The sequence below is a fragment of the Vanellus vanellus genome, assembly GCF_965231255.1.
Source record: "Vanellus vanellus genome assembly, chromosome: Z".
Classification (NCBI taxonomy): domain Eukaryota; kingdom Metazoa; phylum Chordata; class Aves; order Charadriiformes; family Charadriidae; genus Vanellus; species Vanellus vanellus.
In genome coordinates, this window is record NC_138908.1 from 15,891,350 (window position 1) to 15,952,297 (window position 60,948).

Genomic DNA, 60,948 nt, shown 5'->3' on the forward strand with positions numbered 1-60,948 from the left:
AGAAGCTAATACACAAGCACAGAAGTTTAAGACATGAGTATTTCCTTGCACAAATAAAGAAGGCAACTAAGCAAACCACTCCTGAAAACTGCATTATTCTGAACTGTGAAGTCAAAGAAACAATTAGTGCCTTTATCATATTCACAAATACCATGAGCAGTCAATCTTGTTAAGGGACCTCATTTCAGACTCTCATGGAAAGTCTCTGGATGAGATAAAGCATAGAGAAGTTAAAAAACAAAACAAAACAAAACCAACAAAGACACAGAGAGAGGGAAAGCACTTACAAAAAAGCAAAAGAATTCAGATGGTTTACTCTTATCTCCCAATGTAAAGCACAGGAAGGAACAAACAGCAGTAACACACATAAAAGCAAACACAACATCACCTTAATGTGTCTGCTTAGCTGTGTGGGGAACTTTTCTTCTTCTACATCTTTCACAGCTGCTTTGCCTCTGAACAAGTCAATTGTCATACCAGGAGGAAGCAGGCCCTGATGCTGCTGCCATTTCAGTGCCTTTAGAGGAGTTGAAAGCCATACAGTTAGGTATCAGTTAACATACATCTTCCTCATCAAAACTTGCTTCTAATTAACACAATACAGCAATAGTTTCTGGTACCCTTACAAATTGTATGATTGTAAAGTTTGAGGCAAATATGCTGTAAACAATTACTTGAAACAAGACTTATCAGATTCCGCTTCCTAACTCATGACCACAAACAGAACAGAACATTATCTCCAAACGATTTTTGCAAGTGAGAATGACTCAGGCCCACTCTTCTTATTCTACCTTCAGTACACAGTATAAAGTACATACCCAGTGTGAATTCAATCTTTTGTTAATTTAAATTACCCGACCAGTTGTCTATTTGCCTAGAACTGCATACATAAAATGAAAAATGACACATAAGCTTTCTTGGAAGGCACAAGTGAACTTAATTCAAAAGATGGAATCTTATACACCCCCTTCAGCAGAAAGACACCTTCGGTCACAGGACACACCTGTTATGCTGACAGGATTTATTCGGCATGCTTACAAGCTTAAAAAGTAAGATTTAAGCCATAAAACAGCAGAATATATGAAATGCTGCCTGCATAGAGTATCAATGAATATATTCAGATAATCAAAAAAGAGTAAGCACAACAGCAGAAACAGCATGTGTTAAAATGTACTTTGAAAATAATCTTTTCTATGCACTGAGTATTTATTCTCTGGGAAGAAATCTACTGCTGGAGTGCTGACTTCCTACAACTGCTAAATCCTTGAGACATGGAGAAAATATTTTTAATTATATCACATGCAAGTGTGCAATATTTAAGCTTTACTTTTACAGAGTTGGAGAATCAACTATGTCACAGTTTTATGCAGCCAAGATCTACAGAAACTGACATAGCTACTAAAATATTTTTCAAGAATTACCTGCCCCAACAATGCCATAAGACGAGATGGAGGTACCACACTGACTTCTCCAGCTAACGCTTGTGCAATAGCAGCTCTCCGCTTCTCTTTGCTACTTCCATCTGGGTAGGCCTAGAGAGAAATTATTCTTATGAAGTGATTCTTTTAAACTATTTTCCATAAAAGCATCCATGGCTGTGAACTGAAGCCCCTTGCAGATTCATTTGCTATTAGGTGTTCAAAACAGCCTTTATCTTTAACATCAACCCTTGAAACATGTGAGATATGCTTTCACTAAAAATGTCAGACTGACATAATCAGTCAGAAATAATGCCTTGTTATTATTGCCATTATAAAACAATTTTATTTACAGAATGTACATTTTCTTCTGCGTTTATAAGACAGGAAAAGCAAGGCACATATGTCATCCAGTTGCAGGATACAGGTATAAATCCACAAACTCCCAACTGCAGTATACTTCAAAACCACTGCTCTGCTGCCTAGTGATCAAGTGTTACACACCATTTCCCAAACACTTCATACAACATGTAAAATAATCAAACTGGAAAGCTGCACATTCTCACTCCCAGAATGGAAAAGATGCCATAAGCCGTTAGCAACTTCGAACGATGCTTGGGGTCATGCAAGACAGCATTGTGAAGTCTTTAGGAATAGCATAACATACCTCACGAGGATCAAAGTAAGATCTGGCCAGAAGGTTTTCAAGGTGGATGTACCGCTCTGGCTGAGTTTGTTTTAGCATGATCATGGGATCTGTTTGTCTCAGGAGAGACCTGGCAGCACCTAGTTCCCGGAGCTCAATCAACTCCAGCACAACCTGCACCAAGAGACAGACACCCGCATCAGCAAAGGGTGCCCCCTCCAGAGAGGGGCTTCCCCCCAAAACCAGAGAAATCCACGCACTGCCTACTCTCACCCACCTGCTCGTAGAGATCAATGAGGGTCTTGTCGGGCAGCTTCAGCGACTGTATGGCTTGCAGCACTGTGTCCCAATGCCCGCTGTTGATGTCTGCCACAAAGCTCTCGATACTGTCCACAGTGTTGAGGGACACAGTCGTTTCCTCCTGAAGGGTTGCGAGGGCTCGGTGGAGGCTGTTCTCTTTCAGGTACTGCATGATCAGCCGGATCACGCTGCAAGGGAACAGGGCGCACTCACGGCATCAGCCCCGCGAGCCGCCCTCACCGCGGTCCCCCCTCAGCCGACGCAGCCCCCTCCTGCCCGGGTGCCCAGCCGCGGCGGAACTAGCATCACCCCCGCGACCGCGGACGCCCTCATGTCCCCCGATCACCTCAGGGGCAGCCCCTCCCCCACGGCCACGCCGCCCTGCAACGGCTCCCGCGTCGGCCCGGCGTCACCGCCTTCTCCCGCCGCCACCACCCCGCCGCCAGGACCGGGACCGCCACCCCTCCCCGCCGCCGCCACACGCACTCGGAGGACTCGATTTCGATCGACATCTTGAGCCGCAGTCACAGTTCACGAAGAGCCCTCCGCCACCTCCTCCCCGACTTCCGGCCTCGCGCTCCGCCGCTTCCGGTCCGCGCCACGCCACGCCACGGGACCGCCCCTCCCACCTGTCACGTGGCTGAGGAGGAGGGCGGGGGGAGACGCCGGCGGTGGGCATGCGCGCTGGGACGTCCTCGCGCCACGGCGGCGGGGCGGCTCGGGCGCCCCCTGGCGGTGCCGGGACGCGGTCCGGGGAGGCGGCGGGGGCCCCCGGCCCGGCTGAGGGCGGCCGGTGCCGGCAGGGCCTCGCTGGGGCCTCCGTGGGGCCTCGCTGGTGCTTCCGGGGGTGGGGAGGGCCCGGGGCCCGTCTTCGGCAGCGCCGGGAGAGCCAGGAGCCTCCATGTCCTCGTTGTTACTCCTCAGGCGGAATGAATATTGGGCTTAAGGCCTGTGACGTAGCAGAAGCCAAACACAAGTTCGTGGATGCAGAACTGCTGGTGGGCCGAGCACAGTGGTGACGCGGCCAGGAAGGCTGAGAGACGACATGAGTAAAAAAGCATCATAAAAGGTTGGGGCCAGTGTTCTCCCAGGAGTGGCTATTGGTTCTGGGAGCTGAAAGAGATTGGGTTTTTTTTCCTATCCCTCAAAATAGCAGCACTTGAAATAGAACAGCCACTTGAGTGACACAGCAAGTGTAACATCAAGGCAAGAGCACTAATGTAAGTTAACCTGCATAGGTACTCTGTTCACTGCTGTCTTAGAAGTATGGTTTGTGCCTTCAGCGTAAGCTGTGTTTGAGTGTTATACAGTTGCAATACAAAACTCTATGTTTTCCAGTGGGTTTCCCACAGAACTGCAGCCTACCTACTGTCCTTCACTCATCAGCATTTCAGGAGGTTACCTGCAGTGACACTGACACGTCCGACTGCAGGTTGGGCCGGGCATGATGCAGAGCAGCTCCTTGGCTACCTGCTTATTTGCATGTGCAGGTTTGCAGATGCAAACCAGGGATCTTTCTTGCTGGTTGCAAGGCTTACGTCTGTGTGAGCTCTGCATTTTAAGAGTGTGGTCGTGTGTGAAAGAATGACACTGCATAAAGTAGTATTTCATTGGTAGAGAAGTATCTTGGCTGCTTTAATTATGGACTAGGACTTGGAAAAATGCTGCTGTACCAGGCAGAGCCCTCCAGTGGTGAGGGAGCACATGAGAGACAGCTGTCCTTTAAGCACAGTAAAGGGTGGCTGTGGCAGTCCATCTGTGCTGCTTGGACTCTAACTGAGGCCAAAAGTCTTGAAGCTCCAGTTAATGCTAGAAGATGAGTAAAGCCAACTGTCCCTCCTGGCTGCATGTAGGCTTAGGTGGCCTTGCTGGGAAGGGAGTTCCTCGTTCCCTGGGCAGCACCAAGGATCTTGCTGCCCATGTCTCCCCGGCGTGAGGCACTTCCCACCCAATACCAGTGTGTGCCCAATACCAGTGCTAGACTGCCAGCACATGACGATGTGAAATCCGCTGTGCTCAGCCCCTCTTGAATGGACTTGTTCCTTGCTGTTTTTTTAGGCTTAGCATACAATTTAGTGGATGAGCCATTGAAAATAGAGCCGTGTGTGAGAAACTGCCTGCCTTTGCCAACAAAAGCTGTTCTTCGCTGTCTTTGTCCCCAGAGTGCTTAAGAAAGTAATCCAATAGCTTAAAGTTGAAAAAATAGTGAGTGAGGCACACGGCTAATGTTTTGCATGCTGTTGTTTCCTTTCTGTGATCCCAACTAACTGTTTTTAACTGCTGTTACAGAGGTGCACGGATTATTGTTGGGAAATACCAGTTAATCATTTCAGGCATATTTGTTTTCAATGACAGATGTATTTATGTGTGTTGAAGGTTGTTTTGAAAACAAGTCTGATCCAGACTGTAACAAAGCAAAGCCATAAAATCCAAAGATGGCAGCTATTTTTGTGCTGGCAGCACAGAGGAACCTGGCTCAATCCATCAGTAAATTCAGCTGGTGCTCTCTTGCCTGGCCTTCCTCCTGTGTTGCTGGTCTCTAGCAGGAAAAGCCAAATGGGCAAGCTACCTGGTCCTGAACTGTCACAGTCCTTAGGATGGCATTTTTCTGAAAGGTAAAACTGGCTCAGGAATGCACTAACACACTGGGCAGATGTTGGTGGTATATACCCCATCTGGCCTTCCCTGATAGCTGCAGAGGGAAGTGGACACCCCAGCTAAACCTCCCTGTGTGGTGAGTCAGAGCTCGCCATGAAAAAAGGGTCCCGGACACACCAAGTGCTGCGCAAGCACACGAGAAGCAGACTTTGGCTTTGTGGCTAGACATAGCTACGGCCAACTTGATCTTGTGCTGGCAGCAGTCCTGCACCTGGAGACCTGCAGGGGTCCTTCCAGCCAACACTCGCAGGATGCCAACTCTGGCACAGCATCATATTAGGGAAAGAAAGGTTTCCATTTTATATTTTGCCTTCACTGGGAAATGGATGCAAAGAGAGATAAACATCTTGCTGCAGTTAGGCAGCACAGATGATCTGCAGTAAAGCTGGGAGTTGAACCCAGCCTTCGTTGATCCCAGACCTGCTCTTTCAGTGAGAGCTGAGCAAATGCCTTGGAATCAAAATTGTTAAGGGAAGAATTTTACCTCTTTTCCTGGTGGAAAATTTAATAAAATAATTTTCAGACCCCTCCTGATTCAAAAATTGTCAATTTTCTGCACTCCCCTTCTGCATCCCTCCTGTTCCAAGCCAAGCCAAGCACCAAGCCAGGAGTGAGCCGTGCCTTACACTGACCAAGTCACCCATCTGCAGCAGCTGAGGAGCGGGATCCAGGCACTGATTGGAGTGCAGAATCACAGCCTGCAGCTTAGGGTAGCTATACATCCATGAGGACCTCACTTTGCCTGCTAGGCAGCCTCATGCGTGACTTTCCGCTGCCTAGCAAGCTGCATGACTCAAGTTTCCAATGCTCCAGAGTTGTGCTATGGCACCAGGAGGCCACATGAGCTTATGGTGACAATTACGTCCTTTCTCTGCTCTCTGAATTAGAGTCTAGTGACCTGCAGTAGAGTTTTGCTTTTCTCAGCTTTCAGACCACAATGCCGGAAATGCCACAATTTCCTTCCGTTGAAGCGCATTTGCTGTAGTCTCAAAATAAGACGCACCCCTCTGAGGCCAGCATCTTGAGAGAGGCTGTGTAGGGGAAACAGCCTGTGTAATTTCTGTCTCTGTTCTTGAGAATACTTTTTATGGGTCCTTTCCCCCCACAAAAAAAGCCCGAAGACCTGCATCTTGCAGGGAGAGACCTGTGACTTGAAATCAGCATGTGGTTGCAGAGAGCCCTTAAACCTGTGCAAAACCAAGCTCTGTTTCTCATTGCTGGTGAGGCAAACCACATTCCAGGCCATGCAAGAAGACACAGGTCGAGGGACATTATTGTCCCCTGTGCTGGGCATCCATCGGAGGGGGATTTGGAGAAGCTGGGGGGTACGCCAGCATGTAGCCAGTGGGCAGGGCTGGCAGGAGCTGGGCTTGGCTCAGCTGGCCAAGGGAAGGCAGGAGAGGGGTTTAACATCAGCCTGAAACTGCTGGAAAGGCAATTGCAAATGGCTGAAGGTTCTTTAGTAGCCTCAGCTGATGCACCAAGGGGCAACAGCCACACGGTGCTGTGGGGTTTTAGTTGACAGAACTCCTTTACCAGCAGCCCTGGGACAAGGCACCAGGGAGGTGGGGACGATCCCTGTCCTAGAGAGGGGGTTTTAGCAAACAAAGCCTGGGGGGCTGGGAAAGCCCTGCCACTGGTGGGGCCTGTGCTGAGACACCCCCCCAGAGCCCTGGTGCTGCTGGGGCCCTGCAAACTGCAGACTATGTTCTGGCTTTATCTGACCCTCTGTGGCACTGCGGGGAGGATTGATAATTTAGGCCTGTATCTGGGACATATCCAATGAAATGTATCTTGGACTAATTAGGCTTTAGGGCTCAGGAACTCAGTTCCAGTTGCCTGGCCTCTGTTTTGACCCCTCTTTTCTTTGAAGTTCATAGAGAACAGTGGAAAGGAAATGAGAGCAGAGGCCCAGCTTTTCCTGTAAAATGCCTCATTCCTTATAAAATCGTTTGGCAGAAATCTCTTTCAGCTGGACAAGCTGAATACTTTAATATATGCCTCCAGTCATTTTCCTCCCTTGTCTCATTCCTCTGGCTGCTCTGTCACTGCTCTGCATCAGTAAAACCGTGGATGCACAGACAGAAATACTCCTTGAAGTGATAGCAGAGAAGATCTCCAAAAGCATGCTAGGGAGCTCTGAGTTGCCGCAGCTGTGTTATTTCCTGGGCTGGCTGGAAGTGCATGGCACCGTGCAGTACAGTGGTGCCAGCTCCAGCTCAGCTCTGGGTTTTCAGACATTTCTTCCAGGCAAGCCTCCTGGGACACACAGGTTCCAGCATTTGTCAGGCCATGCAGAAACCACACCAAACATCCTCTCTCTGGCATTAACGTTGCACGAGAAGGAAAGCAGCCCAGGCATGGTGAGGGAGAGGCACATAGTGCCTCAGATCTGAGACACTTGGGATGTTTCAGAGTGGTAGCCGAAGGTCCCAGAGGAAGGCAGCCATATTCCCTCCCTCCCACTGTCATACAGAATCACCAGGAGGTCTTGTTAGGAAGGCATCTCTGGAGATCTGCAGTCCAACTCTCCAGTCCCAAGCTAGATCAGGTTGTGTTGGGCCTTGTCAAGTTGAGTTCTGCACACCACCAAGGACACCAATCTGGTCTCTGAGGTGCACCACCCTCACGTAGAGGAATTTTCTCATGCCCAGCTGGAATTTCCCATCCTGCAGCATGTACTCATTGCCTCATGTCCTGTCCTTGTCTGCCTCTGAGAAGAGCCTTGCTCCATATTTTCCATAACCACCATTCAGGCAGTGGATGATCCCTATAAGGACCCCTGAGTTGTGTCTTCTCTAGGCTGGGGAAGCACAGGTTCTTCAGCGTCTTTTCATAGGCCCTGTGCTGCAGCCTCATCACCAACTTCGTGGTCACTGCTGGACTCTCTCCAGCGTGTCACTGTCTTCTGTCCACTGTCTTCAGGTAGCCACAAAGTGGATACTGTACAGAGATGAGTCTTCAGCAGCACTATATGGTAAGGATGGATGACCTCTCCTGTGCTGAACTTTGCAAGGTTGCTTCTGGGCCATTCCTCCAACCTGTTGATGTCACACCACATGGCTGGCCTTCCTCTCAAAACATAGTGACTGCTTCCACAGTTGACATTAGGTATGTGCTTTTTCTCACCTTTTCTTGGGATGTGTTGAAATATACTGTTCCACCAGATATGTGTGCAGTGAGTTGGCAAGGGTCCTGAGAGCTGCCTGGGGTTTCCTCCTGTCTTGGCCAGGCATCCAAGGCGAGCTGTGAGAACCGCTGTTTCCGTGGAAGGTGGCCTTGCTGCAAAAGGCAACTTGCACAAAATGTGGTTGGTGCTGGAGCCACTCTTACTTCTCTTTTTGAGAGGTGAAAGGACAGCCCAAGTGCGGTCAAAGATTTCCTGCACCTACATTCAGTGGCAGGCCACTTGCAGTCCTTGAGCTGGAGGTTTCACATCCTTTTTCAGACCAAGCCTATCCCACTGCTGTGGGGACAAGGACCGAAACTGGCCGTGGCAGGGCCCGAGCTCTGGTTTGGGTGAACAGCTGGTGACAGTGAGTCTCCGGCTTGCCTGGTGCTTCTCACATAGGCCTGGGGGTCCGAAGGTGCCTGCAGCAGCGTGTAAAGAGCCTGTTCTCAGGCTGCCCGCTGACTTCATCTCAGGCCTCTGACTGCTGGCTTGGGCATCTCGGAAGCATGGCACCTTCCCCAGGCTGAAACCAGCAGCTGACCTAAGACTGGTTAGGGAAGGAGGATGCTGGAAGGAGGAGGCCAGGGAAGGTAATGCTAGCACTGGGTTGTGCAGGAAAGTTTTCTGCCATTTGCAGTGAGGAGCAGCAGCTGAGGAGCATGGGGATATCCAGCTCAACTTGCAGATGGCCACGCAGTTGCTGGAGTCCCCATGGAGAATAACTTTTGGCTTTCAGCCATATAGTGTTTCCGCATGCAATTAGCACAGACTGTCTGCAGAAGCTGCATATGCAACTATGCACCGGTGCAGGGGCATAGGTGTGTCATAAAACAGTAGAGCCACAGGCACCCCTGCACAGTTTTCACAGAGGTGCCCACTATGCTTCTTATCTGCATGGTTTTTGAAGTCCTAAATGACTTATGATATGAGAACAGACAGGCATTTATTTCAGTGCATACAGGGCAGAGGAGACCTCCTGAAGACAAAATATGGCATAGTGTACTTAGGCTGTATCATCTTGGAGGGGGGGACCATGTTACAGATTTATTTCTGAAGCTGGATCTTGCAGGGTGTTGGAGTGATTTTAATGTATGACTCATGTCAAAACTGATTCAAGGTTAGAAGTGAAATTAGAAGTTAAGCTGAAAGGGCTGTTATTCACAGGCAAAATTTGATTCAAGGCATTTGCCTTTCATTTTTAAGGACTGGAGGCAGGGGAGAACTGTGAGAAGAATAATTTCTATGTAACTGGAGACTAATCATGAATAACGAAACTTCCTGGTGACGTTAAATAGGATTGCTTGTATTTAACTTGCAGGCTGTGCTATATTTCCAGTGGTAAACTTGGGCTGGGCCCTTGGAGTCTTTTACAAATGAGGCAAGATGTGATAATGTGAGCGGTAGGAGTAAGAAAGGGACAGGGAACGGTGTTTGTGGCTTGGCAGGTGGCAGCCGTTCTTCAGGGTTAGTCCCAGTCCTGGTCTCTGCCTGAGGATCGTCAGCACCAGCAAGGCACTCAGTCTGCTCTCCCAGGAGCAGTGGTCTCATTGCTCTGTCACAAGTATTAAACGCCGTTGCCCATGTCTGAGGCTTGGCTCTGGAACAAAGCAAACCGTCTGACAGTGTGGCGAGCCTCATCTGCACCCAGGCTGCAGGCTTGGAGGGCTGGGGTTTGATGTTACGTGCTGGCCATCGCACTTTCCTGTGCGACATGGCAGGAAAGCATCCAGGTGGTTGGGATTTCAGGTACCAGCAGCATGAGCAAGAGCTCTCTCTTCAGGCCATTCCTCCCTGACACACCAAACAAAAGCAGTTTTGGTGCCTCAAAATGTCCAAGCTGCCTGCCCTTCCTTTGGCAGTATCTCTGCCTCTGGGTGTCTCTTGAGGAGTGCAGTGCAGGGGACTGGCTGCTGTCCCTTTGGATGAGCAATGTCCCGCTGGAGAAGGGTGCATTCTCCCAGGTTAAGTGGGTGCAGGAAAACCACAACTCATCTCACCCATCTGATCTGGGTAGGGGGAAAACTCACCAGGCTTTCTTGGCAGCCAGCAAGGGAGGGCTGGGCTGACAGGAGGGACCGCCACCAGGATGGAGAGACACTACAGCAGCCTGTACTGCTGCCGGGTTTGTGGGGGGTGGCAGTGTGACAGCTAGTGTCCTCTTGCTGCTCTGTGTGTAATCTGACCATAATGAACCTCAGAGTGGACAAGGCACACTTTGGAGACAAGCAGAATCCTCCAATTAAAAGTGTTGGGGGTTTTGTTTCTTTTTAGATTAGTATCTGCAATACTAGCATGCAGCAGGGTTGCTAGATGAGATCCCTAAGCATTGTGTCCCTGTCACTGAGGAGCACACAACTCACAGGGACTGAAGTCAAAGTTTGAGAGTCTTGGAAAGATCTGCTGGGACCCTCCTCTTACTGTTTTTATAGCCGGAACCCCTAGCTGAGTAGGGGGAAGCCCAGCACCTCCTTGGAAAGGGAGAAAAGCCAGCTAGTTGACATTCAGAAAAAGCAAAGCTTTCTCTGAGTTGTCTTCATTGCCTGCAGAATACCCTCTTAAGCTAGGATGGGAACGCCACAGCTGCCAAGGTGGGTCAGCTTGGACCCACCCACATCTGGCAACAAAGACAAATTTAACAGGTATTTGCACCTAAGCAGGATTTTCTTTTATTTGTTGCAACGTGAGAAGTTGTAGGCATTGCTTAGGGATTTAATTTCAGTTGTGTACCACAGACCATGTTTTGCGCTTCATTGAGTAACTTAGTAAAATGCCTTCAACCACTGCTGTTTATGACCAACTTGCCTCACCGAAATGGTTTTGGACCCTCAGCAGTGCTGGTGGTGGAGTCTCTGGTGGTCTCCAGTTCATTCTCCCCATTCAGACCAGGGCTGAGTGTGCATACCTCCTCATGCTCTCACCTGTCCATACATAGACTGGCTGGAGGATGGGGCTGAGCCCAGGGGGATGTGCAGGGTCACATGTGACCCAGCAGCACAGGAGACAGCAGGGCCCCCTGAAGGTCTCCAACCCTGGCGCAGAGCAGGTCTCTCCCCAGCATGAGGTAAGGACAGCTGTGGCTTTGTGCAGCCGTGTCTCCCCCCAAAGGATGGAGACCTCCTCCCTCCCTGGTGCCCTGTCCTGCTGCCCATTCAAGTTGTAGTGGCTAAGGTGGCAGATTCCTGTGCTCGTAACAGTGGCAATAAACACACCCACAGTACCTGCCTATGCTGAGGGTATCTGTGGAGGCACACCATGCAATGCATGCTTTTTTTGGGTCTGATGTTCGCACTACAAGGAAAGGAAACCTTTGAGATTTCCCAGCTTGGCTGTACAAGCCCTTGAAGCTGCACTTGCTGTTAGCAAAAGTTTGGAGCTGGGCACCTCCAGAGGTCGCCTCCAGCCTGAATTTTCCCATGATTCTGCTGTCATTGTAGGTTTGCTTGGCTTTTGTTCTTGTTCCTCTAAACAATAATTTGTTGAGAATAAGTTTGCCATAGCTCGAGCACTATTGTGGTAAGAAGGCTGTACAGAGCCTTCTTCCTTTAATTGACACCCCAGGAGAGGTTTCTCCTGGCTTATACCAAAAGGGCAGATTGCCACCCAGTGGCAGACCCTTGACCACCTTGGGCCTTTTGGACCTGTTGATCAGATCACAGCACTGTGCCAATATACAGGGGCCGGCAGAGGATCCAAGGATGGTCCCGGAGACTCATTGCTAGCATTTAATGAAGAATTTTGAACCTCTATAGTGATACGTGTGTGGAAGGGAGCCTCTCCTCCCTCCCAGCCTCACGTGGCCATGGGGAGCGTGGAGAGTTGGGCTTGGACCGTCTCCATCCTGACGTTCCTCTCACAAATTGCACCATGATGGAGCACCTCACACTCCAAAATTCTGCACCAGGAATCAGGGTAGGTCTCTCCATAACTGAGATGTACAGCTGTTTTCCGAAGGCAGTGCTGTGCTCAAACCAAGAAAAATTTTACAAAAAATATCTATGCTGGCTGTGCTTCCTTGTGACTTCTTTCAAGGCACGTTTCTGCTTCAGGCATCAGTTTGCTGTGCTTTTACTGGAGTCTTTATGAGTGCAGCATAAAAGACCTGGATAAGGAACGATTCCTCATCTAGAGGAACTGTGGACACGTTTGTGGGGTAAAAATGAAAACAAAACAAACCAAAAAAAAACCATCTAGGATACATCCAGTGATTACATTGCTCAGTTACAGACTGGCTTCAGGGTGCATGATAGCAAGTGTTGGAAAAATTATTATCGTAACCATTTCACAAATAATTAACCTCATTGCTTTTCAATTGCTTACATGAATTGCCAACAGCATCACCTCTCAGGACAAACACTTCTATTCTAAGTTTGACTAGTCAGGGAAATGTTTATAAGCATCGCAAGGGGTCTACGGGTAAGACCCTGAAGAAAACTCTGGCTCCTGTTGTTTTCCTCTTCTGTAGACTGAATATTTCTATTTTTGTTGCTTTTAATAAAAGTGTTCCTTTGCCAGGGAACATCAAAAAACAGAAGAAATGCAGCAACACATGTCTGCAGACAAAGATTAAGTTCTAGAAAACAGGAGTGTTATGTGTATATATATACACACAAACATATATGTGTACATGTATACTTACATCCTTTTTTTAAAATTATTTTTACAATGCTGCAAATAGTCATTATGAAGGAGTGGCTGACATGGTGAAAGGCAGAGCCTCAGTCCAGGGGGACCTCTCTAAATGGGAAGACTGCACCACCAGGATGCTCACAGAGCCCAGCATGTAGAAATGCTCGTGGTGCCTGGTGCACAGGGGTGAGGGAAGGATAACCCTGTGCGTTGGTCCAGGCTGGAAAATGACTGGTGGAGCTGCTGAATAGGACTCAGAGGTAACTGTGAACATAAGCTTGAACATGGGCCAAAAGGTAATTCTCATTGTGAATAATGCAAACTGCTTACTGGGCTGTACAAGGAGGACCGTGGCCAGCCCAGTGGAGGGTTGTTGGAGACCCGTGTGTTTCTCTGCGTCCAAAAAGCTCTTCAAGATGATGCATTGTAGTAAGGAGAAATGGGTGATGATGCTGGTAAAATGCAAGAAAGATTCCTTTGCAACCCTCCACAGACCTGCCAAGGTCACATGTTGTCAAAGCGGTGGAAACACAAGTGTTTCGGTAGGGAGACAGAAGTGGGCAGGCATGCTGGCAGAAGCCAGCAGGCAAGATGTTTTGCTCTGTGTTAGGCACCAGAGTGAACACTATACAGATTGCTGGCATGGCCTAAATAACTCACTGCCTGGATGGGGCAGCCGTGAGAGCCATGCTGGGGTGCAGGGTGCCAGCAGCAACGTCTCTTCTGCTTCCTACCGGGGCCATTGCTCCCAGCACACTGGAAAGGCAAAGGTTAGGGTGGGTCTTGCAACACAGCCTGTTCCTTTCTGTCAAAATGCGAGTTTTTTGGCATTGTCTGCTGTCCTTTGGCTTGTTCTTATGTTTTGCTTCTGCTAGGCGTTGTTTTCTCTGGAGGGCTGGGATCCTTTGCCACGCCACGTTTCCAGTGTTGCTGTAGCTGATATCACTGTGGTTTCTGCTGGGTGGGTTTCTAACTATCGTACCATCTCATGTCAGTGGGGCAGGGGTTGCTGAAACGCTGGAGCAGTCTCCACCCTGAGTTGTTGGTGCAACAGCAGCCCATGGAGTTAAACGTTAGCAGAAGTTACTTATTTCCCCTAAAGGAGGATCTTTATAGCTCTGCCCTTATTTTGTATTGTAGTCCCAGCAATACTGTAACTCCAACAGCAGGGGTTAGAAATTTGATTTGTTAAGACATTGCAATGTCATTATGTCTGGTGCTTTTTCAGAGTTTCCTGGATGTTACTTGAAACAGGATAATCACTTACTCATGTGCACCCAACGACCACATGGAAGCCGTTCGCAAAAGAAGCCGCAGCCTTTGCTAACAAAGGAACTCCTTTCTGTTTTATTTTTCCAACCAAAATTCCTCAAACAAAGTAATTAAATTTATCCCTTTGTTCTGGCTTTTGTGTTTGCTCTCACTTACAAGCAACCCCAGCGGGGGGATGGACGATATAGGACTTTGGTCTTAGAATAAGGACCTTGGTCTGAAGTTTTTTGTGTAGGTAATTATTCCTAGTCCAGAAATGTCAAAATGGGGAAGATTTTTCTTCTTTGGACTCATTTGTCTAGTGCATTCACATTACCATAGATGGAATACTTTGGAGACAATATGAGAAGGATTTCAGTTTAATCAGGTCCAGGCACAAATTTTGGACCAGCAGCTAATACAGCAGAGCATCAGTAACATCTGTCTCCTCTCTGCACTCAGATCCAAGAGTACTCAAGAGCTATCCAGGCATTTTTATGACAGAAAGATTTGCTTATTCAAGAATCGCCTCCCCTTTTCTCCTCTTTAGTTTTCCTCTTGTTCTCCCAAACGCAAATCAGCGACTTTTATTAACACCAGGTCTGAAAACATTTCTATGTTTAAATATGAACACAGATGGGCGTTTGTTTTGGGGCATGTTAGTCAACCAGGAATGCATAATCAACATGAGTAATGAATTGCACCCAGCACCTCCATCTGCTCAGGCATCCGTGGGAGCCCAGAGCTGGACTTGGTCAGGATTCCTGGTACTGAGAACCCAAAGCGAGGGCAGACCAGGGAGGAGTCAGCTTCCCAGCACAGAATGAAGCTCTGGTGAGTTGGGGTAGAGAGGTGGGCACATGGGCACAGCTGGAGCATAGCAGACGAGGCGGGAAGACATACTGGTGCAGGGAGATGTTAGGTGGTGGCTGAGCATGTCTGGAGGATGGGTGGAGGGGCTGGGCTGGGTCCAGGCAGGTCTGGTGCATGAGGTGGACCTGTGGTGGGGTACAGGCATGGAGGGTGCTGCACAGGGATGGTTCAGTCGGGGACACACCCAACGGGAGCCACCCCAGGGTTAAGGGCCAGACCCTGCTGGGGCCAGACCACTTTCCATTGACCACCCTTCTGGAAACGGGGCAGAGAAACATGGATGGGGCCTCACCCAGCACCACCTCTGCCCATCGCCTGTGTTTTCAGGCAGGACGCAGCTCCTCCAGAAGCAAAAGGGGAGGCTCAGTCTGCACTAAGGTTGCATCTGAGATGAATTGTCTGCGGGAGGTGCCCAGGTTGCCTTTTCACAGCCTCAACCCCTGTGAGTGATGTTTTGTGGCCTTTTGTCTCTCCCTTCACCCTTACCTTTGCAGATCATTCATGGGCCCTTGCCAGAGGCAGCCAAGACTAAACAGATCTGGTGTTAATGATCCACCTCAGGTCCTAAAGCTGGGCAACCTTGCAGGTTGCGCTTTTGCAGCCACTGTGAGCCACTTCTCTTTCTTGACCACATCCTCATACGGTGAAATATTACATCATCTTTTATTAGCTGTTGTCTGTCATTTGTGTCTCTGGGGAAGGCCACCAGGCTAAATCATGGCCCCTCACGATGCACTCTCTCCTGGTAAGTTTGCTGTGACTGGCACCTTCAGCAGCCACCAGAGCACGGTTACTTGACGGTACATGTCCTGCATCTTTGCAGTGGTGAAGTGACACAAGTGTTTAGTCACTGCAGTGGGAGGGACGACTGAGCAGAGTGTTGCGCAAGATACAGTCCTAAATGTAGAGAATGGTGGTATTCCACAGACATGTCCTTCAGAGTCCTGCAAGACTTACACAACCAGCTGGATCATACTAGGAGGAAGTCAGAGGAACACTTAAATCAGAAGGGAGTTCTGGAGCACTCAACATATCGCCTGCTCAAAGCAGACTAACCCCAGCATCAGGTCTGGTTGTTCTGAGCTTTATCAATTTACGTTTGGGGTGTCTCCAAGACCAGAGACCCTACCAGCACTCTGGTCCCCAGCTGTGCCCCTCCTGCAGGGAAGCAGCTTTTCCTTGCGTCCATACAGCTTTTCCCCTGCAGCAACCCTTTGCCCAGACGATGGTAAAGTAAGCATGTATTTTCACCTTCCCATGGGCATCCTCCTCCTTTGGCACACCAGGACAGCAGCGAGACATGAGGCCATGAATCACTGTGTGCCTGTTGGGAAGGGGTCTTTGGGGCAGGGAGGCAGCTACGTGCTGTCTGATTGCACAGGGAAACAGCAAGGAAACCCAGTCCCTGAGTCTGTGATGGGACTGGAGCCGAAACAGAAAAAAAAAAAAAAAGGGCTTCCTGAAGCTCGGGCCTGCCTCATTTGCTCTCCTGCTCTGCCAAGCCACTGCGGGGCTGGAAGGAGAGACGGCGCCGGTGATGGGGCTCTCTCACCACCTTCCACAGGCAGCAGGGCCAGGGTGAGTCTCTCCCTGCAGGCTCAGCTGCTGGTGGTGGCTTGAAGCTGTGTCTCCCAGGCGGTGGTTCAGCCCATGGCGGATTTTTTCCAGGGTTTGCAGAAGGAAGTATGACGGCATTTCAAGTGTGATGAGTGCGGTTTCCATGGCAACCTGCAGGCGTGAGTCAGCATCTCCCTGCTGCGGTGGCGCACAGAGCTGCTTGTCCTCAGCTTCGCTCCGGGCATGGTGCATGAAAAGGCAGTGCTGGGGCAGGGGAGGAGAGTGTGTTGAAGGTCTGAGCTACCCTGGGAGCAGGAAATACATCAAAGAGAGGATCAAATCAGTGTTCCTGCCAGCTAAATGTGGGGATCCCTTTTGCGGAATGGGGGTTGCCCATGCCCACCTGAAGGACATGTGCTCTGCTTAGCATGAAACTCCTCTTTGCTTCCTCCAAGTATATCTGCTTGTGCTCCTGCCATGTGCTGGCTGGGGCTGTGCAAGTGTGCAAAATGCTGTGTGCAGATACATGCTGGCTCAGACCCGAAGGCAAGAGCAACAGAAGAGCTGAAGCATGTTCCTTCCCTAGGCACTGAGATAACTGCCTGTGTCTGTGCAGCTGCAACTCGAGAGCGAGAGCCACCAGTGTGGACTACCAAGCACTGCTGCGTGCTCTGTAGGTGACCTGCTGCAGCAGGGAGCAGGGAGCTGCAAATTACCATCAGCAGCAGCGATGCAAACTCTACCTTCTGCATCTGTGGGAGTCAGAGGGCATAAAAGCTCCCAGGCAGTTCACCACGCAGCCCTGGCCTGTTAGGATCTGCTTATAACGACAGAACAGGAGGGTCAGGAGAAAGTCTGGTGGGAAGTCAGGACTTGACCCAGCACGCACCCAGCCATGGTGGGCCTCCCTGCCCAGGCTGTGCACCCAGTATCCTTGGCGGGCACTGTGCAGGCTTTGGGTGCCAGAAGAGATTTGGTGTCTCTGCTCAGGATGTGCAAGGAGCCAAAGCCAAGGCAGTAAGAAACGGAGAGGTTATTTACACTTCCTTGGGCCAGGAAAAGGCGTAATGCCACCAGTAATGTGAGCACCGTCAACCTTCCTGGCATTCAAGGTAGGCTTCAGTCTTACATGTGCAGCAAAATGTGTTTTCTTCCGATGGGTGGGCTGAAGTATTCAGTCCTCATCCACAGACTGTGAGAACAGATTCAAATTATCATTGTCCCCACCTGGGCAGCAGGTCCGGGTGACAAATGACATTGTGAGGATGTGGGGAAGTCCCCCAGTGTTTCTTTAAGTGCTCTGTTTTGAGACCAGTAAGTGCTGTGTAAATACTGGTGTGCTGGGAGCAAGCTGTGCTTGAAACATGAAACTCCTCTGAGAAAGGTTGTGTGCTTCCTCCAAGTGAATCACAGGATTGCTGCAGGAACCAGCCCAAATGAAGCGCAAGGTGGAAAAACCTGTCCCACATCCATACCCCAAGGCACTGCTGCCCCCCACCCCCTGCCACACTTCTTGGCCATGTGGTCCCTGTCCCTCTCTGCTATGAATGCGTTCGCACCTCGCTTGTGTGAGAAACACTCGCTCATGGATAAAATTGTAGAGAGGACAAAGTCTTCGAAGCAAAGATAAAAGTTTTTTCAAGATCAAAATAAATCAACTAAGTCAGGTGCATCTCAAAAAGAGCACACAAGTTACAAAACTTCAGATATTTATGTACTCCCCGATCCTGTCCCTTTTGCCATTGGTTTGGTACTTTAGGGCGCACATTCTTCACGATGAGTTAGCCTATCACAAACTTGATTCACATTTTTCTCCTTTTAAGGAGTTGTTTTTCTAAGTTACATAGCCCTGCTTGTGCCCTCAACACACAAAATGGCTGAAGCAAAACCATCTCTGAGTTTATCTCTCACACTTCTAAGGAACCATTGCCCTCATCCTGCTGGTTTCATGCTTCCCCGTGTCCAAAGCTGTGGCCAAAGCTGCTTTGAACCCCTGTAACCTGCCAGTAGTCTCCTTGCCCCATCTGCCGCAGAGAACGTCTGTCCCAAATGACAGCAGAGCCTGTGCTGGGGCCAGAACAGCCCTAGCTCCTCTCCCCAGTATAGCCCCAGCTCCTGGGACTCATCAACTATCTCACAATATGTTTGTAAATCTCTGTGTTTGCAGTGAAGTGAGGCTAATTTATTCCCTGGAGGTTGCCCAAAAAGTGTTGCAATTCAGGCTTTCTCTGCCATAGGATTTTGGTGTTGTGCAGGGTGGTGTTTCTCTTCTATGCATTGACCCCTCCAATCCTGGGGGGGATTCGACCCTCCACAACCACCCAGATTTGCCTGGAGCCATGAAAATGGCAGCTCCCTAGCCCAGCAGCCTTACTCTCTGTTCTGTGGTCCAGTGCAAGATGTCTCTGCTGCCTTTTTAAATACTAGGACCTTGCAGAAACACATGTGTGAACAGAGATACACATACATGATCCCTGGGATGATGTTTTGCCAGGTACAGTAGGTCCAGGGTAAGAGACACACAGATGTTGCTCCAGACACAGTGTGGACCCACAGCAGGATGCAATATTTGGGCAGGTGAAAGTGTGGGCACGACCAAGGATTTTCAGTCTGCGATCCACCCCCATGCTGCCTGTTTTTTGGACGTGCTGCAGGCTGTTTCCCTTCTCTGCTTGCCCACCCACTGGGGTCAGTCCACAGTTCAAAGAACTTGCGCTCTTACTTTAAGGACCTTCTTGCTGCATGAAGTGCTTCTGTGGCCGAAGAAAAAGCCCACAGCCTACTGGAAGCAGCACAGCTTTGTAGCAAGCAGATTTTGGGAATCCCAGCAGCAGTGCCTCCGGACTGTCTGCCATAATAGACATCTGCACGGTCTCTCCCGGCAAGAGGCATGCACTCATTGCACATGCGTAGTGACAGACCTGGGTGTCCCTCCTTCAGCCTGCCCAGGGTTTCAGAGGTGGGGAGGTGTTTTGTATACGCTGTGCCATGGCCCTGTCCCATGCATGAGCACATTTGGAGGTTCATCAGCTCCCCAGCAATGTGGCAGACGAATCCCTGATTTGTGACACTGGTCTGCTCTCTAGTCAGGCAAGCTGTTGCTGGCATCAGGCTGAGGTTAAGAGCACAGCTGCTCAGTTCAGTGCCAACAACCCTTTTCCCCATCGAGTCCTCTTTGGGTCAGGATGTTCCCTGTGTACTTGATTTGCAACTGTCTCTTGAGGGGGCCACAACGCCAAGCAGCTGTCCAGGGGTGAAAAGTGTACTACCATGCCACAGCCCCTTTTGTCCCTTGATTCGTGACTTCCAGGGTGCGGTTTACAGCCCAAAGACTAGTCTCCCTCTCAGTGTGCTCAAACACAGACCAGGAGAGTCTTCCTCACCATCTGTCCTCCAAAACACCCATGCTCACAGACTCATCTGTGATTGCATGGCTTCCCTCAACCAGCACAGCTCTGAATGTCTTAGTGGGCAATAACACTAAATAGGGTATGGTGACCAGCAGAGACCAAAACATGCCAAAGGGCTTGGCAGCGCTGCTGCCAGATCCCTTCTGCTGCAGTCCTTCTGCCATAGGAAACACTTTCTCTGTGGGCTTGCACAGTCTTGAAGCCAGGGCAGGGTTTGGGATTTGGGGCAGCAGGGGTGGAGGGAGTGGGCTGCCAAGCAAAGCGCTGAACCACAAGGGGACTGTAAGTGATGGCACAACATAAACCACATGCTTAGCAACTGAGGGACTGGGGCATTGCTTCCCTCCAGCCACCCCGGTGGGTGCAATGTGGGTGAACACGGGCAGCCTGTCGCACAGGACCAGGGCAAGTGCAACCTCTGCCCCCATCCCCGCTCGGGCATCCTCCCAGATTTCCAGCCTGAAACTGGGAGAGGAATTTCCAAAACAAATGTTGCTATTCGAGGAATGCAGCAGAGGGGGGAGGAAATAATCACAACAGAGATAAGGAGAAGTCGGTCGACTTGACAACTGTGCCAAGTAAGCTCCTCTGGCTCCAGCTCGTTTTGGATGGGACCCTGCAGCCCCCCTGCCCCTGCCCCAGGTGGCCAGTGCTGCATTAACTGCATTAACATCAGCTCTGCTGGTGATGGCTGGGGCGGCAGCTCTGGGGCAGATGCAGGGAAAGAAGAAATACACTGGAGGGGTCTGGGCAGTAGGGCGGCATCTGTCCCCACTCCCCTCTGCCTATGAGCCACCCCAGCTCCTCTCCTCGGCAGCCGGCCATTGGCCTTCCCTCTGGCTTTGTGATCACAAGGCTGTTTCATGAAGGATTTCAGGTGTCTCCTCGGAGAGCCGTGCAACTGTCCTGCCCCATCCTCCCAGCAGGATTTTTGAGGGCGTATCTGCTTTCCTCCCTGTCCTGGGCTGTGTTGCACTCAGCTGCCAAGATTCCCCTGTCCTCACCACTGCTCCCCTCGGGGACCAGCTCTGTTTAACTTCTCTCTGGCCATGTGGCACTCCTCTGGCAGACTGCTGAAGGCCTTGTATAAACGTTCTGCTGAAAAACATCCGATGTCCGGGGTCCCCCTCCTCCCAGGGATGTAGAAAAAGCTGCACTGCTCTTGGCTTGGAGTTCAGGAAGAACTGTTTTGCTGAAACCAGATGTCTGCATCCACTTTTGCTGACCTCATGCTGGGGCTTTCACACCTGACGCTTGCGGAGAGGCTTTTCTCTAGTGGACAGGCGGTAAGGGATTTGGCAGAGCTGCGGTCGCTCTCCCAGACTGTGCACATCTGTGGCTTGGAAAATAAATGGTAAGAAAAAATAGGTCCCCTGGCTGGTCAGCCTGCAGAAGGAACAACGGATGGACGGTACTTGGGCAGGTGGGTGTGTGGCATTCACTGGGCTGTTCCTGACACACTCAAGTCATGGGGCTCATGTTGTGCACCCAGAAACAAGGATGCCCTGAGTGTTGAGATCTGGAAAGAGCCTATGCAGACAAGATTAGGAATTGAAAATTTCAGCCTTTCAAGATGAAATTGTCCACCCAGAGGAGTGGCCTCAGATGTGTGGGTCTATCCCAGCTCACAAGTGTGCTGAGCTTTGCTTGTCCACACTGTGCCATTCAAGCACCCTGCACACATTGGTCATTTTATCTCACTGCCGTGCCAAACTTGCTCAGCGGTTTTGTCTCTGATGAAACAGTTGCAAAGATTTAAAACAGAAAATGCAGTTGGCCAGGAAAGGGGATATTCTTCCTGAACCCTGCAGGTAACCAGCTCTGCAGCCTGAGCCCTGGTTTATAGTCTCTGTCACAACGCAGAGCCACAGAAGTTGCCTGCAAAGTTGTCGATGCCTCCTCCCCAGAGACATACCCAGTGTCAGGGCAAAAAAAAAAGGAGCAAAGCAGAGACTTTATTGATGGAAAGACTGAAGGCCAGAGGGGACTATCAGAGCCTTCCCTTTTGCTGCACTGTACCTCCAAGAAGGGCTCAGAGATGCTCTCTCCCTCTCAGATGTGTGTCACAAGGTAATCGTCCCACTGTAGCACTCCTTGCTCATTTCTGCAGCCTCTTTCAATATGCATGTTTCCTTGTTCCTCTGGAAATAGAAACAGCTCCTGAATGCTTTTGCTACCAGGCCTGTGCACAGAAGCAAGATCCCTCTGTTTCTAATGCCGTTACCCTCCTGCGTACAGCTGGAGGTGGCATTATCCCTATGAACTGCAGCACAAAGAGCTCATGGTGTTACCCACAGATACACTTCAGTCTCTCTGCAGCACTGCTTTCCAAGACAGATCTCACATCTGGCATTATTGGCCTCTGGTTGCGTTTCTGTCATTTATTTATTAAAGTTAATTTCACCAGACTGTAATGATTTATTCAGATCCAGATGCTCCTGTAACAGAGGGCCATTATTTGCTATGCCACCATGTTTCTGCCATCTGCAAACTTCGTAAAGGTTTTGTAACAGCTACTTTTTGAAAGGTCACCGGACCACTTTTTAAGCTCTGTTTCTTTTGCATAAGGCATGGGTCTTACCAAAGCATCAAGTCATACTGAGTCAAAAATGGTTTGAGGAAATCCGATTATGTAACAGAAGCACTGTTTCCTTTATTGGATTGAAATAATAATCCTGTGCTGTTTTGTTGGTTTTCAGGTTTTGGTGGTTTTTTTTAAAGAAGAAAAATGGAAGAAAAGAAGTGTGTTTGACAATGCTGTGCCTCACTACTGACTTCAATAGCAGTTTTTAGCCTCTTTGTTGATCCTGAGTGCCAAACTGATGTGTGGATAAGTGGCCAACTGTTCCCTTGCCCTTACTTTTATCTTCATGCTGAAAATACTGTACCGGTTTCCTTTTTCTGACAGGGACTGCGATGAAAACACTGACTGGTGTGGATGGAGAGTGCGTGGGTATGGGTGCACCTGCAAGAACAAGAGGAAGGAGCAGCCGCAGGGCGGGCAGCTGTGGATGGCACCTGCTTTAGCTGATTGCAGGGGTCATACTGCTTTCCAGATCACCCCAAAACCAGGGATGGTCTCAAATATGTCACAGCCTAAAGCAGGCCATACTGAAGCCATTAAAAATAGTGATGGGGAGACAGGAGTAGGAATCCTTTATGTCTTCTATGGAACAGGAGACATAAAGCATCCTGATAAGGAGACAAAGGGTAGCGAGTGCATCGTAATGGTTCCCTGAAGAGGAGCAGGATGGAGACACAGGAGACCACAATCACCATCAGCCCCTAATAAGACTCAAAAGCGGCACACAGTTCCTGAGGTAACAACCCAGGAGCCATGGTAAAACCTCAGTAGTGAGTGTCCCCTTTACTCTGCATCGCTGTTAAGTGTCCCTGGACAGACTGTTTGCATTTTGGTGCTTCCATCTTGGACAGCCCACTTGGATGCACCCATCTTGGACATCCTTGTAAGTAAGGGGATGCAGGGGGTGGCAGTGAGAAAACCAGCTTAATTTCAAAATATATATTCCCCCTTCCCATAGGGTCCCACAGTGACTTTTGCTGCACTGTTGCAAGTTGACCTTTTGCCAGCATTTTCGTGGTACTCTGAGACTTCTGATTTTCTTTTCTACCATCTGCTTCTGTTGCCCGGGGCTCCACCAGGAAAGACACTGCTGCTGCTGGTAACAGCCCTAAAACACTAAACCAGCGGATGCTTACCCCACCAGGACCCTGGCCCGGCCCATGTACTTGTTGCCAGCTCGCCATGAGTGCCTGGTGTGTGAACTGGCCCACGGTACCAGGCGTCTCTTGTTATTAATGTCAACAGCAGAGGCTTTAGGACTATAAATAACTTGCTGGCGGTTGATTAGGTGCGCACCTCAAAAGCTGGGAAAAGCCTCTATTAAATGTACCAAAGAAAAGCAGCAGCAGCTGAGCAATGAGAAACATGTCTGAGCAACAGGGTCAGGCACCTGCTGTGGCGTGGGAAAGCAACACCCGCCGGCACCATACAGGGAAGGGGGTGGAGGACAAGGGCTAAGAGCATTCTAGAAACTCAGATGCCTTGAAGGAAGTGCCTGGATGCTGAATGTGGTGTGTTTCTGAGGGTTCCTGTCCCCAGAATCACTGCTGCAGGACGACCGTGGGGCTGTGAGTGCCCCTGCTCCATGCAGCCCTGCTCTCCTGGGGACGACACGCAGCCACAGGGCAGCTGAGGTTGGAAGGGACCTTTGCAGATCATCTGGTCCAACCTCCCTGCTCAGTCAAGGCCACCTAGGTCACCCAGGACCACATCTAGATGGCATTTGAACATCTCCAAGGATGGAGATTCTTACCACCTGCCTGGTTGCAAACCTTGACAAATGCATTTTGAGCTGCCAGTGTCACACAGGCTGGTGCATGGTGCTATGAGTGTGTCAGCATGGTTTTTTTGTGCACATTTCTCCTATCTAATGCTCCAGTCCTCAATGAAGCTTTATTATGTCTCAACTCAATCTGTCTAATCATGATTTGGGGCAGCGTTATAATCTAGCACTGCTTAGCAAAGTGCTTCAAAGGCGTGCCAGTGGCAGTGTTTTAGACATGCTGATTTTCAAAGCAGGTAATTTTGCAGAGGGCACACTTCCAGGCAGATTGCCGTGTCAGCTGGGTGCAGCCCTGCGGTTTGCAGTAGCCACCAATGACTCTGATGTTCAGCTGCCCCTTACATGTTAAGGGTTTGTACCTTCACTGATTTCATACCACCACTGCAATCACCTGGCTTCTTGTCCACCAGAAATTCTCATTTCAGCGAGATCACAGCTTTGAGGGCTGCTCGGTGGACCTCCCTGAGCAATCCCAGTTTCCACTCATGTTCACATTGTCTGGGCAATCCTCATTATGCCAACGAGGCATGTTGGGACCTTGTTTCTGTAGGATTCCTAGTGAGAAGTACCACAATGTTCATGCAAGTTAGAGGTAACCAAACCACAGTTGATTGCTGCCTCAGCAAATGTGTTTTTTAAGGGAATAAGGGTGTTTCAGAATAACTTGGGCAGGGAAGGCTCTCTGGAGGGCTCTTGCTCAATTCCTTTGCTCAAAGCTGGGGTAAATCTGAATTCACATTAGGTCACCCAGGGGGTTGTCCAGGTGAGGTGGAAGCTGTAGTCTTCCCCTTCCAATTGCTCCAGAGACACCAAACATATCCCCTCAGCTTTGTGCTCCATAGTAAGACTCCTGCATAGACCAAACTTTGGACAACCGCCCAGACCTGGAAAATATGTGGTGCAAACTTTTAGCAGCTGGGTGAAAAAGTAAGTTGAGGAGACACAGATGGAAAGCCAGTATTTTCTACCTGAAATGGGCAAAACTCAGATATTCTGAGAGCTCAACTGCATCTGTGGACTTATTTCACCTCCACACCCCATCTCACCTGTGCCATTGATGTCCTCACACAGTGTCCTGGTTTCAGCTGGGACAGAGTAAATTTTCTTTCTAGTGGTTGCTGTGTTTCGAATTTGGTATAAAAAGGAATGTCAGTATTGTATATTGTTTTAGTTGTTGCTAGGTGATGTTTATACTATTCAAGGACTCTTTTCAGCTTCCCACAGAAGCTGTCGAGGAGCATGGACAGAACAATGGAATGTCCAATGGAATATGCCATACCAGAGACATCATGTTCAGTTGGCTGGGGGAGAGGAACCTGCGATCACTGCTTGGGATGGGCTGCACAACCAATTCACTAGGTGATGAGAGTGACTTGTGTTGTATCACTTTATCACGTATATTCTTTTACCATTATTATTATTGTTGTTGTTATTTTCCTTTTTCTGCTATTCTTCTATTAAACTGTCTTTATCTCAACCCACTTCCCTTCCTCCCTGCCTTTCTGAGGGCAAAGGGGGAGAACTGTGTGAGCAGCTGTGTGGTCCTAGCTGCCAGCTGGGGTTAGAAGACAGGCAGCCTTTGCACTTCCTTGTCTCAAGCATGTCCCCAGGCATTGGTGCTTACTGAGTGGATGTATGAACTGCATGTAGACCCAGTGCCTGGGCTGAGCTAAGCACTGCCTCCTCTGTAAGAATGCATCTGCCCTGGTCGTACAGCAGTCGGAAAGGGATAGAAATTGGACCACCACCACCACCAAAAAAAAATATGTATTTTCCCTTCAAAGCTGATTTTATCCAGTGCTGGTCTCTTCTCTGGCATGTCACACTCTACATTGGACCCACATATCTCTGATAGTATTTCTGGAAATGGGGAGGACAATAGTTATGCTGCAGAGACATCTCCTCCCAGGCAGCTGGAGCACATCCTGCCCATGGAGTGATGGTCTGACCCCAGACCCCCTTCACGAGCACTGCTCTTCCCTGTGAGGACTCGTCAGTGCATTTCCCTTAGAGCAGTCACTAAATCCCACAGGAAAGAGATAAGGTGATAATGACTTTTTTTTTTTTTTAATTTTGTTTCAGATGAGATTTTTTTCTGTTCCAGATTGTGGTTTGGAAAAAGAAAACTGTGGCATTTGATATGTGGGGTGCTGCTGGAGGGATGACTTTTCAGCCTTTCTCTGTTTCACATGGGAGTCTGCCAATGTTTCACATTTTTTGACCAAGCTGTTTCTCTCCCTCTCAAGAGAAAGTTGGAGGGTGTAAAAAAACCCCAATCAGTGAGCTTTTATTGCAACGTCATACGTGCTGGCAGCCAGCACCTCCACAGACGCCTGGAAGATATGGTCCCAGACATGGGCTCAGCATCTTGTTGTGAGCTCTGGATGAGTTGGATCCAAGCATGGAAATCTTCACAGCTCCTCCCTTTCTCTCTTGCAGCCAGGCAGACGCTCACAGTGGTAAATACCATGGTGAGTTTTGGCTTTTGAAACACTGTGCAAAGTGGGTTTGGAAAGCAAAGACAACCATTTGCCTCCATGCTCTTTCCTTGGCACTGCACTGCAGGCTTCTCCAGGCTTCCTGGCACCATCCGTGGCCCTAGCTCCTGGCCACCAAAGCAGCAGTGTTCTTTTGTACAGGGACTGCGCTCTTCTGCTGCTCCACTGGCTCCAGCTTGGTGCTCCTGAAGGGCTGGTTTGTTGCTGTATCGGTCACACAGCTGAAGAACCACTGGCTGACCCTTGAACCCTCCCAAGGATGGAGACCCCCCCCACCAATCCAGTACGCTGTCCCAGGGCTGCACCATCATCCTGGGGAAGGGTTTTCTCACAGTGTCCACACTGAACCTCCCAAGCCATCCCTTCTGCAGGAAGGCAGGGAATTTCAGAAGTCCTGCTTGACTAAAAAGGGAGCTTCTTGCCCTGAAATGCACAAAGGGATGCATGTAAGAATGGGAGACTCCACTGTAGGAGAAAATTGGGTCTGAGATGATCTAAGGAACCTGAAGGTGCACAAGTCCATGGGACCTGATGAGATGCTTCAGTGGGTCCTGAGGAAATTGGCAGATGATGTCCTAAGCCAATATCCATCCAGTGAAGTTCCCCCTGACTGGAAAAGGGGAAACATAACCCCCATTTTTTAAAAGGGAAAAAAAGAAGATCTGGGAACTACAGACCAGTCAGTTTCACCTCTGTCCCCAGCAAGATCATGGAGCAGATTCTCCTGGAAACTATACTAAGGCACATAGAAAATAAAGAGTTGGTTCATGACAACCAACATGGCTTCACTAAAGGCAAATTGTTTCTGACAAATTTGGTGGCCATCCATGAAGAGGTTACAGTGTTGGTGGATAAAGGAAGAGCAACTGACATCATCTACCTGGACTTGTACAAAGCATTTAACCCTGTCCCACATGACATCTTTGTCTCTAAATTGGAGAGACACGGATTTGATGGATGGACCACTTAATGGATAAGAAACTGACTGGATGGTCACACTCAAAGAGTTGTGGTCAACATCTTGATGTCCAAGTGGCAACCAGTGACAAGTGGTATTCTTCAGGAGTTGGTATTGGGACTGGTGCTGTTTAACATCTTTGTTGGTGACATGGATGGTGGGATTGAGTGCACCCTCAGCAAGTTTGCCAATGACACCAAGCTGTGTGGTGCAGTCGACATGCTGGAGGGGAGGGATGCCATCCACAGGGATGTGGACAGGATTGAGAGGTGGGCCTGTGCAAACCTCATGAAGTTCAGCCAGGCCAATTGCAAGGTCCTGCACGTGTGTTGTGTCAATCCCAAGCACAAATACAGGCTGGGCAGAGAATGCATTGAGAGCAGCCCTGAGGAGAAGGACTTGGGGGTGTTGGTGGATGAGAAGCTCAACATGAGCCAGCAATGTGTGCTCATAGCCCAGAAAGCCAACCATATCCTGGGCTGCATCAAAAGAAGCATGGCCGGCAGGTTGAGGGAAGTGACTCTGCCTCTCTACTGCACTCTGATGAGACCCCACCTGGAGTACTGCATCCAGCTCTGGGGTCCCCAACATAAGAAGGACATGGACCTGTTGGAGCGAGTCCAGAGGAGGGCCACAAAGATGACTAGAGGGCTGGAGCACCTCTCCTATGAAGACGAGCTGAGAGAGTTGGGGCTGTTCAGCCTGGAGAAGAGAGGGTCCGGGAAGAACTTACAGCAGCTTTCCAGTTCTTAAGGGGGGCTACAGGAAAGATGGGGAGAGACACCTTCTCAGGGAATGTAGTGATAGGATAAGGGGTAATGATTTTAAACTGGAAGAGAGTATATTTAAATTAGATATTAGGAAGAAATTCTTTACTGTGAGGGTGGTGAGACACTGGAACAAGTTGCCCAGAGAAGTTGTGGATGCCCCATCCCTGGAAGTGTTCAAGGCCAGGTTGGATGGGGCTTTGAGTAACCCGGTCTAATGGAAGATGTCCCTGCCCGTGGCAGGGGGGCGGGAATTAGATGATCTTTAATGTCCCTTCCAACCTAAATGATTCTTTGGCTCTATGAAATAAAATAGACAGCAAAAGAATGTAGTAGACATTGCTTGCTTGATCATCTAGAGGTGGTATCAGGCAGGTCCAAGACCACCTACAGCTCGGACTAGTGAGGGTCATCAAGGGTAGTACAACAGGACTCTACAGGCATGCTGGAAGTTGGGGAAAATGCATGTCCACTGATGGATGGAGGAGACAGCGTGGTGCTGGACAATATGGAAAAGACTACAATGATCAACGGATTTTTGTAGTGTATTCATGGGCAAAGCCTGCTCCCACATCTCTGCATTCACCAGCATGGTTTGGGAAGGACATAGGAGGGCCAAATATGAGATTTAAGGACTGCTTAGAAAAGGTGGGAGTACTCCAGAAATAGCTGGACATACATCTGCTGGAATGGATGGCACTCACCCGCAGGAGCTAGCAATGATGGCTGATGTGAATGAAGCTGCTGCCATTCACAGCGGAATATCATGGCAACTGGGAAAGGGCTCATGGCAAAGACTAATATTATGCCCACCTTTAAGAAGGGCAAGGAGAAGGATCTGGGAAACAGCAGTCTGTAAGCAATACCTCCATCCTTGGAAAAATCATCGAGCAAGAGTTCATGGTGGTTCTTTTCAAGCATGTGAAGGGCAGGAAGGTAACCAGGAAGAGTCCACAGGTCCAGGCTTTGGACTTAACCCCAGTCCCTTGTTTTCCCCATTCAGGTCTTCGCTGCAAAATCTAGTGCAGGCTTGATTCTGTGGAGATCTTGTCTCTGCACTAACATCTGCATTGCTGGTAGTAACATTGACAGCAGAGGATGGAAATGGAAAACAGGCTCCAGGAGTGAGGCTGCTGCCTCAGCTAGACAGAAAACAGAGGTCTCAGATGGGTGCATTATTGCTGAGTGCATAGACATCCTGGAAATGGGGACTATACAATTAAGAACAGAACCAATGCCAGCACTGCTCTGCTAAGACACAGCAAGAGCAAAGGGCAGTCACACCCCCTTCAGACTCCTTCCGAGGGGGTGAAAGGGGTCAGCGAACTCCAGCTTAGTCCTCCTCTTCCTTCTAACAGCAGCCTCTTTTTTGTTGTCTTTTTCCCATGGGCTGGAGAACAGGAAGGTGTAGCTGGGTAAACATGTAGGATAAATGTCAGAGACCTCGGATCACCCATCCTTGCCATCGGCAGGCAGGTGGAGCTGGAAGTGGGAAAGGAAGGTCTGCTAGAGCAAGTATGGTCTCACAGCAAAAGAGTCAAGGGATCCTTTACAAGCCACATGCTGATCTGGTCCAGGGAAACCTTGGCAACCAGTGGGGAGAAGGGTGAAACACTACTGATGCTTCTCAGCTGCTTCTTACAGCAAGGGACAAAAATTCCATGCAGGGCTTCTGCCAGCCACTGAGCTGTATGACTGCTGTCCATTCCTCACTGCCTCCCTCACCAAGCAGAACAGGGGAGGAACAGCTCAATGCTCTGGGGATAGAAGTAGGAGAAAGGGAAGGTCCCTCTCCAACCATTTTTCTGCCTGTAGATACCAAACTTTGGGCCATGAGAAGGAAATGCCCACAATTGCTGTGCAACGCCTTTCAGGGTCCAAAAGCCAATGAAAGTTGTCACAGGGACCACCTACCGCCCCATGTCCCTGTCCTAAGCCCTGTGCTGTACCCCGTTCTGCTGGCAACTTCCGTACAATGATGCTCCTTTACTGTCCCCAGTGCCCCAGTAGCCAGTCCTGGAGGAATGAAACAGGCAGAGGCTGGTGTCCTCTTCCAGAGCCCTCAGTCAATACGGTCTTCAAAGCACGCCTCCAAGCAACTGTAGGGTCTTGGGGGTGTCCTGCCCCCTGTGCCAGCCTGGGCCCCAGGGGTTGGTAGCTGGTCCCCGCTGGGAACAAGCCCACCTCTCCCTGGAGAGCGCTGTGGACTTCACGCCAGGGGCCCAGCCTCAGACATGGTCTTGCAGCCAGTCTTCCACAGAAATTGTTTTCATTAGAAAGTGCCAAGGAACACAGGCAAACATTTGCATCAGTTTCACAGGAATTAATTCTCCATTTCCACACTCCAGCCAAACCCACAAGCACCTGGGGAGCAAGCACTGGCCTGTTTCCCCCAGGCAGCCAACAGCCTGGGTGAGGGCTTGCGTCTCCTGCCTGGCTTCAGGAGGGGTTTGCATGCTGTCCCCTTACTCACAGGTAAACGAACCAGCCTACATTTTTCTGGTGTCATCTTGGGACTCTTGGAGCTGTTTCTCTAATGCCGGTAAAAATTTTGCAGCGCAGAGAAATAAATTCACTTGGGGGGGAGGGGTGGGCAGGCAGAAATGGGAAATGGTGAAGAAAGTTAATACAAGGAGGCTATGGCACAGCCCAGTCACCCCACCAGCCAGAAACCCACTCAGCTGGAGGGTTAATTCAGAGCAATGCTGCCAGACATCATAACTGAAAATACTTTATTTGACATCAATAGTAAAGTAAGAACATAGGGTTATACATCTGTTGATACATAAATGACAAAAATGCAAAAGCAAAACCATCTACAGGAAACCCATACACAGTCCAGGACACAAGTCACATCCCAGGGAAAAGCTGCATGCCAGGACCCTCCCTCATCCTAACAAGCAAACAGTAATCTCAAAGAAACCAAGTGTTACTATTTCCTTTGCAGCTATTTGTTCCGAGTTTCAGCGTGTACACACAGTATCACTTTGAATGTTGCTACGAGTAGAGGAGAGGAAAAAACACCACCCACCACAGGTCATGGCCAGAATTCACTTCTGTGCAACATGAGTGTCTGTAGAAAAGTCCCCCAAAAATCCCAGGGAGAGAAATTTCACGGCCAGGTTAGGTCAAGAGTGTTTCATGAGTTTGACCGATAGTTTACGCAGGGACAAGGAGATCTGGAAATCACGGGTCAGCACCAAAGGGTGAAACAAGCAACGAAAGGCAGCTTCAGCTTTTACATGGCTTGTGGCTTCAGCAGTAGAAGAGAAACTAAGTGACAGTCTCTTGCACCACTAGCATCTCTCTGCTGAAAACGGTTTTCAGGTTTCCTGGTTTTCCAGTTTCCATTTCTCTCCTCTTCAAGGCACATGTGTAGAAACCTTCAACTGCAACAGCCAGAATCAAGTGCTCACACCACCTCCCTGACATTCAATGATTTCAGCATGCAGCGAAACGATGAGTTGTTACGCTAACTTTTTTCCTAATCTTCAGAGAATCCCAAAGCAAGGAAAAACAGCCCCCGCAAACCAACCACTCATTTACAACAGGTAGCCCCTTTGCATAGCCTGTTAGCAGACAAACACCACTACAGCCGAAGGTCCCAACTCTTCAACTGACAAAAGGCTCAGCACAAAACCAAGGTGTTCTCTGCAGAGACCTGGGATTTTCAGTAGAGCCTTGATGAATTTTGGTGCTGATCTGCCACCTGTGGGAGCGGGGTCCTGCTTCTAAGGCACCATTGAAAAAATAATAAAAAAAAAGTCCTCGCCCGTGTCTCCAGTACTGGTGCAGACTACAGCTACACTGATGTTTTACAGGTAGACATTTGACCTGATGTCTGTAACATACCCTCTTCTTGTACCCCTTTGTATCTGTAAGAGCTGGAGCCCGACCTGCCAAAAAGGAGTCATTTAAAACAACAATAAGCATAAGGGAGCAGCTTTTAAACACAACGCTGCTTCCTTGTGCTTTGCTCCTGCTCCATACAAGTCCACCTTTGCTCAGCTGCCATCAGCACGACTGAAGTCTGACCAGCAACAGCTTTTATGCAAAGAGGATGAATACTTTTTCAAAGGCAGACCGAAAAGGCAGCTGGGTGTCTCCCTAGTAATAAAGTCTCCGTGCTTACTTTTGAGCCACTGCTGGCCTAAGAAGAAACGCACTGTCCCCTAGCCCCTGCAGGATCCCACCCCTGCAGTGCAAGGGTTCGGCAAAACCTTCAGGTCTCAAAAAAAAAAAAAACCAACCAAAACCCAAACAAACCAACCAACCAACCAAAAAAAAAGCAAACCCCAAAACCCCCGACAACCGCACAACCACACACACACACACACACACAAAAAAGGAAAAAAAAAAAGAGGCAGTGCTGAAGGTGATCCCCAATACAACTAGCATCCCTGATTTCAACAGCCTTCAGCACAGGCCAAGGAAGTGCAAATTGCTGTGGTCAGAGCTGGTGGCAAAGTACGTGCCAGAAGGAATTCAGTTCTCAGTTCTGGCTAAGAGCTTTAAATCACTTAAACCAACTCCGAGGGTGTCAGCGCTTGAGGCTTTCATACGGTCATGGGAAGGAAAAGCAGGGTGTCTGTACAGGTGGTGCCCTGGTGCACTGACAAAAAGTAGTACTCCGTAACGTGCATGTCCCTCAAAGCCTGAGAAAATCAGAAGGGAGTTTCCCAACAGAGGACACACATTGCAACGGGCTTTAGGCATAGAAATATAGATTAAATGTCAGCCCTGCTGTGAGTATCTCAGCACTGCAGGAGATTTCATGGACAAATACGCAGAGCAAATATAATACATTGCTTATATATTATGACGCACATAAAAAGCCTACTAGTCTGAAGATAAAGGAGGCCTTGAATCATATCCTATTATGCTGCACCCTAGTTTAATCTGGTATTAAATATACTGCTTATGATATACAAATGACTTAGAAAAGTTATTAAAATATTACAACAGCAACAAAAGTAATAAGTGAATTCAAGTTTTATGCCTGACCTTGCAAGAAAAATTTTGTTTGTAGGAAGCTTCAGACAATGTTTAAATAGTGTGGTAACTTTCTACTACTGTTATCATGTGTCAGCAAATTTTAAGGCTGTAATTTCACTGCGCAATTAAATTCATTCATCTTTATTTCAGAAAAAAAAAAAAAAACCACAACAAAACACCCCCTTCCACCACCCCCCTCAAACCCAGGTGTTGTTCTGCTCAGGCAGAAAGTCACTATAACATCCAGAAATAAGGTTATCTGAAGCCAGTGATTTTTGCAGATGCCATCTGTGTAGCTCCCATCCTATGCAGAGAGCTCACTGGCAAATTCTGGCAAACTCTGGCTTAACTAACTCAAAGCCTCCTTTGAGACTAAAGGAAATAATGACATTCATTGAATCCAGGCTTGATTGTTCAACACTTGCTCTGCACACAGAGAAGATGTTTGTTTTGGTCACTAAGAGAAAAAAATATGATATTGTCTACATTAAAAAAAAATCTAATGCAAAGCGTAAACTTGTACAATTTTAGCAGCATTTTACAGTCCTTCATAAGGTAAAACCAGGAATGAAAAGGAATGTTTTCATCCACCTCATTTAAATTATTAAAAAATATCATGGGCAGTAATTGCTGATGCATCACAGTTGTAAGCAGTAAAATTTGGGTCCAGCTTTTAACTCAACATGGGGAGCACTGCAGCAAATAGATCAGATTCGACAATTTCTGGCAAAGTAAATATTTACAACTCTTATGTACAACTTCTGGACTTACAAAACAATGGAGAGCTAGAAAGTTGTGTAAAGTCAAGTTTGGAATTTAAAAAAAGCACTTGTCCAACCAATTTGGAGACGCTTTGGCATGCCAAAAGAGGCCTTCCTCCCCCTCCCCCACCCCCATTGCAACTGTTATAAACCCAGCAGCTATAAAGCATCAGTGAGGCCAGATGTCCTGCGAAACATAGGCAAGTTCTCTCTTGTGTCGGTGATGTTAGCTATTTGGCGAGCCAATATCCACTGTGATCTTTGTATACAGAGGGTACTTGTCAGTTTTTAACACCTTGTAGGACAGTGTATTTAAGCCGTCAGAGCTCATTGTCTCCCTTGTGTGAGCAATTCGGTCGAACCTGCAGAAGGAGGGCGGGGGGGGGGGGGGGGGGGGGGGGGGGGGGGGAACAACACGAAGAAGGAAGGGGGGGCAGAAGAGAACAAAGAAAGAAAGAAAGAAAGAAAAAGGGAAAAAAAAGAAGTTTAAGCAACCCGAATTTCTCATGACATTTTTATAGCCTGAGGCAGCATCTCCGGTGCAACCCGAGTATCGGTATGGGTCCCATAAACTCCCAGACTCGGCCAGCCTGAGCAGTGGGCAAAGGCATCCTTATAGGGTCAAATTTTAGCCAGTAAAAAGCAGCCAAGCTTTTAAATCACACAGGTCCTTTCCCAGCACTGCACTACAGCACAGGTTTCTTATGCCAAAGACAAGCTGGAAACAATTGCTTGGAGCTTAATTTGCTGCGTTTAAGGAAAAAAAAAAAAAAAAACAAACAAAAAAAAACCGGCGAGAGGCATTCGTGCCATAGTGAAATACTGGGGACAAGGTGTGTAATCAGGTAATAAACTGGCGAGGGGAAGGAGGCAGTTTACAGCGCAGGGAACAGGGGTCAGCAAGGGAGGAGGTGGCTGCAGGCTTTCCACGATGGGGCTTTTTGCACGGCACAGAGAAAGCCAAGCAGCCGGAGCAGCAAGGTGGGGAGGCACCCCGTGAGTCAGCTGCAGGACAAGGGGAGACGCACCTCTCGGGGTTGGGCTCGTTCTTCTGGTCCCGGGAATGCCGAATCATCCTGCACTTCCCAATGACAGCATCCGGACGGGATATCCCCATGCCTTTAAACACTAGTCTGTAGAAAGCAAGTACATTAAGCACCAGCAACAGGAGACGGATGTGGGATGCTCTACCACACCTTCCACAAATAACTATTGGGAGTTTTGGTCGGGGGATTTTTTTTTTTTTTTGAGGATGTTGCTAGTGTGTTTTCAGGCTTGCCAACACCAAAAGGGGAGAAAGCCAGTCCTTTTCCACGTGGGCACATCAACATAGGGAAAAGACATGTCACCCTGCCAACACTAAGGTCGGCTAATTCACCTGCACTGCTAGTTCCTCCACCACCCTAATGCGGGCATTAACCTTGCTCCAGGCTGTAGACTGGAATTTGAATGAGCGGCATCCAGTTTTTAACTCATCTGGAACAGAGCCTGAAGAGAACTCATCTTCTGGGAAGTGAAAGCTGCAGCACTGGTAGAAACTGAAGTGAATGGTGGTGAAGCAGCATGGGGGGCACACACGGTCAAAGCCATGACGGTCCCAGCTGGGACCCGCCAGGTGATGGGCAGCCTGTCTTCATCTGCATGCTCTCTGCAAGGCACCTGCAGTTCATAGACACCAATGCTGGAAAAGTACCTGGTTTCTTCCTCTTTACGTCTCCCTTTTCGTTTCTATGCAGCATCTTCTGCTCCTCAGAACTTGAGTGCCCCAAAAAGAGAGGACTGCCACTTTGCTCTGAATGCCCTGCTCTGCTGGAATGTTGTCCCTCGCTTGGTTTATTAAACAGAAGTGCTGAACCTCAGAAAGGTACAATAACTTTTAGGAATACCCTTCCTGAAGCTCAGAAGAGCTCAGAAAGCCCAGACAAAGGCCATACTGAACAGTTTTGCCATTGAGAAATGTGAAGAGGGCTTCCCAAATTTGAGCTCCCCACGATTATTTCTCACAGCAACCACCCTGGGGATGCAAAGCCATAAGGTAGCACAACCCATGTCCACCCGCTGCCCTAGTCTTGAGGCAGGGGTGGTCCCAGCCCGCCCTGTGCAAACACCTTCCTCCTCTCTGCAGTTCTGACCTTTGCTAGACTTCCTTCCAGGCAGGAAGCAACAGCACAGTTGTTATTTAGAGCCGTATACAGCCTGAGAAATTAATCTCTCATGGGAACAAAAGGATCCAAGGCCAGGCTGCAGACCCAGGCACACCTCAGGCTGAACTGGGCTAGGTGGGTCAAGGTCTTCTCCAGAAGCGCACTGCTCCAACCCACACATTAGTGTGGATGCATGCAAGGCTGCGCGGCAAGTGAACGATGCATGTGTGGGACAGGGGCGTGATTTTTCCAGCCAGACCCACTCCCTAGCACAACTTGGGAGCTGAGAAATGGGGTGCCAGCACCCAGCAGGAACACGCTTTCTCTGACCCAGCAGGTCGCCCACGCACCACCTCTGTCCCCTGCCTTGGAAAGGGGGCTCCGGTGGTTGGAGTGAAATGACACCCTGCATCCCCCTCCACCCAGGCGAACGAAGCAGGTCTGTGCTAATCCCCACCCTTGAACTCTGAGTGCCAAGGGGGTGATTTATTTATTTACCTGTTGTAAATGTCATCATCTTCACCACCCCAGCCCCAGTAATTATTTGGGAACCCGTTGATCTTTGTGAACTGCTCTTTGCTCAAGGCAGACACACCTCCAAAATACTGATTGTAAGGCAACCTGGAAGTAGGGAGAAAAGACCGTAAGAGGATGAGGGGTGCTCACCAAGCCAGCAGAAGAAAACCCCGGGGCCTGCACTTCTCTAAGCTTAACCTAGCTGCAAGAAAAAAACTGCAGCTGCTGCAGTGCTGGTGACAGTCCTGTTCCGAGCAGGGCTTGGGTCTGGAGTGGACACGTGCAGGCCTCCGGTCACCAACACCACTAGTGTATCTCTAGCACTACTGGCCACCATGGGGTCATGACCAGTTTTCACTTTACAGATGAGCTTTTAAACTCCCCCTTGGGGATTAGGGATAGAAAAAAAAACAAAAAAAAAACAAAACAAAGAGAGGAAAAGCAAGACACATTTTGCAGCAGCTTGCTGAACCCAAAGGCATGCTGAAAGGTATTTCATTTTGTCTTGCTCTCAGATACCAGGGCAGGTCTCTCAGTGGCCCAAAATCAAACAGCCAAAAATATTTCGTTTTGCTCTTAAAATAGCATCTGATGTAGTCTTTTTAAAGCTGCACATAATTCTCACTGTGTGAGAGTGTCTCACTTTTCAGACTGGGTGGAAACACTAGCTGTCTTCCAGCTTCCAGCCTGAAACACAAGAAGGGATACACAGGCATCTGCAAAACGACGGGCTCTTAGTTTTTCCTTGCCCTACATTTCACTTTCCAGAACCTGTGAATTTTAATAAACTGCTCGGCTGTGTTTCTCCCCCTTCTTTCCCTCCAGCCGATCCCGCTCGCAGCCACCCGCTCCCTGCAGGGACGCGCACGCCAAGACAGGCTTTTGCCAGAGACATTTTCCCAGGCTTTCAATGGTGGGTGGGGATGTGTAACGCTGCGCCTGGCCTGCTAACCGCTAATTGTGATATTAGGAACAAAATGCCCCTCCAAAAAGAATCTCACCGAAATCCAAATTTATCCATGGATACAGAGAGGTGCCGTGGCTGGCTGTAACATTTGTAGGTGTTCCTGTCATCCATTGGGATAAGGTCTACGTCACTAAACACAAAGCAATCATAGTCATACTCTTTCAAAGCCTCTGCGAATCCTATATTCAGCAGTTTAGCACGGTTAAATTCTTCTTCTCCATCCTAATTTAAAAACAAATAAAAAACAGTTAAGTGACTTAAATTTAACAGTTGGCAACAGCAGTTTCTTACCTGTCACCGGACTGCGGTGTGGCTGCATTGGGTTCGTGTGCCTGTGATGGACTGAGCTCGAGCCTGAGCACTTTACCCCACCTCAGCACCCGCGGGACATCTGCAGCAAAGCCCCCCCCCGCCCCGGGAATGCCACCTGCAGGACGATGGCATCTGAGCCAGCTGCAAACCGCGGGGGCAGCTGAAACGGATGAGGTAAGGCTGGACCCGGCTCAGCTCCCCTGTCTTCATGGGAGGCTCCAAGAGGGAAGGTTTGATGCTGAGTGGACATCCCCCCACCTCCCCCCTTCCGGCCATTCCACCCCACGCACAGGCATTTTGGGATTCAATTTCATGATAAAATTTACAGACTGCTGGGGAAAGCAGCTGGGACTTCCTGGAGGAGTGGAGAAAGCAAAAAGAGCCGAGCTCCTCTGGAACAAGGGACCCTGGCTACAGAGAGAGACCTTGGTGGTGCTTTAGCTTACAGCCAGGACAAGGACCACGAACCAAAACCTTTCTGCGGCTAGGATTTCAGCACCCTCTTCCTAAGCTCTGCCACAATGCAGCTGCAGCACCATGGCACAGCCTCTGCCCAGCAGCATGCGTAAGCAAGCGCCAGACCCGACTCACAAAACACGGGGTGGCACCAGTAGCTAAGGTCTGCCACTCCGGCACCCGCTCTGGCTCCCGTGCCAAGCCCTGGGAAGACGCTCCCTCGGCCCTGGAAAGGGCGCTGCTGGTTTGGCACGTGGCTGTGACACACACAGAGCCTTCTTTACTGGATGGCAGGCCGGTGCGAGATGCTTCCTGCAAGGGCTACGGCTCACGTGCCGGACGCTGCCGTCTGCTGTGGTGCACAGCCCCTTCTTTGCTGCTCCTCCACCAGCCGGAACATGGCAGGACACACCATCTGTCCCAGGGGCCGGGAAAACAAAACCATCATGGGAAGGAGCTGAAAAGAGCTGACACGGCAGCAGGGCACGTTTATCCCAGGGCAGGCACAGTTAATGAAGGGACCTGCACAGAGCGGGGCAGGAAACCCTCCATGCTCCTCCTCAAGCAATGAGGCGCCTGAGGAGGAATCAGTTTGGCCTCTCTCAGGCAGGGAAATTTCAAAAGCACAAGTGGCTTTGAGCACAAGTACAGTCTTGCAAATTGCTCAAGTACTTTTGAAAACCAGCAGCATCATACCCACAAACCCAAGAATACCAGTGGTTTGAAAGGAAGGACTTCCAACTCAGAACCCAACTTTGCAGCAGCAGCTGCAAACCCAAACCCTGTGCAAGGGAACAGAGCAGGCGGAGGGGAACTCACAGGGCATCACTGAAGGAGGCTGAAGTTTTTTGCCAGCCTGGAAACCAAGACTGCCAAATCCTTTCTCTTCTACTACATCCTACCTTTCCCCTCCACACCCTCTGAGCAGTGTGGAGCCAAAGGACTCCCCCACTGTGCAAGCCATCCCCCCACCCTGTGGTACCTGCATGTGGGACACAAATCAAGGACAAGTAAAATACTGTGCCCAAGGAGCAGCAGCTTAAAACATCACCTCCTCCCAAATGGCTTTGCCCGATTAATAAATAATCAGTTTGGAAAATGTTTAATCCAGACTGGTTAATGGACCTGCAGCTGGAGAGCCAAGGCAGGTTTCTTGAAACAGCCACAAATATCTTTCAAATGAAGGTTTTAACATGCAAGTGTCAAACCAAGGTTTTCAAAAGCATTCATCACCTGCCTCGGGCGTAAATGACTTCACAGGGAGGAGTGAGCTTTCGTGGAGGAGGATCTGAGCAAATTCTCAGCATCCTCACCCGAAACAAAAGGGTTCACACAATAACTAAGGTGGTGGGAAGATGATCATGATCATGCATAAGCAAGAGCAGTAAAAACTTGAGTGCAGAAAATGAAGGCAAGTCGAACAAAGAGGCTGAGGAGAGGGAGCGGCTGAGGCCATGGTATCGGAGGATCTTCTCCCCCAGCGAGGAGGGCTGCCCAGCCCCAGCTGCCGAGTGCTCTTCAGGTCCCACGGCACCAAACCCGGGCCTGGCTCCATAGTCCCAAGAGGGACTCTTCCCAGTGCTGGTGCAAAGTGCAATATGCTCACACCTCCAAGCACCTGGTGGGTCCAGTTAGGAGAGTGTCCTCATTTCACACCCTTTGGCTGCTCTTTTCATAATGAAATTTCAAGGAGAAGGACACTTCACACCGGAGGCTCAACTGTAATTAACCCATGCCTTCAGGCCGCTTCTAACTCCTCTGGGTGACACTTCGGGATTAACAATGCCAATGTGTTCTCAAACCTCTCTCCGAAAAAAAACCAAAGCACAATGGACCAAGAGCACGCAGGACCCCTCCTGCCGCCTCACCCACTGGACCCCGGCAGAGCCCATGCCAGGGTCCCATGCGTGGAGAGGGACCAAACACGCGGCAAACACATCACATGGGCACTGCCGCTCTCCTCCCAAATGGCCACACAGATTCACACTGTGGGATCCAAAAGGTTTGGGGGAGGGGGGCAGAAATCACAACCTAAAAACAAAGCCAAAACCCCCTCTCCAAGCCATTTTTTAGTAACTTTACAGTGAGCAGGTAGCTCATGCAGCAAACCTTGCAATGCCGTTGTCAATTGCAACTCCTTTGAGGGCAGAAGGCCAGTTTTCTGTCCCAGGAGGTATGCGGGGCTTTATAGCATTTATCAGAGCAAAAACAAGACTGACAAGAGGCTTTGCTTTTTTGCAGAAAGCTGTTTCTTTACCTAAGCCAATGTGGAACCACTGGTGTCCTTGCAGTATATGAGATTCAAATCTCAAAATTCAGAAATGTGCTGCAGGCTTCCATCTTTGACTGATCCCCAACTTTTTGAAAGAAAAAAAAAAAAAGTGGAGCTGGGAAATCTCCTTTCTATGCTGCCATCCCTTCCAGGTCTGCACTGGGCACAATACAACAGGCAACCCTCAAGAGAGCAAATAAAGCAGAATTGAAGAAACCTCCAGCCCTCGCCTCTGCTTGGCAGCTCCTCATCCCACAGAGGCTCCCTGTTATTTGCCACAAGGAAATGGATCAGTTTGGACTTGCTTGGAAAGAGGAGCATCATCCTGAAGAGCTAGGCAGCATGCAGGGGACTGCTGCTTTGACAACGCAGTCAAGGTCTAGGTGTAGTCTTCATGCTTATCTCCTACGCTTTCAATCAGAAAGGACGTAGTCCAAGCACGTTTTTGCTATTTTTTTTTCCTGGTATTTTTTTCCCTATGTTCTCTTGTCCTGAAACTTAAACCAAGTCTTAGTTCAGTGCTAGCTCCCAGCACCTGTTTCTGGCTCCTGATGTCTCTCCCAGCACTTCCAAGTCTATCCCCATTCCCTGGCCCATGGAAGACTGTCTGAAGGGGGACAGCCTGCTGCCTCAGTCCTGCAGGGTCTGATGCCGATTCCTTCCCACACCTGGAGATGATCAGCCGAAGCAAAATAACACCCAGGCTTTTTTACTTCCCATCCTTTACCTTTGCTGAATCTCGTTCCCTCAGCCAGACCTACCAAAGGATGCTACCTTTCTTTTTTTTAGTGCCAGACAGATAAAATTGAGGGGTTTGGAACTGTCACTCAAACTAAGGGCTTGCAAACCAGCAAGAAGCCATCTGTCCCAATTTTGTCCTGCCTTCCACTTCCATATAGGAGGCAGCTCTGTGATTCCTCCTGCAGACAGCACAGCAGCACAGAGGAGCCGTGTCTGCAACTCTCTTACGTGGATCCCAAACTTCTCAGGGAGGTAATGGTGAGGATATGTGTTTCTGGCCAGCTAGGAGAGAGCCATCACCTCCAACAGGCAGTCGCTAGCTAAGTCTGGGATCCCCCAAGACAGCCTGAACCACAGGCACAGTGTCCATGTGAAATTCCATTCTCCAGAAACAGATTTCCAGGGCCATACAGAGACACCAGGAGACGCTTTGCTGTTTCTCTGTCAGAGGGTGTTTTGAGGCCTCAGCTCCACATTGGGCAGCAGGAGAGAGCAGCCACAGGGGAAATTTGTCTCCCCCACCACTGTGAGGGTAAGCAGGAGCCGAGCACAATTCCCTCCTTTGCCTGCATACCTGGGGGGTCCTGATACCCCCTGCAAAATGACATGAGTAAGTGCGATGCCTCAACCACTCCGCACTCACACGCACACACTAACACTCTGGAAAATTGCTACCAAGGATACTGCAGGTAACACCAGGGGCCAGTGGAAAAGTGTTGAATAACTGCACGGTTCAGGGAATTTGCTAAGTCTCCCCTTTCCCAAACTTCAGTCTGGCTGCTCGGGCATCTGCACAGGCTGAACTGCAGTGAGAAAGCTAATTTCTGGACCTGAGCACCCAGGTGGCAATGGCTGAAGGTCCCAGAGAGCACATGGGTCACGGCAGGAGTGAGCGGGACTGAGGGAGATGCCACAAATTTGCCGCTGCCTTCTCATTTGATGAAGTCAAGCTTGCAAGGCATCTAACAGGTGCCACAAAAACTGCACCCAGCCACGTGTCCTCATCTCAGATTTATCTGAAAGATCCTACAATGGCTACTCCACACGTTGAGACTGGGTTTTGCCTGGGGGTGGGGTGCAGAGGGTGAAGCATAACATGTATTTTCCACTGGCTCCTGTTACATACCGGACATTTTACAAACATCATCCCCCTGAATCCAGCCAAGCCCTACTCTGAGGCATTCAGGCACGCAAGAACAGCATGGTGGAGACACGACGGACTTGTGACGGAAACACATTGCGCTGAAAGGAAGAAGTTTGACATTACCAGTGCAGCAGTAGCAGGGCTCAGCGCTCCTCTTTCTTTCTATGAGATGCAGAGCACAGAAGAGCACGTAGGCAGCGTGTAAGAACCAGATCACACAGTAATTCTCCTTGCTTCAGTGATTGCTTTGCTATAGACAGGATTAACAAGTAAAGGTAATATTTCCCCACTAGAAGGAAAAATAAAATAAAAAAAGGAGGGCAGATGCAAAGGGAAGGACAGACAAGAAAAAGAGAAAAGCAATTGTCAAGACAGCAGAGAAATAAGACCGTTTTCCTACTCTACTTCTGGCAGAATTATACATTTTCTGCAACTCTCTCTATTCAGTGTTGCCACTCACCCTCAAGAGATGCAACCAGTGGGTTTACTACCATTGACCACTTTGCTTCTCCCTCACACAGCTTGTTAGAGGCATGCATAAGGAGAATGTTTCTTTTACGAATCAAGTAGTCTTACTTTGCTAACCTACGTCTGGATGTGTCCAGGACATGCATACCCTGTGTACTGGATGTTGCTCCCACCCCAACTTTGCACAAGGGATGCATCTGAAAAAAACTCACATTTGCTTCAATAATTTTTGTGAGGGTTAACTTTAGAGCACACAGACAGCCCTACAGCCCTAGCACTGGAGGACAGGACCAGAGAAGAGGAGGAGCCAGCAATGCAGGGCAGTGCAAGCCAGCATGCACCATTGCAGCAGCAGTGGGAACTCCAGCCGGCCTTTGGACACTGTCTGCTTTTACGGGCACCAGTGCAGCTCCATGTGATCAGGCCCCTCACTTTTCTTACCGTCGAACACCACTGATGGGGAAATACCAGCCCCAGCTGCACCGCCGACTCTTTGCGATGGAGATGGCTGCTGGCCCACAAGCGGTGCCCCTGGACCACAGGCAGCCAGCTCTCCCCAGTCCTCTGCAGAGCTGGCCGGTGAGCTAACACCTGGTCAGGAAAGCAGCAGCCCCCACTGCAGGATCACTGCTGGAAGCCACATTGCACCCTCGCTTCCGAGTCACGCTCAGAACAAGGAGGCACGCTGCTCCACCGCCTTCACCCACCTGCACCCCAGTGACCGGTGGGGACCGTGGCTCAAGCAACCTTGTGGCACCAGTGACTTGCACAGACAAAACACTGCACGTGCAAGGAAACGCAGCCTGGAGGATGAAGGGCTGGAGCTGGCCCCACACTGCCAGACAGCAGTGGCACCAGCCGCTCTTTGCATTACACAAGAAGGGTTTGCCTCACAGGACTGAGTCGTAGGGCACAGCGTGCCAGTCCGCATGCTGCAGAAATGCCTGGTGCCCTCAGCAACGTGGCCACCAGGCCACAAGCACAGTCAGCCACAGGCACTGGAGCATCTCAGCTGCCGTGCTTGGGAGCTACCGCTAATTCCCCACAAAACACTTTTGCCCAGACCTCTGGCACCCTGGAAATGAGCAAAGTAAGAGAAACAGTAGTAGCAGAGTATTGGTTTTCTCTCTAGAAAATGGTTTCCCCTTACTTTCAGTTCTGTGAGGAAATTTATCACTTGGGCGACCACTTTAAATATTCATGGTGTTTGATACGCCCAAACACATCAGCTGCTCTGCAAATTTAAGGAGCTACATTTAAAGAAGCGTGTTATTTCACCTCAGTTTTTACAGAGCTGAGAAAACAGGATATAAATATGTATCTAAGAAAGAAACTGCACAGTGAGCTTGTCCAGCCATCAGTCTCTGCTGGGGGTCTCAGGACTGCATCTGCCCTTTCATGCTGCAGCCCATGCAAATGCCTACACATTTTAAGCTTTTCCAAGTGTGAACAACACCCACTTATTTAACCACCATTATGGTATAAATTAGCACAGCTTGTTTGGAGTGAAACATGCCTTTTTTTAAAAAAGACAGGTGTAAGGCCATCAGATATCAAGGAAAAAAACCAACCCCCTCCTGGTCACTACTTGCTTCTTTTCTGTCCTATTCACCTGAAGACAATCACTCACCTGCTCCACTGCCACAGCTTTGCTTTCTCTATCCTGATGCTCTGTGCACTATTGACTAACATGAACACAAGTTACTTGAGAAAGTAAATGAAATCCTATGGCTTTATGACACACCCAATGCCAGATTAGGCATTAATGCTACCTTGTCACCTTATGCAGTTCCTGCAGTAGTTGGAAAAAGGCAACATTTAGAAAAAGGAATTAGATTGGGTTGTGCTATTAGGGATTTTTTTCCTCCTCACCAAGTGGTTTCTTTAAACAGAAGGTTTTTAGGGTGAATCATGCCTGACTGGAGGAGGGGACCCCAGGTTTTCCATCAAAATCATCAAAGCAGAATTGTTCATGTTCATTTTCACTTTTCTGGGGAGTGCTACAGAATTTTTTTTTTTTTAAGCAGCTGCTCTTCAGGATGAAGCAATCACTCCTCTACTTTAGGGGGCACGGGCACTGTTACGAGAGCGTTTTAAAGCTCTGTGTCTTTAGCATCTTACCTGGTTGATAACATACACTCCATAATCTAGTTGCTGCCTTTGGAGAATTGGGTGCAGGTAATACAGCCAGTACTTCAGGTGCTCCTCTCGGTTCCTGAAGGGTATGATTATCGCTACTTTCTGAAGTGCTATACAGTCCTTTGGAGCAAAACGACCTCCTGTTTTGACCTCTGAGTTTATTCTCGCCACTTCTTCCAGGTTCACAGGCTGGGAAAACTCCACACGTAGTGCACCAACTGGAAGAGAGGCACAGCACAAAGCGAGTTAGCACACACAATCTATTTCTCTGAGCACACATCCTTTACACTTTTCGTTTTTTGTTTTGTTTTGTTTTTTAAAAACAGAGGCTTGGATCCAAACAAAATCCCAGCGGTGCATGGAGGTGTTAAAGCTTAGAACAGCTGTACCCAAAGCACTGCACACCGGAGCAAACCCACAAATAATCTAGCTCTCTGTATCAGACCCCAGCCAAGTTGCTGATGAAAAACGAGTCTTGAAAATCCTCCTATCTGCATGGCAAACCAACAGCTGTGCTCCCACTGGCACGTGTGCCACAAAACCAGCCCAGCGAAGAGTGTTGTACTCTGCGCTCTCACCCACCTTGCCCAGCGTAAGATTTGAGCGCTTCAAAAATAGTCCTGCTCTCCTACTGACATAATTACTTACGCCAAGCCACATGCAAAGTGAACAAAAACCCCTTTCTTGGTTTTTTTTTTTTTTTTCTCATAGAGACTTTCAGTGTAGGCTTGCCCATTATTTATTAGAAGTCCTGGATTAGAACTGCTAAAAAAAACAACGTAGCCAGATTTGCATGCAGGTTGGCAATTCCTGGACTTGGTTTCAACAGTGTCAGGTTTTGAAACTGCCAAAATAATCTGTGCCAAAACTGGTGCGTAAAACTGAGAAGCCCCCCAGCACCGCAGAGGGGACGGCAGCCTCTGAGCTGCTCAATGCCTATGTCAGGGAGAGACGGCAGTGACAGCCCCAGGGACTCATACAGCTGATGAGACCTACTTTGCAAGACTTCAGCTCACGTGTGCTCTTCGCTTGCCAGGGCTTCTCTGCTCTGCCACGCTGGCTGCAAAGTTGTCCTTCCCATATGGCTGTATGTGGGTCTGGGGCTAAACACGGCATTGAACCTCTCTGAACACCCAGGCTGGCCTTTCTGCAGTACTTGCTTCCAGCTCTTCCAGCCCTGATGAACAGACTTGCTGCAAAAACCTAACAAGCACAGTAGCTGCCTGCGGAATGACTTATCTCTGCTGCCACGTCCTGCTCCCAGCCATGGCGAGCTAACGAAGCGGGCTTTGTGTGCCTGCTCAGCTCCCGCTCAAACCTCCGCAGCGGGTGGGGATGCTGAGGACCCTGCACATAAAGTAGCTGGTCTTCAGCATAGGCACTAGGTGGGGGATCACTCCTCAAAGGTTTGGTTGCTGTACTCCCCCCACCCCCTCCATCTGGGTGTGAACACACGCATGTGTGCACACACGTATCTTAGAGCCACCATCTCCTCTGTGCGTTTGCTGTAAGAGACCCCCAGCCCCCTCAGAGGGCAGGCACGGTGGTGGGTGTGCTGCACCTATGGAGCCCCTTGAGAAGGAAGCACAAGTGGCTTTTACCACTCTGAAAGACAGTGGCCGTCACAATCAACCTTGTGCATACCCCTGGAGGTGACTACTTAAAAACGCAGAAATGACGGTCCAGGCTCACAGCTCATTCCCTGGTTATTTATCTAGAAGAAGCTGCTTCGGTTCGGTTGCGGTACTCCACAGAGGTTGCCCAGAGAGGTTGTTGAGGCCCCATCCCTGGAGGTGTTCAAGGCCAGGCTGGACGTGGCCTTGGGCAACCTGGTCTAGTGAGAGGTATCCCTGCCTATGGCAGGGGGGTTGGAACTCGATGATCTTCAAGGTCCTTTCCAACCTAAACCATTCTATGATTCTACGATTCTACGAAACCTGTGCTCACTCAGGCTGGAGGTAGCATGGAGGAGACCAGCCAAACCGGCAGAGGTGCTCAGTGTACCCCCAGAGGCAGCCAGGAAGCTTTGCTGCCTGCGTGGCAGAGGTGAGACCTGGCAGAAATTGGTGTAATGGGCAGGGTGCAAAGGGACCTCCCAATCTCTGCATTCTGCGCCGGTTAAATGGGCAAGTTTGCACATTTTCCCTCTCACACAAGGATAAGGCAGTCATCTCTCAGAGCCCAGGCACTGGGACCAGTCTGCACCAGTTCCCAGCTGCAGCCCCAACATGGCTGCTCATTTTCCCACCCTCCCAGCCCCACAGTGTGAGCCAGGTCCTGCAGATGCCTGTCCTGTGGCTGCACGGCCAGGGACGAAGCCTCTCTGGCGGAAAAACATCTTGCAGTGAGAGCTAGAAGGGCGCTCTGCAGCAGGAGGAAGAGGCAAGAATGGGAGGAACCGGGGCAGGAAGGAAGACACAGCGGCACGACCGGGACCAGGGCTTGGTAGTGGCAGGATCAGGCCAGGCATGGCCACCCCTGTGCTGGTGGGATAGGCAGGGACGGGGCAGGGGCCAGAGCAGCAAGGCCAGTGGGGGCAGGAGAAGGAGAGGGTGCATCATTTCCTCCAAGTTTGGTTATCTCCTGGTTATCTCTTCCTCGCAGTGGCGGCGAGTGCTCTGCCAGAATGGCCTCTGACCTCGACCCACCTCCATTGCTGCTTCACAGAGTCACAGAATGGTTGGGGTTGGAAGGGACCTCTGGAGATTATCTAGCCCACCCCCCTGCCAGAGCAGGGTCACCTACAGCAGGTTGCACAGGATGGCGTCCAGGTGGGTTTGAATATCTCCAGAGTAGGAGACTCCACCACCTCTCTGGGCAGCCTGTGCCAGTGCTCTGCCACCCTCAGAGTAAAGTTTTTCCTCATGTTGAGATGGAATTTCCTGTGTTCCAGTTTGTGTCCTTTGCCCCTTGTCCTGTCGCTGGGCGCCACTGAAGAGTCTGGCCCCATCCTCTTAACACCTGCCCTTTAGATATTTATAAGCACAGATAAGATTCCCTCTCAGGCTTCTCTTCTCCAGGCTAAACACACCCAGGTCTCATCACCTTCATAGCCCTCTGCTGGACTCTCCAGCAGTCCCCTCCTGTCTTTCTTGAACTGAGGAGCCCAGAACTGGACACAGTACTCCAAATGTGGCCTCTCCAGGGCAGAGTAGAGGGGGAGGACAACCCCCCTTGACCTGCTGGCCACGCTCTTTTTAATGCTTCCCCCTGCCCATCCCTCTGTCCCCAAGGGTCACCTCTGTTAGGAGACCAGCACTCGCAACTGGGATGATGCTACACTTTCCCACATTTAAAACAGCAAAAGGCACTGATCGCACTGGGTATGGCCCACTGGTCATGGCCAGCAAACGGGACAACACCGGGCACCTTGGTTCACCTAACTAGTCACGGCCAGTGAAGGGGATTACACTGGGCGCCTGTGCCCAGGGATGTTATTTTCCTGCCTCGCTCCGCACCCCGCCACCATCATTGGGATGGGCCTGGTGGGAGGCTGCAGGAAGCAGCGGGGAGGAAGCAGCACATCCCTTGGCGGGGCCCTGCAGCCCTGTCCTGCTCCAGGCGCCTGGTGGCTGCTGTCCCACCGAGCCATCCCTTCCTGCTTGCGCATGCTGCTCCCAGTTGCTGCCCACCCTTGCTCCCAGCTGGCGCCCACCCTTGCTTCCAGTTGCCTCTCCTGAGAAACAACTGTGAGCCCCACCAGCTTTCTGGTTTAACGAACAAAGGCTCTTTTTAATGCCTCATGCTCACTCGCACAGCGCAAGGGGGAGGAAACGAAAGTTTGCTGTTTCGGCGAGTTTACAGGGGAAATCTGCTGCTGGCGGCTTGTGAGCTCCAGCTGGGCAGGGACAGCCACCAGCCTTTGGAGGCTGCAAGCAGGGCTTTTGGCAGGCTGGCACTCGCCCCCCAGCTCCACTGGGCCAAACGTGGGCCTCTCATCTTGCCAGCACTCGCTCTGGTTTGCTTTTGGGAGGCCAGAACGCCAGCACGGAAAAAATGGGAGAGGAAAACACGTTCGTGATAAAAACCAGCTGCAGCAGACGAGAGATTTAATGGTTTCAGAGTCTTGAAGTACACTGGTGAGAAATGACCTGTACTGCTCCGGCCCCCCAGTTAACCAAACCCATTTTGAAGGCAGCACACCTTCTCAAGAAGGTTGCCCCAAGGGATGCAGCCGAGACGCAGGCCAGTGAGGAGACCCCAGGCACTGCCACTGTCCATGTGGGGCAAGGCAGCTGCTTCAGGGACAGGCTTTGACACACATCGCCCAGTTCATACATTCACTGGCATCAGTAAGGACACGAACACATCAAAAACCTGAATAGGCTGTTCCCAAACATAACAGGGCTAAAACAAACTAGATGTTGCGAAGCGTGTGGCTGACAAAAAGCAACAGCAACGTACTACTCGCTGCTAATTGGCGCTTTGGGTTCACTTCCCAAGCGGGAGGAGGCTGAAGCCAAATTTCTCAAACACAGGATTTCCAAACGGTGACCAGAATCACGCTTCCAGTTGCTAATTGTAAGTAATTTTGACCGAAATTTGACCACCTGGACAGCAAGCAGCCCCAAGGCTGTTGTCTCCCAGGGATGCTGACTCAGGACACGATCTGCCGATGCCCGGAAAGTGTGTGAGGTTTACTACGAGTGCTGTCCCACCGGCCAAAGCTGTATCCCTATCTGTGTTTACTAGGTAAACTTTCCAGCCCGATTCACTCCATCTCCATTTTTTCTGCTTCTGTTCAAGGTGACTGCCTGACATAAGAGCCCCAGCTAAAAACAGATAGGCATGACAGAGCTATGTGGACTCACGGGGCCAGTCACCCCTACGGCCCAGGTTTTGTAAGCAGACACCTTTTGGGTTCAGAGTGACAAAGTTCCAACAGAGCAGCTCCCACCATACATTTTTTAGCAAGAGAAAACCCTCGAAAACATGAATAAGCAACCACTGGCAGCTTGCAAAAGGCACAGAAGCACACACTTCAGAGATTGTAAAAGGAGGTTTTAGCTGGCAGCAGTAAGGTAAGAGACACACGCACGAAAAAACAAGGCAACCCCCCTCCTGCCCCTCATCTCTGACACCCTGAAGCACTTCTGCTGGAAGGGAAGGTGCACAGGAAAGGCATTGTGCCAGCGCAGGTGCGGGGGGTGAGGGGCCGCCATGGCGCACGCAAACAGGAAGCAGCTTCTCACACCGAGCACAAAGGTGAGGCTGGCAGACAGACCCGGGCAGGGCAGCGCTCCAGCCGGGGGGACCTGATCTTCTCCATCCCCTTCCCACCCCCGGGTTCCCAACGGGCCATGCTTGCCCCAACAGCCAAACCTCTTGCTGTCTGCAGCTGCCAACATGTGTCCTCCCCCCCCAGTACTCATCCTGCTGACCCAAACGAGAGAAACCTCGCAGGAAAAGCTCCGAATACGCTTGGCCTGATGCTATAATAAATCTAGAGGCTGCTCCAGCCGCCCTGGACCACAGACATGAGATTCTGGGAGCACTGAAGCAGCCCTGCAGAGCCAGAGTTGTACTCCTGTATCCCCAGGGGGGTGTGAACGGGACGACACCACATTCCATCCAAGAAGGTGGTAGAATGTGGGACAGCAGCTGCACAGGGCAGCCCTGGGGGGGTTCAGGTGGGATGGGGCGAGGGGAGGGGACACCCCGTTCCCCAGGAGGGCAGTACAGCCCCAGCAGAAGGAGATGGGAAGGAGGGCAGCTGGGCTCATGGGCAGGTTTGGAGAGGTGGTCCTGGCAGACTGAATCGCCCTCCCAAGCGCTTCACTGGGAAAACCAGCAAAATTCACCTGTGTGCTTTAAGCCAGGTGCAAATCTCAGATATTTAGCTCAGTCAGAATGAAAGCAAAAGCATGATAGCTTGGAGGTTGGAAAAAAATCTCTGCCCAAACAGCAGAAAAATGTTTCCATTGCCCTGGCTGAGAGCTGGACGCTGCTCTCTGGCTGCCGAGCCACGTGCGCACCAGCTCTGCCATGCTCAGACAAACCTCATGTGAAAGAAAAGCTGGAAAAGAGAAGCAGAACTCGCAGAAAGGAAAAAAAAAAAACCAAACCCCAAAAAACCCCAAAAAACAAAACCCACACAACCCCTCTTTGCAGGGGCCCAGCAGAAAAGGGAAGGGCCCGTCGGCTGCAGCAAGTCCGCCCTGGCTGGGAAAAACAAAACCAGCTCCACCCCAGAAAACGCTGGGGCAAGTCCCCCCACCCCGGGCTGTGGAGCAGGGGTCGCTCCAGCCCCCAGACCCACGTGGCAGCTCCAGGGCAGGCAGGTAGCTGCATCCCACGGCTTAGCAAAGCGAGCGTTTCTTATTAAGATCAGCTAAACTTCAGAGCCGCGCCAGCGCCTACGCAGGCAGCACCAGCCAGGCTCAAACTGGGGTTCAGCCCCGTGGTGAGGGGACGGGACTGGTGGAAGGGACAGCCCCAGCACCCCTCGCCCAGCTGGGTCCCCTGAGCAACCCCCTGTCCTGACATGGGACCCACCAGCCAGAATGGCCATGGGGACATCTCTGCCTTGTTGCAAACTGGCTGGAGGCTGCTGCCCCTCACTGCCTTCAGCTCTTGCTCCCTCATCAGCACTTAAAAAGACTGCAACATCCTTGGGTCTGGCTAGAAATATCCCAGTGAGGAAAAGAAAGCCTTCCCAAGGAATGGGATACGATTTCTTTGGCTGGTCTACACTAGCAAAGTTGCATCCCCTTACAGATGTCAGCTACCCCAACACAAGGCTTGACCCTGCTACACCAGCATGTGCCCTGTCTTGGGCAGGCTCACACAGCATCTGGCATCTGCAACGGTGGACCCCAAAAGGGAAACAGTCTGAAAAAAATGAGGACGCATCACACACACTGGCAACACTGGGTCTGCACGATAGCAGGTTTGCATGATTAACCAAGTGATTACAGACAGAGGAAAAAATCTCTTAATTCAACAGCAAACTCTGCCCATTCCAACACAAGGTCTCCCACCAGCACATGGCATGTTTAAAAAAAAAATAATAAAAGAGATTGTCGTTTCCATGAGGACGCACTTTTGGGAGAGAAGCAAAGTCCTCATCAGTGGCTCAAATCCAGCGCACGCTCACCGAAGCGGCTTTGAACCGTCTCTCTTTGAGCCGGGCAATCTGCATGCGATTAGCCCTGCTCGCTGCTGCCGCAAAATTAAATTCCAAGCCCTCAAACAGCAAACTGAAAACAAACAAACAGAGAGGCCTGGATCAGAAAAAGGCTGAGCTGTCCCCCGCTGGGAACCCCCCACCCTGCCATGGGACAGGATGGGCAGGCAGGAGCTCCCCCGGGCTGAGTGGCATCCCCGGGACCTGGCTTTGCCAGGGGCAGCCCCAAATCACAAGGCAGCCTGCAGCCCCCCTGCCCCATCCCGTCCCATCCCACCAGTGGTGGCTGCACCTGGATCCCAGCGCTGCCCCGGGGCTGGGGTGTGCTTCCTAGATAGTGCGGGCGAGCACCGGGTGCCAGGTGGGGCAGAGGTGCCTCTGTCTGGCCGAAACTCAGCCAGGGCTTGCGCAGCCCCGAAAGCACAGGGTGCTGCTGGCAGCGAGGAGTGCAGGAGGTGAGGACAAGAGCAGGGCATCGCACACCTGGGAAATGGCTGTTGAAACCCCACTGTCCCCCAAGCACATGGGTTTGTGGAAACCGGTCCTGTAGTCTTTATGGGGCTTTTTCCAGCTTCAGCAAGACATGTTTGCAAATAAACGCGCTCAAAGCATGTCCAGTGACACCCCAGCCTGGGGACGAGTGGTAGGGGAGGTGATAAAAGCAGCCCTCTTTCAGGCAAACGTCTGCAGGGGCTTGGGGACTGCCCTGAGCTCCTTCAGCTCAGCTGCAGCCGGGAAGCAGCTGGAAAGGCTGTTTGCCGAGCCCCGGCATCAGCGATGGCCATGGCCACCGCTTGCCTGTCTGGAGGTGCTAATCCACGCCTGGCTCACCAAGCACCCCTCCTTGCAGGCAGGGGCTCTAGGCACTAATCTGCACAAAGGAAAACACTGTCCCAGTGGGGATGGGCTGAGCAGTGAGACCACCTCCAGCCCAGAGAGACAAGGGCGACCTTGACACTGACACTGTTCCAACCCATGTCCCTGAAAACCCCAGATTTTTGTCCCCACCACTGCAGTACTGCTGTGGACCTGTCCCCAAAACCTCTGCAACCAAAACCCCTCCCACCCCACAGAGAAGGGTGTGCAGGAGGGAGGGAGGGGAGCAGTAGCTGCAGGATGCTGGCTGGAGAGGAGGGTCCCACCAGTGAGGAGAGGAGCTGAAGTCCAGCAACCCAGTGCCTTTGGCTTGCTCACGAGGCCACCAGACCCAGAGAACCTCCTAGCTAAGGACCCTCAGCATGCTACCCTTTGGGGGAGGGGCCCTCAACACAGCAACAATGTCCTCCGTCTGCTAAGGGAAGTCAGACTAAGGAGCTCCACACCAGAGGAGGAAAGCTGAGAGCGTAACCGAATTCTGCATCCAAGTGCAGTTCGGGAAGCTGCAAGCGTCTGTCTCCTTCCAAATACAAACTTGGCCCAATTTCCAAAGAAACTAGCTGTTGCCTCAGATCAATGCTGGCAGGGAAACAAGCACGTTATAAAACACTAGATGCACGAGACAGAAAACTTTCCTTTTCTTCCCAGCACCTCCCATCTGTTGGGCTGTGTCCATGAAACAGCTGGCAGGCAGGCATGGTACCTTTCCAAGTTAGTCTGCAAGCCCAATTAACAGTCCTTGACCTTCACTTTGACCAGATAAGAGGATGCTAGGGATGCTCTCACCACAGAGGCTGCTCCCTGCCTGTCGAGAAAGCCTGTGCTTCAGAGGTACGATGTGCTCCTGACCACACGGGTAGCTGAGGAGCTGCCGATGGTGTTGCCAAGATTGCGCATCTGCTCCCTGCCAAACATCTTAAACATATTCTTTGGAGAAGTTTAACACAGTTTCTCAATCTCTCTTTTAAGGCCAAGAAAGCCTAACTTTGAGCAAACTGGTCCACGTGTTAGGTCCCCCTCCCCCAGCCCTCTCCATGCTCTTCTCTGAGTTTCTGTTTTACTTTTTCGAAAGAAAGCAGCAGAGGGACACAGCACAACCCTAGCTTGCAGCCACGAGCAAAGTAACTCTTATGCGTAGCACCCGGGTTGCAGCGGACACAGGAGGCAGCAGACATAGTGGCTGTATTGGAAAGGTTAAAAAAAATCCCTACAATAAAAGCAAAGCAGACAATAGCAAGTTCAGATGAGAGATGCTGCATGTAAAACAAATGCTTTCTCCACTACTTGGTGTTCTCAGCACCTCCGAGTGCTTTACACTCTCTGGCCCCAAATTACATTCCATGAGCACTCTGCCAGCGCTAAAGCATCCTGTACTCCTGCCCATGCTATGTCCACATATATAGGGGCCTCAAACTACATTATTTGTGAATTCACTGACCATAACCAGGCAGCACATAACCTCTAAAAACTTCTGTAAAACAGGCACTAAGTATCACCACCGGCCACCTCTGTCTCTTCCGAACAAATCTCAAAGCATCAGAATACTCTCATCACTTATCTTCAGCATCTACAGTTTAGAGTGACTGCTTGCCCTGACCACACAGGCAGAAGTGGTGCTTTGAGGAGAAAGCCCACACCATAGGTCCTTACCCCTCCAATCAACTGATGGCTGCTCACCCACAAGCCAGCCAAAGGAGCTTCTTTCTCGATCCTTGTTTTTTTAAACATGCCTTGCTAACAGTGGGAAGCATCAGTTTCTATACAGGACTCTGGCATCTCGAATAAACGGTTGTTTTTCTTGCATGCCCAAGATCTCCCACCAAATAACCATTTGGCAACTGTAATCCTTTTTAAACATTAGTGAAAATGAGTTCACCTCTAGTGTTTTGTGCTTTGGACAGCTGACTGGTCCATATATTAACCTAGATTTTGTTGGTTTGTCAACATCCCTTAATTATTAGGGTTTCGGGTTGTCAATTTTCTGAACTTAAACCGAGGGGTGAAAAGCTATTGATCCAGACACCTGACTGCAACATGTTTAGTGCACTTGGGTCATCTTTGCCGTGAGATGCTCAAGGAGCTGAGGGTAGGAACACATCTCTGGTCTGACATCCCCTAGCAGCTGCACTTGGTATCTAAACTAGGGTGAAAAATGTCTAAGGAGACAGCTGTATTCTAAAACAACCCCTATAAACAACACGTGCTCTCGATCAGCCAGGACTTGAAAATTACATCCCTGACATACAGATAAGCCTGTCCATGAGATTCTGCTTTGCAGACTTCTGGCACCAAAAGATAAGTGCAGCTTTACGATGAGCTCTTTCGGAGAGGGATCTTACTACCAAAGAACATGTCCCCTTCCGCACTCCCTCCTGAAAACAGCAGGCACATAACTATCCTATCACCAAAGCATAAAGATCTCATAGAAAAGGTAGAAGAAAAGCACTTTGGCCAACATATATACATATATACAAATTCTATAGAGCAACTTTTTAATTTTTTTTTTTTTAAATGACAATACTGTTTTACAGCTCCTAAAGAACATAACAGTTTGGGGAATGGACATCTGCAGGTTATATCTGGATTTACTTGCTTTTGGGCTTCTCACAGGCTGAAATTTCAGTGCAGCAAGCAGGCTCTGCTTCTTAATACTCCATTTAGGATACCTATTGGCACACAGCTCTCAACCAGAGCATAAATCCAAAATGCTTGTATTACCTTGTATTAGAGAATTTCATAGCTGTTAAGGACTTTTAATTCAAAGTTGAATTATAGTATTATATCCCCAGCCCCGATTTATGCTTTTAAATTATAAATAAAGGCAAGTGAACCATAAAAGCATTTTAAATTTGGCAGCTTCTTGTAGAGATTAAACCTCATTCAGCTAATGCTTTTGCTGCAGAGCCAGACAGCAGGGATTGTAAACTACTCTCTCTAAACATCGCTTGAAAGAAAACTCTGGGCCTCTGAAACGAGTACTAGTACCTGGCTATTTGACCGCTCAAAAAGCTGGAGCAGCTCAGTCACACATATCCTGCATGATTCATCACATGCTTCCCAACAATGGGGGAGGGGGGAAGGGGAGGAAAGGGGAGAAAATAATAAGAAAAAAAGGATCATGTGCGTTTCAATAAATTTAAGTTTACACTGAGGGAACAGGGCAGTTGGAGCTACCTGTTCCCACGAGAGCATTTCTCCATAGCTTTGGGAAGGTGGGAATGACAGGAAGGTCCTTGCTAGTTCCTGCTTGTTACGTTCACACTGATAAGGAGCTTTGTGCACAAAAAAAGAAGAGTTTTTTTTGAATTCTGGATGGGTGATTTAAGTGTCAGAAATGCCTGTGGAGTATACATCTCTCCATCCCCCACATTGGTCTTAGAGATACATGAGATGTTGATCAGGGCAGACTCAGCTCTGACCAACATCTGAGGCACGACAGGATTGTTTTACAAATGCTGTTTGCTACCAAAACCTGAAAGGAGCAGGGAAAAAATAAATACCCATCACGTTTCTTACCTACATGCTGGCTACAAACCTTGAAGCCGTGACAATGCCAGCCTGCATCCGACTGCACTACCCCACCAATACTGGAGGTAACACAGCTAGAAATCATTTGCCTACTGTGTGGTGAAGAGCAACTTTCTATGTGGTCTGGTAGCTCTCTGAATATCCGTAACCACTTCCAATAACCTCATTTGGCCTTTGGTGGATTCCGCAAATTGCACTGAAGATGTTACAGAGACGGTATAAAATATTTTAATTGATCCTTCAGCGACTAACTCTGATAATGCTTTAAATCTTGGGGACACTAAGAGCATTTCTCTAAACTCCAGGCATTTCAAAAGCACATGACTCACTCCTGAGAGGATCAGGGTAAGCGGAGACCATTTAAAGCAAAGGCATATTCATAAAGCTCTCGCACATCCACTCTGTGAGGACAGGCTTGCACAGCCACTTTCAACTTAAAGTGATCTAGGGGAAAAAAGTGAAAGACACAAATCAAAAACAACAACAAAAAAACATAGCACGGCTCCTTTTAGTGACCTCAAAACCGCCTTCTTAAAATAACAAACCAGTCATTTGTTATTCAGATGCATTGATCCATAAACAGCTGACCAGCAAGCACCAAGAGAAACTATGCATTTCTGTGTCGGTTTCGTGAATTGAAAACCACAGGTATCTTCTTGAAAGTCTCTTCCTTCATTGTGATGTCCAATAATCATAGAATCATAGAATCATAGGGTTGGAAGGGACCTCTGGAGATTATCTAGTCCAACCCCCCTGCCAGAGCAGGGCCACCTTAGAGCAGGTTGCACAGGAACGCATCCAGGCGGGTTTTGAATGTCTTCAGAGATGGAGACTCCACCACCTCCCTGGGCAGCCTGTGCCAGTGCTCTGCCACCCTCAAGGTAAAGAAGTTCCTCCTCGTGTTTAGGTGGAACTTCCTATACTCAAGTTTGTGCCCGTTACCTCTTGTCCTGTCACTGGGCACCACCGAAAAGAGCCTGGCCCCATCCTCCTGGCACCCACCCTTTAAATATTTATAAGCATGGATCAGGTCCCCATAATAAAGGTGCCTGTGCTAGCATGGCACACTAATGAAGATGTAGATGATCCCTAGGATCTCCAGACCCCAAATAACTTGAGGCCAGGTCGCTATGAAGTACGATGCCAGCAAGTCACAGTAACAGACTCTACCTATATCATAGGAGGGTCTATTCAAGGAGCAGCAGCTACAGACAGCAAGCTGGGTGAGAGCCTTGTAAAGGTTGGAAAAAAGCTGAAATTCACCTTGCCCCCACCTCTGCCCTGTGACAAAGCCAGCGGATCAAAACCACTACAGGTGACCAATGCAAAAATTAGACCACCAGCAGGCTGCAAACCCCGCAAACAGCCTGCCAGCCCCTCAGCACCCAAGAAGCAGTCCTGGGAAAGGCCTGTGGGGAGCACAGCTCCAGCGCAGATAAAACACACGCCAGGCTGCCACGTATCAGGATACTGCATCACAGGACCAAATACGTGGGAAGCGCCTTCGGGATGCATAACAACTGTATTCATGACCCTGCCTCACAGCACTTCCTAAAAACCTATGCCGCTCATCGAGCAGGTCCGCGCACACAAAAGACTGCCAAAGGCTGCACAGCGCAAACATCCCAAACGCCTGAACCTTCCTGCGAGATTGCGCAAGAGCTGTATTTTGGGTAGAGTTCCCAGAGGAAATTACCCAACCTCTCCGTCAACCACAGAGAAACCTAGCCGGACGGGGCGGGAGCGCTCCCCGAAAGCGCCGGGGCTCCGCTCGCCGCCGCTTTTCCTGCGAGAGCATCCCCGCCTCCCTCCCCCCTCCCCAGAACACCGGCTCCCCGGGGATTCTCCCACAATCCCCCTCCGCCGGGCGCTGCCAGCCCGGCACGCGTGGGCACCCGCCCCGCGGGAACGGACACCTACCAGGGACACCGGGGACACCGAGGCGCGGCGGCGGGACACGGCGGCCGACCGCCACCTCCCCCCTCATCCGCCGTGGCCCCCGCGGCGCGGACGGCGGCGGACACCCAGGGGGAGGGGAGGAAGCGGACACCCCCCGCCCGCCCCCCCTCCCCCGCCCCGTCCTCCTCTCCCTCTCCCCCAAAACCCCGACGGGGCGGCACTCACCGAGCAGCGGGGAGGGCTCGGGGCAGGGGCCCGGCGGCGGCGAGGCGGGTGGGGGCCGGGGCCGAGCGGCGGGCGACGGCGGGCGGGAGAGCGGCAGCGAGAGGTTGGCGGGCGGCGGGCGGCGTGGCGGCGGCTCGGGGCTGCCCGGCGGCCCTAAGGCGCTGCCCGCCAGGTAGTAGAGCAGCGTGGCTGAGAGGTGGAGGGCGCAGAAGGCGACGAGGAGGCGGCAGGCCCGCTGCAGCGAGGTGCCGGGCAGAGACGGCTCCTTCATGCCGCTGCGCTGGCGGGGAGCGCCGCCCGCCCCGCGCCGCGCCGCCGACGGGGGACGGGGACGGGGCGGGGGCGGCGGCGGCTCCGCCCGCCGGGGGGGGCAGCCCTGCGCCCCGCCCACGGCCTCCCTCCACCCGCGGGGACCATCGGCAGGGAGACACCCTCCCCCCCATCCCTGCGGCATCCTGACCGGCATCTCTCCCCGCCACCACCCCCCGCCCCAGCATCCCGCCCGCATCCGCCGGAGGCGACGAAGCACCATCTCCCCCTGTACCGGAGCGGACAGCCCCGCCGCCGGGCGGGCTCCTGGGACCGCACCCCTTTCCTCCGGCAGGCTGTCCAGCACGGTACCCGGTAACACCGTGCTGTAACCGTGGCCGCAGGTCGCTGTAGCTGCATGCAAAAACGCTCGGCGATAGCAGAGACCGTAAAAGGCAGCTGCGAATTGCCGCGGGCGAGCACGGGCTGTATTTGGGTTTGTGACCCTTGGAGGGTGGCAGGTTGTCTTCACTTCGCACGACTAAGCATAAACTGTAGTTTTCTTGTCAGCCAGGTGGAGCTTGTTTCAACATGTTTTCTGCAAAGCAAAACAGGGCAAGGACCACCTTTCCATTGAACAACTCACAGGACACCAGCAATGCCAGTGGCAAGGCCTTCTAGAGGTCTCCTGCCAAACGCCCTGATCAGAGCAAGTCTATTGCCAGCAGTAGGTGAAGCCAGCTGTGGTTTTGTCCCACTGAGCCTTGAAAGCTGCCCAGCACGGGAATCTCCACCTCTCTGGTGCCCTGCCCAAGAGCTGTCCCGCATTCCTGAGGAAGGAGTCTCCTCATGTCCGTTGTCAAGCCAGTAGAAGTGCCTGGACAAGCAGGTCTGGGTATGATCCAGCGCCCCTCAGTGTTAGATGTGTTTCTTATGAGTGGCAAGTCCATGAGCCTGGAAGGAAACCCCTTTGGAGCTGCCCTGTAACCCTGTCTCAGCCAGCAGCGATGATGGTGGGAGGGTTTAGTGGTGTCCTTCAGTAAGAGCAACAACAGTCAGGAAGCCAGCACTAACCTTGCTGTTCCCCTGGGCACTGCAGGCAACCTACTCACGGCTGACTGGAGAGGGGTCAGTGGGCATCAGTGACTCACAGGGGACAGCTGAGCAGGCAAAATTCTGCTGGCGGTCTGGCAGACTTGCATGTATCTGATTAGCCCCGAGTGCTTCAGGGACACCGGGTGACACTCAAGTGGTTTTCAAGTGCAATAAATAACTCTTGCCAGTAGTCCTTAATGCTACTATTTAATGTTAATGTTTACTTTGTCTCATGAAAGCAAAGTCACTGCAAGGAGAAGTGAATCTATGTTCTTCTCATTGGTTAAAACTACTTCCTAACACACACACTCACCACTCCCACTTCCCTCAGCCCTCGTGGTCTGCTGATTTCAGCAGCCTCCAGTGCTGCTTGGTGGGCCGCCAAAGTGCTGGTCTGTGGAGCTGGGCTCTCGTCCAACATGTTTGGATGCTCCTTTGCTGTTCATTCAATGACTGCTCACAGGTACTCCTCCAGATTAATATGCTGTCTGTGGTCTTTGAAGAAGTGTACTGTGTCCCATCCTTTGACCTCCA

General features: G+C 50.4%; 2 protein-coding genes across 2 annotated transcripts in view; both read right to left on the reverse strand.

Moving 5' to 3' along the window:
* Window positions 1-2,927, reverse strand: part of SMU1 (SMU1 DNA replication regulator and spliceosomal factor) — a 14,343-nt gene extending 11,416 nt beyond the window's left edge. Inside the window, exons 1-5 of the mRNA XM_082497019.1 lie at window positions 2,851-2,927; window positions 2,342-2,552; window positions 2,086-2,238; window positions 1,422-1,532; window positions 389-517 (exon numbers count right to left, since the gene is read on the reverse strand). Coding sequence (XP_082353145.1) covers window positions 389-517; window positions 1,422-1,532; window positions 2,086-2,238; window positions 2,342-2,552; window positions 2,851-2,876 — 630 coding nt within the window. The 5' untranslated portion in view covers window positions 2,877-2,927. The remainder of the gene's footprint in view (window positions 1-388; window positions 518-1,421; window positions 1,533-2,085; window positions 2,239-2,341; window positions 2,553-2,850) is intronic.
* A 30,463-nt stretch (window positions 2,928-33,390) lies between these two features.
* B4GALT1 (beta-1,4-galactosyltransferase 1) lies at window positions 33,391-59,357 on the reverse strand. The gene is made up of 6 exons (XM_082497610.1): window positions 59,071-59,357; window positions 45,399-45,634; window positions 37,919-38,106; window positions 36,900-37,022; window positions 35,286-35,390; window positions 33,391-34,619 (listed from the first exon to the last, which is right to left on the reverse strand). Exons 1-6 carry the CDS (start codon window positions 59,339-59,341, stop codon window positions 34,484-34,486), a joined length of 1,059 nt encoding a protein of 352 aa, XP_082353736.1. The 5' UTR covers window positions 59,342-59,357; the 3' UTR covers window positions 33,391-34,483.
* Between the last annotated feature and the right edge of the window lie 1,591 nt (window positions 59,358-60,948).

Coding starts and splice junctions, on each gene's coding strand:
- B4GALT1 (XM_082497610.1), bottom strand. CDS start 59,341: ATGAAGGAGCCGTCTCTGCCCGGCACCTCGCTGCAGCGGGCCTGCCGC. Junction 45,635..59,070: donor CGAGCCCTCCCCGCTGCTCG/GTGAGTGCCGCC, acceptor CCTCTCTTCCAG/TTGGTGCACTACGTGTGGAG. Junction 34,620..35,285: donor AACGAGCCCAACCCCGAGAG/GTGCGTCTCCCC, acceptor CTCCTTCTGCAG/GTTCGACCGAATTGCTCACA.